Source organism: Canis lupus, chromosome 24 (genome assembly GCF_011100685.1).
Source record: "Canis lupus familiaris isolate Mischka breed German Shepherd chromosome 24, alternate assembly UU_Cfam_GSD_1.0, whole genome shotgun sequence".
Taxonomy (NCBI): domain Eukaryota; kingdom Metazoa; phylum Chordata; class Mammalia; order Carnivora; family Canidae; genus Canis; species Canis lupus.
Window position 1 is genome coordinate 19,194,861 of NC_049245.1, and position 67,783 is coordinate 19,262,643.

Below are 67,783 nucleotides of genomic sequence, written 5' to 3' on the forward strand. Positions count from 1 at the left end.
TCTCAGGAATAAATAAATAAAATCTTAAAAATAAATTAAAAATAAAATAAATCAGAAGCATATTTAGAAAATAAAAGTGAACTCATAGAGAGAGTAAAATGGTGGCTGTCAGGGGCTGGGGGCCAAGGTGGGGGAAACAAGGAGAGGTTGGTGAAAGCATACAAACTTTCAGCTATCAGATGAATAGGGTCTGGGGATCTAATGTACAGCAAGGTGATTATAATTGACAATACTAGATTGTATAATTGAAATTTGCTAAGAGTGGAATACAAATGTTCTCACCAATAATAATAATACTAATTAATCTGTGAGGGAATGGATGTGTTAATTAACTAGGTGGGAGGGGATCCTATCAGAATGTGTACATATATCAAATCATCAGGGCGGACATTTTAAATATTACAATTTATTACAATTTTACTCATCAATTTTATCTCCATAAAGCTGTAAAAGAGAGGTGTAAATAAAGTTAAAATAGGAGTTCTTTCATAAAGAATGGAAGTTCTATCCAATTGCAGTTCATTCATTACCATTAAAACCTCACCCTTCAGATCACTCCAGTTAGGTTGGAAGACTGATTCTTAAGCTTCTTTTCTGCTCTAAGTATTCACCCTCAGTGACCTCATCCATGCCCATGACATTGAGGATCAATTATAGCTTGGTGTCTTTTTGAATCTCTGTCTCATGAATTCTAGAAACTGACAACCAATGTCTACCGGAGCTTTCACCAGGATACCCCTCAGGCACCAAAGACACATGTCCAAGACCAATCTTTTTATCAACCCTCTATCTGCTTTGAAGGCTTCATTTCCCACCCTCTGAACTCGGCCAGGAGCCCGGGGCTCTTTCCTCTGCTCCTTCTGGCCCTCAACTCCTGCTCCCAGGCACTGTGGCCTGTTTATCATGCTATCATTTGACATGAAGCATTTAAAATGTTTTATGAAGTCAAGAGCATTGATCATTTCCTTTTGGCTACTTTTTCCTGACTCCAGACAGCTTCTTGGAAGTGAAGAAGGCAAGGCCCACAATGGTCAAGGAGCCTGGGGTCACTGGCTGTCACCCACCCAGGAAAAGCCATTTCCTTGCTGTTTCTTTCACTATAATTTTTAACTTATTTTCTTAGTGATTGCCTGGGGGTTACAATTAGTATCTTAAAACATTCTTGCTTGGATTAATACCGACTTACTGCAAATGGCATCTGGAAACTTTACTCCAGGATAGATAGCTCTTTTTTCTCCTCAATGCTTTGTGTCATTATTGTCATACACATGACATTTTTATACCTTGTAAACATATCAATGTAGTTTTATAATTTTCTTCATCAACTTGCTAGAGGTTTGTTTTATTATTTTTTTCAATAAACCAATATTTTGCTTTGTTCAGCCTTTCTACCGAACATTTTCTGTTCATTTATTTTTTGCTTTCTTTTTTATTATGGCCTCTATTCTATTTTTTCTTTTATTCTTTTATTTTAGGCAGTCTGGCATTGTTTTCTGCTATTACCTTTTTAAAAAAAGATTTTATTTATTTATTTGAGAGAGAAAGAGTGAGAGAGAGCACATAAGCAGCAGGGAGACGGAGAGACAGGCTCCCTGAGGAGCAGGGAACCTGAAGTAGAGCTCCATCCCAGGACCCTGAGATCATGACCTGAGCCCAAGGCAGATGCTTAACCAACTGAGCCACCCAGGTGCCCCTCTGCTGGTGTCTTTAAAAATCCATACTGGATGAATACGTGCGACTATAACAAGCTCCCCTGGTGCTTTTGATGCACTCTCTGTGGTGCTTATTCTTGTCTTAATGTCCATTGAAATCACCTGGTTTCCTGAGTGAGTCTTTTGCTAGTTGCTGAATTTTGGAGGCTGGTTCCGGTCTAAGGCTCCCTCTGTTGGTTATCCTTAAGATTGCAGCAGGCTGTCCCCAGCCCTCATCACCCTGGGCTCTTAATAACCAGGCCAGGGCTCTCAGTGTCTATTCCTGTGATTCCCTGGAGAATGGGGATTCTGCTCTATTCCAGGCAAACCCTTAGAGCTCTGAGCTGAGCCTCAGCCCAGGTCTCTCTCTGTCACCAACTCAGCCCCCATTAGACCATCCTGAACTGAGAGGAGATCAAATCTCATCCATTGCAAAAGTCCTTCCAGTTATCTCCAGGCAGAAGGAGTGTGTCTCCCCTAGTACTCTCAAACCCTGGAGCCCGGTTAGGAGTGGCTAGGACGATGCTTGGATCTGGCAATAATAATTAAATCTGCCCTTTCCTGAACACTTCTCTGCCAGGCACTGTTCTAAGAGCTCAGCATGACTAACTCAGCTCTGTCAGGTGGGCACCAGTATTGTCTTCACTGTATGAAGGAAGAAACGGAAGCACAGAGAGTTTAAGTAATTTGCCAAGGTCATACAGTCAGTGGAGAGGGAGAGCTGGGGTCCCTCGGCAGTCTGGTATAATAAATCATATTATTTACTGTTTAAAATAATTTTATTTATATAATTAATTTCATTCAATAATTTAATCAGTTTGATGATTGATTTATTATTAGTCATTTATTATGTTGTTTCTGTGTCCAGGTACTGTGAACTGCTTGATATTCATGACCCCATTTAATTTTGCGGATGAGAAGTCGGAACTCAGAGCAGGAGTCAGAAAATGGAGTGGACTTGGGTTTGTTTGCCCTGATGCTCCTCCAAGCCAGGTGCCTGTGTTGGCAGAAGTCATCAAGGATGCTCAGTGGAGTGCCTACATCAGCTACATCTGGATGGCATAAAATGCACATGCCTCACAATTCCAAGCCAGAGAGTTTGGAGGTTGAGCTGTGAGAATCTGCATTTAACAAGCACTCCTAGTTGATCGTGATTAAAAAATGTGACAAACCGTATTGCCCTGCTTCCTCTACCCATTAGAGCACATCTGACCAGTCACCTTAGATGCAAGTGACTTAGCATGTGTCTCTTTGCCTCTGCAACAGTTAAAAATGCTTTTGTTGCAAGTAATAGAATCTCTGACAACAGTGGCTTAGGTTCTAAAGACTTCTATTGTCTCTTTAATAAAATGTCTAGGATTAGACAGTCTCAAGGCTAGTATAGCAGTTCAGCCGTTCCATCAAGGAGCTAGTTTTTTTCTTTCTTTCTTTTTTTTTTTTTTTAAAGCTTTCTGCTATATTATCCCTGGCTGTTGGCTTTTCTTTTTCACACTTGTTTCATAGTGACAAGAAGGCTGCTGCAGATTCAGGTATCTTGTCCAAAGTCCCTAGACTTTGATGCGGCAGGCACACAGTCACATGACTTAGGCTTAGCCAAGCACGTGTTCTCACCTGGAATTTTTAATTGAGAGCTGGTGACAAGAAGTGGGGACAATGAGGACTGCATTCCAGGGGATGATGGTGACAGTTTTGGTGGCCAAAATAGGTTCTAGTGCTACCTTATTATCAGATCAGCAATCATGTGCTCAATATACTGGTTTTGTGATGCAATTTTGTCTGTGATGCTGCCTCTGTGGCCACCTTTTGCTTCTGCTGCTTTCTAAGCCTGGTTCTCCGTCTTCTCCGCCCAGGTCTGGGAGTTCCTGAGGTCCTTTCACAATTTCCTCCTTTCTTTGATCCAGCCAGAGCCAATTTCCATTGCTTGCAGACAGGGCTACCAAGCTTAGCTCTTTCCAGTCTTTGCCTAAAGGCAGCTCCTCGGAGAGAGCGTCCCTGGCTCTGGTGGGGGTGGGGGGGGCGGGGAAGGCAACCTGCTATTCCCTAGACAACATGTGTGTCTCTCCCTCATCATACTCATCACAAATGGTCAGTATTTTATTTGTGCAGCCAGACAGAACATTTACTTGTTCTGTATGGCTGCATATTAGGATGTAAACTCCACGAGACCATGGACCATCATGTTCTCCTGTATGCAACACAGTGCCCGACACCTAGTGGGTGTTCGGGTGGTTGTGATGGGCTGAGCAGGTGCAGAGATGGCTGGTGCATGGTGCGTGGCGTGTTTGGGATGGGGCTGACCTGGGAGGCACCCGATGGGTAAAGAAGCCCTTACCTCGGGTCTTATCCCTTCAGTCCCCCATATCTCCTCCTTTGTGAGGACCAGGCACATCGTTGACTATGAGAGAGCATCATGGAGAGAAATCCCTGCTCTTAAACAGAATCACAAGGGCTGTTCCTGCCCTGGGTGGGGAGGGTGCCTGCTTCCCCAACAAACAGGCACCAGCCAAGCACGATGGGGAAAAAAATAAAATAATATTTAGATAAAAGGCTATAATTAGCCTTAATGCCTGGGCATAATGCCTATTTAGACATTGATCACCCTGGAAATAATAGGGAGACATAAATGACACTAGGAAATTAATTCGCCAGGCTGACATGTGTTAGAGCTTGTCCCAGTTAGTGGGTAAAAACTACCCCCAAACTCAGTGGTGTAAAACATCCATTAATTGTTCTCCTGAGCAAGGATCTCAGACAGGACATGGTGGGGATGGCTCACCTCTGCTTCATGATGTCTAGGGCCTCAGCTTGAAGTCAAGAGAGAGGGGGTAACTCAACGTCTGGGGCTGAAGCCACCCGAAGGTTCATTTACTCATGCGGTTGATGGTTGATGCTGGCTGGAGACAGGAAACTTTGCTAGGCTTTCAGCTGGCCACCTACAGAAGGCCTGGGCTGCCTCACAGCACAGGGGCTGGGCTCCCAAGGTAAGCGCCCCAAGAGAGAGCCAGGCAAAAGCCAGGCCGTCTTTTATGATTTATTAGAAGTCAAAGTGCATCACTTCTACTGCATTCTGTTCATAAAGGCAGTCTCAAAGGACAACCCTTTGAAAGGGTGGAAATTAGACTCCACTTTTTTATCGAGTCTGGAAGAGCATATGGAATTTTAATTAGTATGTGGCCCTTTTCAGAAAATGGAAAACATAATCTGCCACAGGGCTCCCTTCCCTGGGCTGCGCCCCCCAAATTGAAATTGACTCTGGCCAGTCAGGGCTGGGGTTTCCCCAGTCCTTCTCATTCTCACATTTAGCAACACAACTTCCTTCTCTTGTCTCCCCCTGCCAGGGTCCTAGGTCCCCTCTTTGAACATGAGGGAGTCCTAACATCCTTCCAGGCTAGCTCCTCTGAGAAGTCCTCCCTGATTACCCTAGTCTCCCAGCTGGACCTCAAGAGTTCTTCCCTCCCCGCCAAATCCCTCCCACCCACCCCATGCCCATCCCCCACCCCCACTGTGCCTAACCAAGCCCTGCTCTTCTTTCCAGGACTGGCATGGAGCTCTCAGCATCTGGGACCTCTGCTGAAGAAGATGCTTCTTAAGCTTAGACTAGGGTCCCAGCACAGCAGCTCGGGGGTTGGACAAGAAAGGCGGCCTGATGGTGGCAGGAGTGAGCCTGGGAGGGGGAGGTAAAGAGCCTTCCACGTTAGTTTCCCAGGGCTCATGTGGTGGAGGAAGAGCAAACCAGTTGTGCTTGGAGAAGTCTGGAGTCATGGAATGGCTTGGGCTACCAGATAATGTCATTCGTGCCTACTTTCTTCATATCCCACATCCAATCCCCTGGGACAGCTGGTGGGTTCAGCCTTCTGCACCACTTCTCACCCTACATTGCTGCCACCCTGCCCTGAGCACCGATACCTCTGCCCTGGACGGTTACAACAGCCTCCTCACTGGACGTCCTGCAACAGCCAGAGGCTTTCTTCAAAAACACAAGTTAAATCTTGTCATTCCTCTGCTCAAAACCATTCTGGCCTCCTCATCTCTTTCAGAGTAGGAACCAAAATCCTTACAGTGGCCTTACAGTAGGATCTCTAACCCCCCCCCCCCCCCCCCCCCCCCCCCCCCCCCCCCCCCCGTCTTTATCCTGATTCTTCCCACCCTCCACTGTTTACTGCAGGAACATTGCTTCCTCTGTGTTCCAAGGATACTCCCTCCTCAGAGCTTTGCCCTACTGTTCCTGGAACTCACTCCTTTAGATCTTCACCTGGCTTTCCCTCATAGTCCACCCTGGGGTTCCACCCAAATATCACCTATCAGAGGGCCTCCCCTTCCCAACATATACCCATATCCTGGATTTTATTCATCCATTGTATTTTGTGTTTATTTGATTACTTATTTTATTACCTATCTCCCCACACCCACTCCTGTGCCTCTGCCTCCCTATGATGACAAACTTCCAGGAACCACAGTTCATCTGTGTGGAATCCCTAGAACCTGGTCATAGTAGGGGCTCATTAACCATCTGTGATTCAGTGAGATCTTGGCCATGGCATTTTTTAATGGCTTGGTGACCCTGGGAGGTCACATCTTCCAGGATCAGGCGAGTCAGTTTGCCAATGTCATACACAAAGATATCAAAATCTCTCTGTAGAACTATGTTCCCAGTCTCTTAAAGTTTAAACAGGCATTTCAAATTTCAACAAAAGGCTAGTCCTTCAGTCTGAAGCACTGGCCATCAGATGTCTGCAATTCCCATAGTGGAACAGTAGGAGGCATCCTACTCTCATCTCTCATCCCTCAGGGGCTCAGAAAACTCCGGAGGAGAGCTCGGCAATCTCAAAACCTGCCTGTTTTCTGGGGGGAAAAGTGGAAGTGAGTGGGGAACAGGAACTGTTTTTTCATTTTCCTATGCTTTTGCATTTAAGTAGTTTTGTATTGTGAATATATTTGTATACAATATTTTAATAAATGTGTCTTAAATTTTTTATTTTACAATAGAGAAAGCTAATTTACTACAGAGTGGCCATAAACTCAGAAGACATAAGTAATATTATTTTATTTTGTTCCAGATTGAACCTCTTGATTATATCTCCTGAAGCATGCTAAAAGTGTGGGTTTATTCAATGGAAATCAGAGGCATTGATCATACCAGGCAGCATGCAGGATTAATGGAATTGCCACGTTAACACTCCAATTTTGTCGCCCTTTTGCACAGCACAACAAATTATGCTGTGCAATAATTCAAACACATTTAATTTATCATGCAATGTCACTGAATGTATCATATATTCTAATGTGATATCAATAAATCATTTTTATGCATGTTTGCCTATGTTTCCACGCTGTAGATCGGCAACCACGACAGACAAACGGTTGCAGTAAATATGTAGGTGATCATAAAGGCAGATGAAGGCTAGAATGAGAGCCAAGAATGGAGAGAGCTAGCTCTAAACTGTTGCTTCCTCGTTGGTCCAAGGGTAGGTACATAAAGTCCCCTCTTTGAAGGTTGCCCAGAGGAGAAACAACATAATAGAGAAGCCCTCCTCCTGAGCAGGAGATGTTGGTTGAATCCAGTGGTTTAAGGCTGGCTTCTTAGGCAGAGGGAGGAGCAGGAATCCCATAGAAAGCCCGATGTGGGACTTAATCCCAGGACCCTGGGATCACAACCTGAGCCAAAGGCATATGCTTATCCCCTGAGCCACCCAAGTGCCCCTAAGGCTGGCTTCTCAGGCAGGTATGATCAAGGTCAGGAGGAGGAGTGACTGAGAGCCAGAAGCTGGGCAGATGAAGAGGCTGCTTCTGGAAAGAGGGACTCCCAGGTGTCCTACTGATGGTACCTCCTCAGTATTGGAATGCCAGAGCCGGTTTCTAAGCAGTTGCAGGCAAGTAGTTTGGGAGGAGACATCCAAGAATGCCTTTCCAGGGCTGGGTGCCACAGCAGAGACATTCTTCCTTGAGTTTCTGCATCCTATACTTCCCTGTCTCTTTGTAAACCTGTGATAAAATTTATCACTGGGTACCTTTTTAGAATCTGTGTAGGCAGCACTGCATAATAGAGGGGTTAGAAAGGAGCCAGCCTGCCTGGGGACCAGCCGCTGCCTTTACTAACTCTCCCATGACCTAATTAACCGTTTGAGTATCAGTTGTCTCATTTGTAAAATGAAGGCAGTATTAGTCTTTTCCTCAAAGGATCATGGGGTGGAGTAAATCCACAAATACCTATAAAATACTTAGAATGGGCTTCTGGTCTGGTGAGTACAAAGCTTGAAAGTTGCTACTCCATCCTAACAGGTACAAAGCTGAACAAACCAACTCTCTTAGAACCATAAGAGAGGTGAGGTCACAATGCAAACAACCTGAAATTGGAGACACTAACAGGCGAATATAGAGTCATCACTTAACAGGAGCATAAACCCCTAAGCAGGGACACCTGGGTGGCTCAGCGGTTGAGCATCTGCCTTTGGCTCAGGTCATGATCCTGGGGTCCTGGGGTTGAGTCCTGCATCAGGTTCCCTGTGGGGAGCCTGCTTCTCCCCCTATGTCTCTGCCTCTCTCTGTGTGTCTTTCATGAATAAATAAATAAAATCTTTAAAAAAATAAAACATACCTAATCATCGGACTATAGGATGCTTTCTTCCCTCCCATACCTGATCACCACATTACTAAAGGTTATTTACAACAGTTCATTTGATCCAGTGCATCACTGATGCTTGGCTCCCCAAAAAAATTGCAAGGCAAAAACACAGTTTGAAGAGACAGAGAAAGCATCAAAACCAGACTCAGATGCAGCAAGGATGCTGGCATTATCAGACCAAGAATTTAAAACAACTGTGATTGATATGCTAAGAGCCCTAATGGATAAAGTAGACAACATGCAAGAAAGAGCAGATGGGCAATGTAAGCAGAGAGATGGAAAGCCTAAGAAAAAGAAAAAAGAAAAAAAAATTCAAGAGATCAGAAACACTGTAACAGAAATAATGTATTTGATGGGCTTATTAGTAGACTGGACATGGCTAGGAGACAACCACTGAGCTTGAGATATCTTGATAGAAACCTCCAAAACTGAAAACAAAGAGAAAAAAAAAGACTAGGAAAGAAATAAAAAAGCAGAACAGAGTATGCAAGAACTGTGGGACAACTCCATATGATGTAACATATACATGTGATGGGAACACTAGAAGGAGGAGAAAGAGAGAAAGGAATAGAAGAAATATTTGAAACAATAATGATTAAGAATTTCCTCAAATTAATGTCAGACCCCCAAGTCACAGATCCAGGAAGTGCAGAGAAGACTAGGCAGGATAAATACCAAAAAACAAAACCAAAAAACCCCCAAACACCCTACACCTAGACATTTCATTCTCAAACTTCAGAAGATCAAAGATAGAGAAAAACTCCTGCAAGGAGCCAGAGGGGAAACAAACCCGACCTTCTCTATATAGGAGCAAACATAAAAAAATTACACCTGACTTCTCAGAAAGCATGCAATAGAGAAGAGAATGGAGCAAAATATTTAAAGTGTTGAGACTAAAAACCCCATCAACCTCATACCCTTCAAAGGTGAGGAGAAATAGCGACTTTCTCAGGCAAACAGAAACTGAGGGGATTTGTTGCCAGTAGATCTGCCTTGCAAGAAGTGTTAAAAGAAGCTCATGTGAGAGAGGAAAAACGATATAGTTCAGAAAGTAACTCAGCTTTACATAAAGAAAGGAAAAGCACTAGAGGTGGAATAAAGTGAAGGTAAAATAAAAACTTGTATTTTCTGGGATCCCTGGTGGCGCAGCGGTTTGGCGCCTGCCTTTGGCCCACGGCGTGATCCTGGAGACCCGGGATCGAATCCCACATCGGGCTCCCGGTGCATGGAGCCTGCTTCTCCCTCTGCCTGTGTCTCTGCCTCTCTCTCTCTCTCTGTAACTATCATAAATAAATAAAAAATTTAAAAAAAAAACTTGTATTTTCTTATTGTTAATTGATCTAAAAGATAACTGTTTATTCAAAATAATAATAATATATTGTTATATATCTGTTATATATATATAACATATATACATACATACATATGCTCTATCTGTTATATATATATATAACATGCCAGATATAGCATATGTATGTATGCTTATAAATAAGTGAAATGAGGGACAGCTATGATCAAGGAAAACCAAAGAAAGGCAGAAAGATAGTAGGATATAAAAATAGGAGCAAAGCATCAGAGGAAGAAATGGAAACCAGTAACAAATATGGTAGATATGAATCCAACCGTGTCTAGTTACTTTAGATGTTAATCGTCTAAATACACCAATTAAAAGACAGATTGTCAGAATGGATCAAAAAAAGACTCAACTATATTTTGTATAGAATAAATTAACTTTAAATATAAAGATTAAAAGTAAATGAATGGAGAAAGATATACTATGCTAATCAAAAGAAAGTGAGAGCAGCTACATTATTTTCAGACTGCACAGATTTCAGAGCCAAGGAATGTTATGGGAGGTAAAGAAGGACATTCCAAGGGTGCCTGGGTGGCTCAGTTGGTTAAATGTCTGCCTTCGGCTCAGGTCATGGTCCCAGGGTCCCACATTGGGCTCCCCGCCCAGTAGGGAGTCTGCTTCTCCCCCACCCCTGCTGTCTTGCACACACTCTCTCTGTCTCAAATAAATAAGTAAAAATCTTAAAAAATGAAAGGAGGATGTTCCATAATGATAAGGGGGTCAATTCTCCAAGAAGACAAGGTGATCCTTAATGTGTATATGGAGGACAATTGGATGTCAAATTAACTTACAAACTCCAACTTTGGTTCTCCCAGAAATAAATGTAGTGCTGCCTGCTTTCCTTTGTTTCATTGCTAAAATTCTCTAGAACCCCATTGGGATGGAGGGCTTCTATTAGATACAACCCTTACAGGACACATGTGCCTGGGGTTGGTTAGAAACTCCACATGGATTTTTAACATCACACCTTAGGAGTCCCCCTCGAGGGTGGAAACCCAAGGGCAGGGATCACACCATGACTGATTTTCAATCTCTCTTGATCCTATGCCTGGCAGAGAGCCTGGCACAAAGTATACACTCAAGAAATACTTGCTGATGAGAGATGCTTGAGGGAATTAAGGTCTGGGGCAGGCCTCACAGGGACAGAAGATATGGACATCTTTGGATCTCCTTTCTATCAGAAACTGGAGTTGGTGTCTGTCAATTTCACCCTAGCCCTCCTCATTGGGGACTGGTGCAGAATCTCTTGAGGAGGAATGGAACATCCCATCTCCAGGCCGAGTCCCCGGGCAAGGCCCCCAGAACACTTGGAGAGAGTGGCAGAGCTTCCAAGAAGAGAAGCCAGCCCCTTGTTTCTGCAGGGGACGTCTGCTGCATCCAGACAATAGAGCTGGGGCCTGGTGAGGGTTCCTTGACATTGGGAGTGCAAGTGGGCACAGGTTCTGGTGCTGACTGCCCCCAGGGAATTGGGGAGACGGGGGAGCTGAGCCTGGAGCAGCTTGAGATGAAGGAGGAGGAGAGGGCCAACTGGGGCCAGAGAGCTCACTCCCTGCTTGGTGGATCAAGGAGATGTGATTGTAGCTCAGAAAGGCTGCCTTTACACTGCAGCCACACAGACAGCTTCAGTGGCCAAGCTGTGTCAGCTTGGGACCAGTAGGGACAGACCTTTATGGTTTTTCTCCAGCTCTGATGGATCAAGCAGTAGGAGCAGGGAGGTGGATGGAAGACAGAGTAGGTTAGGCCTGAGCTGAGCATCGGCAGACACTTTGAGCTGGATGTGGGGCTGAAGCTTCCATTTAGCCTGGACTGGTCCCTTAGATTCAGAAAGCGAGGCACAATTGCCAAAACAAAATTCGTCAGCACAAGTGACAGTAAAGTGATGGGCTTTCAAGAGGCAAAGACTGGGGAATCATCAGAGCATGTGTGAAGGCAGAGAAGGTTCCAGCTGAGCTAGCAGTGCTGAGGCCTCCTGGCTCAGGAGGGGCCGTGTGGCACGAGGAGGGAAGAGCCCAGTGTGAACAGAGGCTGGGCCACCACGGGAGCCTGCTCAGCAAAAAGGTTCCAGGAAAGACTTTGAAGTCCCTTCCCACTCTGACACCCGTAGAGCTGGCCCAGCAGCCACACGGAACGAGGCGCTCCCTCTCCAGGCAGCCTAATCTATGTTTGGACATCATATTAGAGGATGTTTTCCTTCTGCACCCGGAGCCACACAGAACGAACCCGCTCCCTTTGGACTTTAGGATGTGGGGAGCACAGCCCCTTTGGGTCATCCCTTCTCCAGGAGAACACGGCCCCCGCCCCGTTTTCTCCTCCACCTCTTCGGCAAAGCAGCAGCCTGGAGAGCCTGATTGTGTTCTTTTTAACCTTTATTTTGAGTGTAAAGACGTGAGTGCCACGTCAGAGAGCCAATCATCCCCATCCCTCCGCTGTGGCCCGAGGGAGGAGTAGGAATGTCCCAACTGCAGGCTTGGGATCAGCAAACAGTCCGGACTGTCCTCTCCCCGGATCCATTCAGAGAGCCGCTGGGTCAGGTGCCACTCTGTTCTGCAGCGCTGATGCGCTGGGGGGCTGAGGGGGCCATGGGGCTCATGGGAATGTGCAAAAGTGAAGTCCCAGGCCCCGGTGGAGCCAGCCCAGCCTGGGAGTGCGGGCGAGGGCGTGTGCCGGAGGCTGGGCATCCAGGCCAGGCCACCGAGGGGATGTTGTGGGTTTCCCAGGCTGGACAGCATGGGCAGGGGGCTCACTCCACAGGTGCGCCCTGCCTGCTCCGTGTTACCCAAGTTTGTACGGGGGCCACGCAGGTCCTTCACTCGGCCACGTCAATGGACAGCATGGCTTTGATCGCAGGGAACTTGTTGCAGGAGAAATCGGCGAGCAGCTGCTTGGTGCCGCTCCGAGTGGGCAGGATCTCGAAACGTACCCGAGACCGCTCCTTGGGGCGCAGGGTTGGCACGCTGGTGGGGAAGGGCATAGGTCAGTGTTGATGAGGGGGTTCCCGGACCTCAGGCTAGGCAGGCCCTCTGTGGCCCTTGAGTCCTGCACTGGTGAGGTGGCTCCCTCTGGCTCCCTCCCTGGATTATGGGGCCCCTCAGCAGGGGAGGGAGGAGTTCCATGATCTCTCACATCTGCTAAGCCCTTGAGGACCAGCTCCAAGCTCTGGTGATCTGGACTTGCCGGGGGTTCAAGCCTGGCAAACCCCCAAGCCAGGTGCAAATGTGCCTCCCCACCTGCAGGTTCTCCCAGGGGCACCCCTCTCAGCATCTCTCACAGGGCCCTAGGCTGGGACTCACTCAATCCTGAGGCTGCCCAGCAGCAGACCGCTGCCCTCCACCATCAGCACGCAGTCTTTCACCGGCTCGTCCAGCGGGTTGGAGAAGAGCATCTGGACATTCACTGGCTTTTGCACCTGGGCCTGGTCCAGCACCTGTGGGGAGAATGGGTTGACGGAGTCAGAGTGCAGCTGCTCATCTCACTTGCCTCTTGCTGAGATCCCACCAGGCTGGGCAGGCCACTGGGTGATGGGAATGCGTCTGTGCGGGGGGTTCCCGGGAAACTGCTGTCATGCCCATGCTTCGGACAGGACACCAGGCTCAGTGGGAGAGGCGGCACATTGTAGTGGCTGAGGGCACTTTACCTTCCCCCCTGGGCTCCCAGGCCCTCCTGCCTGGTCATCCTGGGAAGGGAAGCTCCACCTCCCAGGACTGCCAAGTTCCACGCGGGCAGCTCAGAGGACTGGAGACTATTTCATTCTGAACTTAGTGGCAGTACTTTCCTTGAGGCTCTTACTCACTGGTCCTGTCTCTTCCCTCATAGCCTAGATGTGCCCTCCCCGGGAGGCCTGACCCTGCTCAGACCTCCACTCCTGCTCAGAGCTTCACGCTCCTGTCCAGAGGACAAGGCATTGGGCCCCCACCTCAATTCAGGCCACTCTCCTCTGATGACACCCCAGTCTATCAATGTCCTTCGATACCTCAGGGGCCCAAGGATTCCCTGTGTGCCACGTGTGGTCTAGACAGGGCTCCTGCACCCCACCTGCACCCGTCTGACTCTGGTCAGAGACCGGAGAAAAGCCACCTGGACTCTTTGCTGTCAAAGACTATTTCCAAGCAATAGTCGTGACCGAGCAGACACATCACCTTTCCTGGCCGGGCATCTGCTAACGAGGGCTCACTGTCCCTCCCTCCCTTGCATGGGAGGAACTAAATGAGATCATGAATGTAGAAGAAAACGTCTGAGAAATAGGTCTGGAAACGGTGTGGCTGCTGGCTTTCTTTTGTCCTTCTTTGGAGGATCATCTGTTGTTTGCATGGTTTTTCTTTTCTTGCCCCTCATCCACACAGCAACCCATTTGACAGCAATAAAGCTTTAGATAAATGCAACAACCAAGGCCTCTCTGGTTCTGGAGCCTTTGCTTTTTGCATCCTGGGATGTCTACCAATACTTTGTGCAAACCTGAAGCATTGAGACCATGATCTCTTTGGTAATTCTTCCCATGGAACTCATGTACAGGTGTGACAGGATGTGAAGCACGAAGCATAATTTTATGCCACTGGGATACAACAAGGCTACGGTAATAATGCTGTATTTTTCACATTGATATTCAATTTGAGATTTTTGTGGATTTGTTCTTTCATTATTGCTGCTCACCGCCCTGGCCCATTGACCCAAATCTGTATATGCACCCAAAAGAGAGGGTAAGAGCCACCAGAAATCTGTGTCTGATTATCAGTGGTTCACGGGCCAACATGAAGGACATCACCCTATGGAACAAAGTTCAGATTTCATGGTCTGATTCTACAGTGTAACATCCTCAATGCCTGCTGCCAATCAGTGCCAGATAAGGTCATGGGATTTCACCTGAATTATTATCTTCTCATACAGATTACCCTCATGAGTTTTGAAATCTGTGCCCACTCTGAGTGAGCTACACATTGATTCTTTCAATCAAGACAAGACTGCGTTGATGCTCTCAAGGCTGAAGGTGACATTGGATTAGAAGGAGATTCAGACAAAGATGTCCAAAAGAAGGATCAGATGCCTTCTTTAGAGGTGGGGAGAAGGGCAGAAGGTGAGGGAGAGAGAATCTTAAGCAGATTCCACACCCAATGTGGAGCCGGATCTCACAACCCTGAGATCATGACCTGACCTGAAATCAAGAGTCAGATGCTGAACTGACTGAGCCACCCAGGTGCCCTCAGATGCCTTTTTAAAAGATTAAGCAAGAAAGTTCTTGGTGGCACCTTTTCAGCCTGTTTATATTCTAATCTTCTTTTTAAAGATATAGGCTTTTTAGAGACAAAGCTGACTTGATATGGAAATCCAAAAGGTGTAGAGCAAGTGTTGAATAAAAGATAAAGCTATAAGAATGTTTGAGGATAAAGGAATGTCATAGGGAAAAACTACCCTCATTTAAACACTGATCATTGTAACACGGAATGTCTTCATAACTGAACTGGCTGCTACTCAGCATCACCTCCCAGTCTCACGCAGGAAGCAGCTCTCCGCTGCCCATCATGTCTGCAGGGAGGAGGTGCGGGTCTAGGAAATGTCTTGGGAGGCAGGAAGAGGCTTCAGCACACAGAGGACAAGCACTGAGTGACAATGAAGATTCTTGTGAGTGGGGCAGATGCGTGCCTGGAGCCCAGTGCTCTCAGCTTACCAATTCTGATTAGCTTCTATGATATCATACGGACAACGCCCAGAACAGGGGCGGCACCTCCCCTGGTGGAGTTGACAGTCCGACAGAGGACCAAACAAGTGCACAAAAAAGGTATAAGTTCAGGGCACCTGGGTAGCTCAGGGGTTGAGCATCTGCCTTTGGCTCAGGGTGTGATCCCAGGGTCCTGGGATCAAGTTCGGCATCGGGGTCCCCACAGGGAGCCTGCTTCTCCCTCTGCCTGTGTCTCTGTGTCTCTCTCTGTGTCCCTCACAAATAAACAAAATCTTAAAAAATAAAAATAAAAAAGGTATAAGTTCAACCAGAGCAAATGTCACAAAATGAGAGGACACAGGCTCTCCAGGGCGTATAGCTGGAGACCCTGCCTCATTTGGATGGGCAGGGAGGGGGCGCTCCAGGAAAGGCTTCTCTGAGGACATGGCACCTGCAAGGAAAGTATTCTGTTAGCCCCGTAACAGAGTTGGAACACCCGACACACAGAGATCAAGGTTTACTCAGTGTGGCTGTTGATACATGATGGGGCCTGGATATAAGGTCAGGTCCAAGGGCTGAACTGCTGCCCCTCTCTGCTCTTCCTCAAACTGCCTGTCCACTCACTGGCTCCCCCTCTGAGGTAGGGGACCAATTCCCATTCTGGAGCCCAGTCCAGACCCACCAGAAGAGCAGAAGAGCTCAGGAACAGGCAAGTGGCTCGGGAGTGGGCACCCCTTGGTCCCTGTCCTCTGAGGTCAGGAATCCTGGAGGCTAGGGTGCAGATTAGGGAAGGCTGGCACTGGGGCAGCCACAATCATCTGGCCCCTCTAGAAGCTCAGAATGCTGCTGGCACTGTGACAGGACAGAAAAGGCTAGTGTCGTCTAGGCAGCCAGGGCAGACAGTAGGTACAGGAGATGTGGGTGGACCTGACCTGTGACCTGTGAGGCTCTCTGTGGGACCTCATTGGAAGAGCCATCTCCTCTGCCATCCATCTGGCCATCCTTGACTGCCAGCACCTCATCCCTCAGACCTGTGCTGTCTGGTTCTACTGTCTTCCACCATGGGCTAGGGGGAGGGTGCCAGCTAGGCTGGACAGGAAGAGACAGGCTTGGAGTCAGTACAAGGACGGGCCCTAGTGCTGAGAAAGGGATAGAGTGGTCCCAGGTGTTTCAGTATACCGGCAAGCCCCCCTCCCCCAACCTGGGCTCCTGGGAAGGACCCTGGGAGCCAATCAGAGCCAAAAGCAAGCCCTAAAAGCAGAGACCGAGACCCCTCATCCTCAACCACCATGAAGACGCTGTTGCTGGCTGAGGACACACCCAGACACCTGGAAATGGTCCTGGGCTGGGAATCCCAGGACCTGAGGTCCAGCCCCGGCTCTGGCAGTGATGGCAGTTCCCTTTTCTTCTCTGGGCCTCGGTTCACTCATGTGTGAAGAGGCGGGGTATGTGAAGAGTGAAGAGAGTGGGCTCCTAAGAGTCCATGATTCTGTAACTCTGGCATCTTGAATGTGGAGAGATGCAAGTGAGTGGGCCTAATTCTGAAATGCTCCACAGACATGGCCAGGGGCTGGGCTGTAGGCTCCTTGCGGGCAGGACCCACCCCTTGTGACTCCTTGTGATTCCTGAGCCTGGCGGAACCCAGACCATAGCAGGTGCTCAGAGCTGACTGGGTGAGTGAGCCGAGGAGTCTCTCCAGCTGCTTCTCAGCTGACACCCCCCAGTGTATCTGGAGCCAGAACCAAAGGAGCCTGTGGGGAAATGTGCCTGTTTATCATAAGGAGCAAGGACACTGGTGTGAGTGGGAATCTTGCCAATCCATTTGGCAGAGGCTGGACCTGAGCTATGCCCAATACCCTGCCCCCTCAGCAGGGAAGGAGCTTCCTTGCGGTTTGGGGGTGCTAGCAGGGCTGGGATGGCTGGGAAGGCACCCCTTCACCCTTCTTTACCTCCAGGGTCAGGCTGGGGTTGTCCAGAATGATGTCCCTTTCTACCAACACCTCTGCCTCCTCAGAGACCTGGCACACAGCTGTAGTCCGGATCATGTTATCTGCCTTCAGGTACTTCTCATATTGAGCATATGTGATCTTCACGGGATGCTGTATTTCTGGAAGGAGAAGCCAGGGAGGGCAGAGTGAGAGGGAATGGGGTTGACTTCTGGAACCTTCAGAGCTGATGCCAAACCAAGGTGGCGGGCGGGAGCTGGCCAGGAATGTCTGCAGCCAGAGCTTGACTGAACCCTCCCTGCTGGGCTCTGTGGGAAACGTGCCCCCGTTCTGTGCAGCCTCCAGAGCAGGGGCCAGGGAGGCACCAGGACACTGACTGGCTGGGTAGCTTCCTAGGAAACTGGGCTGGTAGGGACTGAAGCTTCCTCCCATCCTGGAAAATGTCAGAGGGCAGGAAAGAATACAAATGCTAACTGATTGCTTAACGATGACAACACAGTAATAACTGGGAAGGGAAGCGAGGGATTAGCTCAATACGAGCTCAGGATCCTCCCAGACCCACTAATGGCCTGGGATTCTGTTGTGGCAGCACCCTGAACCACTTGCCCACCTCTGGTCTCCCCTGCTTCCCAGTCACCCCCACAACCAGGCAGACATGGCTTCAGAAGCATACCACCCCCCAACATCTTACTCCCCTTCTTCCCTGTCACTTCAAAATTTTTTCCATGGCTCCCTGCTGCCTCGGAAATAAAGTTCAGACCGCTCAGTCTGGCCCTGCATCACTGAAGCTAACTCAGCTCTCCCTCGAAAGTGCCCTTGGTGTTTCTCATTGGTCCTTGGACAATATGGGCACATTGTCACCTCCGTGCTTGGACACACATGGTTCCCTCAGGTGGCAATTCCTTCCCAGCTTCTGTCTCTTTACCTGGCTCCTCCCAAGACTCAGGGGCCCTCTCCCTCCTCTGTGGTCCAGGTCACTCCCACCTCTCTCTCAGTGGTCATGCTGGGTGGCCTGGGTGCCCTGATACCCACAGGGTCATATGCTCTTTGAGGAGGAAGGTGCCTCTGCTGTTTGCACTGGAGGAATTTGCCTGGCCTGCCCTGAATGGGCAGATGAATGTGCAGAATGGGTTGGCTTTTTGTTTTTGTTTGTTTTAATCATTACCCTCATGTGAACTATTTTTGACATGCAAAAAAAGCTCTCCCCTTGGGCTTTGAAGGTAGCTAGCAGCCTGACGGTTGCTTCTGGTGTGGGGATGATTTTGGCTAAAATTCCGCCAGAAGATAGACTTAGCTAGGGATGCTGCCTTCTGACAGGTATAAAACATCTGTTTCCCTACAGACAGAGCTCTTTCAAGACGGGCTGTATAATTAATCAGTTTTTATTTATGTGAAGCCAATAGCCACCCCACCCTTGTTAATCTGCTTTGTAAGGACCAACTTTTCATAACAGCTTGGAGGATTTTGCCAATGTGGACACACCTGTGTGCTAATCCTCCCAGAGCACCAGCCTTTTTCTGCTCCACCTGGCTCCCTCCCTGTCTGTGCTACCTATCTGCCTCGAGTCTCTGTTCCTCCCAAATTCTCAGGCCTCTGAGAAAAGCCATTTCTGCCCTCGGGAATCAGGAGACTCCCCACCTGGCAGCTATGCGGGGAGGAACACAAGACAAGGGTTTAAGACCCTGCTGTATATTGCCACCTTTCCAGGGTCAAACCTGGAAGTGGAAAGTGATTCACTGTGGGATGGGGGGTGGGGAGCCCTGGGGTGAGGGCAGGTGGTGGGGAGTGACAGAGATAGAATCTAGTAGATGGGGAGTGGGCCTGGCTGTAGCATTAGGAGATCCCAGTCTTGCCACTTACTAGCTATGACACTCAATCTGTTATGCAAGTCATGATCTCTCCAAGCCTCAGTTTCTGCCTCTGTAAAAGGTGATTCTAAAATCTGTTCTTTTTAGAAGGCTAAATGAGAGAGGATCTAAGGCAGCTCTCTGCGGGCTGAGCGAAGTGGTACATACTTCGGTGTGGCTAACTGCCAAAGGTTCCCTCCTTCCTCTCCCCAGGATGTCGAAGGATTTTGGTTGGCACCAACCTGATTTGCACTGTTCCCCATGACTTGCAAACCTTTAAAACCCAAGCCTTAACCACAGCGACCATGTGTTGTTCCTGTGTAAGCTGAATCCGTTCCAACAGGAACTCTCCAACCCCAAAAGAACATCGGCCACCTCGGATGCGCGGCCTCCCCACACACCACAGGATGAGTTACCTTCATTGGGATCCAGGGATATTGTGACAGAGTCCTTCCACACCTCGTGTACCAGTGTGCCGTTGTAGACGATGGTCCAGGCCGTCATGTTCACGGTCACTGTCTTCATGTCTCTTGTCAGGTTTTTGAGTATCAGGGCCATGTTGACTTCTTTGCCCACTTCCAGTATGCCAGTGACCTTGAACTTCCCAGAAATGCTGGGTTCCCTTTCATCTTCTGCCAAGTGTCTTGCAGACGTTGCACCAAATGATGCATGGGGTTTAAGTTTCCCCAAAGCCTTTTCAAACACTTGCCTCTCCTGGCTGGAACCTGTGTGGTGGGAAAAGAGGGAACCATCTCAGGGAGGGGGTGGCAGCCCGGATGAAGGACAGCGCTCTACCTGGAAAGGCAGCCTGGGACTAATTGGCTCTGCGGCCACGCAACGATTCTGATCCAAGCAAGTGTCCACGCTCTCTGGGTCTCTCCATTTCATCCTCCTTAACACGAGGCTCACAGACCAGCCAGTCTGTGCGCTTTCCCAGTCAGCTCTGCATTTCCAGCTGTAGGGAAGGCTTTATCAGCACCTGCACAAAATTACCATATGGCCTGATATTTGTCTCAGGCTAATTAAGTTAGGTTTCTTCCTGTTCTGTTTTATTGATTGATTGATTGATAAAAGTTTCCTTGTAAGAACAGATACTTTAAAAATAAGTAACAAAAATTGAGTTAGAAAAAAGACTAGAATGAGTTCATTCTAAAAAGGTTATGATTTAGAATTGGCTTCACTAAAAAAATTTTTTTTTTCAAAACACTTTACTATGTTATTCTGCTTTGTTTTTAAGGTGCTTTGAACTCATATAGTGGCACTTCTGCCCTCGTCAAGGAAGAACTTCCCATGGTTGGTTCGGTTCCATGTTAGGACTAGTTTAATTTGTCGAGAGACTTCAGATTTTAAAAACAAAAAGGACAGATTTTCTGATGGTGGCTCAGCTTGTGAGTGCTGCTGAACGTGATGGTATAAATAGCTCCCGGAGAATGGCCGTCGTGTACCCTCAAAGTCATGGCTTTTGGGCATTAAGGCAGGTAACCACTTCTAAGCCTCTGGGCTGCACAGTTCACATAAGGCTCCCTGTCTTGACCTGAAGGCAGATCCACTAATAAGAAGGTGTGTTGATTTTCCAGGAATAAGGGCAAACATATGCAAAGAGTTACTATGTTTTTAATTGCAGACCATACTTAGAGCCCCCATCTTTCCCAACCAACTTGAAAGTTTTAAGACACCAGAGGACTTATCATAAGCACTTTACTACGAAGCGAGTTCTTTCCCATAAGTTATATGTAACAACTGGCTGAGACCTCGGAGGCCAACTCATCCAAGCCCATCATGTTAGAAGTAAGGTCCTAAGGAGGAGAAGCAACCTGTCCAAGTAACTGGTCTAATCTTGGGCTTAGAGGTAGAGGAGGGGGTGGCCAGTCCCCAGGCATCTACACCCATAATCCAAGCATCCCCCCAAACCTCATATTGAAAAGGAGACAGGCAGCCAGATTACCCAAGCTGATCGCTCCTGGTGGGCTGGGTTCTTTGTGGTGCCTTCCCATCATCCAGCAGAGTTCTAAGTCCACACCCAGGGCTGATGTCTGTGCCGGGAGCTGAGCCTCCTGTGCCCAGGACCTCAAAGCAGGTGTGTTTGCACAATGAGGCTCAGAGCCCAGATACCTATATAGGTCACCTGATGGGCTTACTCAGGACCAAGCTTCCTGCTACTGTTTTCTCCCTTGGTGTTGTCATTGTGTAAATGCTTGGCAACCCATTTTATAAGCTTTTCTTCCCTGGGGCCCTCGGAGACAAGCTGGCATCATTAAGTAAGGAGAACTGGGTAACAGGGTGATCGGCTCTGCTGTCACGCAGAGAGGCTGGGGCATTGCCAAGAATCCTGCGGGGAATCACCCCAACCTGCCCATGGCTTGGCCCCCCTCCGTTGCTTAGAAGGTCTGGCTGGGACAGTCAGAGCCCCTTAAGGAGCAGAAGCAAGGTATGACAGTAAGAGAAGGAACCCATAGGACCTATATCCAAGTAGGCAGTGCACTTCCAAAGGCACCTTGGGAGGTCATTATTCCAGTGAAGCCGCGGATGTCCAAGTAGATACACTTCACCACAATTTAATAATAAGTCCTCCCCAGGTGTCAGGGACTGCACTTGGCACTTTCTGGAATTGACCTCCAGCCCTCAGTTATTTGTCCCCTGACCCCTATACTAGTTTCTCCATCATGACAGTGTTGAAAATACTTCTCCTATATCTGTGAGCTCAGCCCAGGGGGTGTAGGGCAGGGGCCCCATCTGCCATGCCCCTCATTGCTTCCCCAGAGCCGAGCATGGAGCAGGCCCTGGGGTGGGTCTTAGGATGTGTTTTTGAGAGACACAGGCTGTCCAACCCTTGCCATGGGAGGGCCTGCAGAGGCAAACTGGGGACCACACCAAGGCCACCAATCTTATTACCGTAAGCCCATGCCTCCAAATGTCCCCAAATATCACACCCAGAGGGGTCATCCACTTAGACTTGGAGTCAGACCCCATCTCCTGAGCTCTTTCTCCAGCTCTCCTCTGCTGTGAACTGTCGCTGATGCTAACAGCCAGCAGTAGTGAGAGTGTTGGGGGTTCACCTGAGGGTGTGCTCAGGGTGACTTTAGGAGCACATGGCTCTTGACCCCTCAGAACCTGTGCTCTTTGAGGATCAGCCCAAGCATCTGTTTCCAAATAGACTAGAAAGAGAAATGTGACCCCTTACAGAGTGACTGGCCTGCTAGAGCCAGCGTTCATTTACTTTGGGCTATTTCTGCAAATGAACATCACCTTTGCATGTGTAACTCTGTCACTCTGGAGAATTCCCAGCAACAAAGGCTGTTGACTCCCAAAGCAGCTTCCAGACTAGAGTAACTACTGTAATTTGCCAAGCGTCAGCTCTGTAGAAGCGAGCCTTCCCGCTGATTCAGGTGGGTGCTTCGGGCTTCTTGGGGGGCCTCTGATGCATGCCTAGCATGGACCCACATCTTCAGGGTCTTTTTGTCCATGTCTTTGTTCACATGGTGTTTCCTGCCTGTATTTCCTGGAGGCTAGGGGAACAGGCTGACTGAGAAATTTCTCCTAAAGCCCTGGGCAGCCTCTCCTGGGGGCGATGTTTCTTCCTGTGATGTCCCATCACAGGGCTGTCACTCCAGTTGTAGGAAAGGGACACAGCTGGGGAAGAGCTGGGTTGACAGCTGCTGTGCCCTGCAGCAGAAGTCCATGGGCGCTGGATCTGCCTGTGACGGTACTGTCCCCAGTGGAACTCCTCTGTCCCCGAGGAGCCGGGTGTTAGGTGCCAGGGAGCACTCCCACCATTAGGCAGAACGGGCTGAGGACACGGGGAGGACGAGCGGCTCTCCCTTCTCCCCCCGCACAGCGTCTTCCCCCGGTCAAGGCCGGGGTGGCACAGCCCCACCAGTGCGCCTCCTACCTTCTGGATGCTTGTACTTCTCCGTGATGTCCATGCGAGAGTTGCTGCCCACCGCCTTGGTGCTGATGTACCTGCCGATGCTGTGAGCGTCCGAGGCGTTCTGCTTCTGCGTGCTGTTGTAGACGTCATAGATCCAGGTGATGCGGTCGGCGTTCACCTCCGCGAAGACGAAGGGCATGTCAAAGTCCAGGTTCACATCTCCCTCCCGGACAGCAGCGACCGAAGCGGGGCCGCACTGGAACACCCCTGGTGGTGAGGAGCAGAGACTGCGTGCATGCCACGGCTGGGCCCACGTGCCACAGCCCCCCCCAGGACCTGTTCCCCGGGAGCCACCCACAGCGGCACCACTCCCCTGCCTCTCCCCGCCAACGCTCCCTCGGCCCTCCACCTGCCGGCCCCACTCATTCAGCACTCAGCACCGACGCCCCCTGGTCCTGTTATCTGCTGCAGTGGCACCCCACTCAGAGTGCTCTCCTGCAGAGCCTGGCCCCGTCCTGCCCTCCGTGGGCACATTGGTGGATGCTGACCTGCCGCCCTTGCACTGTCTCCTTTCTATCTCTTGTGCTCAGGGCTGCCTCTTACCTACCCCTGCAAATCATCCTTCCCAACTCCTCACTCCCTATTTCTTTTTTTTGTTTGTTTTTTTTTTTTTTTTTTTTTTTTCTCACTCCCTATTTCTAAAAGAATTCCCTAAACCCAGGCCACAGGAGACTTGCTCCTCTGAGCTCACAAGCCCTGCCTATCACCTTCCTCTGCTAGCACTTGGCATGGATAGATCAGCTTAATAGATAAAGATGTAGATAGATATGTTAATGCAAAAATAGATATATAACATAGAGTCTCATTCACAAAGTCCCCAAGTGAAAAAAAGCAAGGTGCAGCAGAATAAAAGGAAGAGGGTTATTCTATTTGTGTTTACAAGACAAATAAAAAAGACACATTTAGGGTGCCTGGGTGGCTCAGTCGGTTAAGCGTCTGACTCTTGATTTCAGCTCAGGTCATGATCTCGGGGTCATGAAATTGAGCCTCATGTCAGGCTCCGTGCTGAGGATGGAACCCACTTAAGATTCTCTCTCCTTCTCCCTCTCCCCTGCCTCCTCACTCTAAAAAAATTTTTAAAAGACACATACATGTACTTTTATATGCTTGGAGCAGTGACTTTCAAATTTTTTTTTTTTTTTACCATAATCTCTACATCATGGCACATAGATGGTTCTGAGACAGAAGTTTTACAGGACAATACTTGTTCTTACTGTGTCCAATGCACCCTGATATTTTTCTTTTCCTCTCTTCCCACCTTTCTATGACATCCTACTTTACTTCTTTCTTTAGTTTTTAAAAGATTTTATTTATTTATTTATTTATTTATTTATTTATTTATTTATTTATGAGAGACACACAGAGAGAGGCAGAGACACAGGCAGAGGGAGAAGCAGGCTCCAATGCATGGAGCCTGATGTGGGACTCGATCCCGGAACTCCAGGATCACGCCTTGGGCCGAAGGCAGGCGCTAAACCACTGAGCCACCTAGGGATCCCCCTAAAAGATTTTATTTTTAAGTAATTTCTACACCGAGTGTGGGGCTCAAACTCACACCCCCAAGATCAAAAGTTGCATGCTTTACCAAATGAGCCAGCCAGGCACCCCCATTCTACTTCATTTCTTAAAATGATAGTCATAACCCACTAACTTGATTTTATGACCATTAAAGGGTCATAGTGAAAAGTGTGAAATCCACAGGCCTGGAAAATATCTGGAAGGTTTCTCCCCTCCCCAAATCCAGTAATGCTCATTGCTTCTTGTTGAGGCTGGGATAGGGGATGGGGGGTATGACTTAGTTTTTATTATAAATCCTTTTAGAATGGTTTGAATTTTTTTTAACCATGTGCACATATTACTTTTATAATTAATTTTTTTTAAAAAAGTAAGCTCCATGCCCAGTGTGGAGCCCAACGTGGTGCTTGAACTCACAACATTGAGATCATGACCTGAGATGAAATCAAAAGTCAGATGCTGGATCACCTGGGTGGCTCAGTGGTTGAGCATCTGCCTTTGGCTCAGGTGGTGATTCTAGAGTCCTGGGATCAGGTCCTGCATTGGGCTCCCCACAGGAAGCTCTGCCTATGTCTCAGTCTCTCTCTCTGTGTCTCTTGTAAATAAATAAATAAAATCTTAAAAAAAAAAGTCAGATGCTTAATTGATGGAGCCACTCTGGTGCCCCATAATTTTTTTTTTTTAAGTTTGAACAAACAATTTGAAAAGAAGGTGGCAAACAAGACCAGCCCTGGAGGGGGTGCTTTTCAAGAAAGAAAAGAAAAATTCTGGGAGAGTCTGAGACCCAAGCTCTGAGAGACCAGAAGTGGGAGCAGAAGCCCTGCGCACCAGGACAGGGATGAGGCCAGACTACATGAAGGAGAGCTTGGCTTGGCAGAGGGACACCGTGGATGGGACAGAGGTGCTGGGAGCCCTCGATCATGGAGACCTCCAGCTGAATTGGGGAATTGGGGCTAAATCCCTGGGCAATGGAGACCAGAAGCTTTCTGTGCCAGGAGACACAGGCTACTAGAGGCAGTGTGGGGAAATCTCTGTTGGCAGAGTGTGGTTTCTTTCCCTTGTTGCCAGGCACGTGCCAGGGCCTCCACAGCAGTGACAACAGTCGTGTGGGCGCAGGGCAGGGAAGCCACTCATTTAAATAGCAGCTGGCGCCAAGCAAAATTAGGTTGGGAAATCTACTCTGAAAATATTTTTGTTTTAATTCCATCATGTCTTCCAGAGATGGAGAGCCCTCAGTGGCTTTCCTATGTTGCTGTCCACTGTCATGGACAGAGAAAGGGGTGGTCAGCAGGGCCAGTAGAGGGTTACCTTGGCTCCTCTCCTGGGGCGTGGCGTCCAGAACTTGCCATCCATTGTACAAGGGGCCCAGGTCAGTCCGCACAAACCAGGCTTCATTCCAGACGTGGAAATTCCTGCAGACAGAATCACAGACTGCAGAGCTTACCCAAGGCCACACAGCAGGAGGTAGCAAAATACCACATCTCCAGCCCAACAGTGTAGCGTCCAGTACTCATTGAACGAGTTTACTCTGCACCAGCTACTAGGCTTAACCTTGCTGAGCACTCTCTCATGAGTCCTCATGGCACTATGAAACAGGTACTATTTTTATGCCAATCTCAGAAAAGGAGAGGCTCAGAAAAGTTAAGCAGCTTATGATGGCAGAGTCAAAGTTTGGACCCAGTTATATGCCTACCCCCCAAATCTGCATCCTTGACCACCACATTCTACTGCCTTCCTGAGGAGCAGAATGGCTCCAGATTAGAGCCAGCAACCAAGCAGGCAAACCCACACCGCTTTCTCTTGCATGTCCTACTGGGGCACATGTCTGTATCTCATGTTGGCCGAGGATGGATGAGGCTGCAGCAAGAGTGACAGCTCTGCAGAAGAGCCATGTGCTTCCAGGCTGAGGTCTAGATTGAAGAATGACATATGCTAGCCCTAGAATGTTCTTCATTGTTAGGATCCCTTCGTCTCCCAATCTGTATTCTCAGTCACATCTCCAGGGATAACCTCTTAGCTAAAGTGTTAGTCATTCCACCTCATGGTTCTGCCCTCTCGGGTCTGGTTCTCTTCTCCACACCCAATGCAACTGCATTAGCAGTGGCTCTGGCAGCTTTGATCCGATTAGAAGATGCTATAGGTGTGACATGAATTTAAGTTCTATACAACTTGGAAACAATTTTTTTTTAATATTCATGAGGTGGGGAAATTAGTTCAAAGCAGAGTACCAACTTGGAAACCATAAAGAAAACGACTGAAAATTTTGGCTAGGTAAAAATATTAAACTTGCATATACAAACCAGCCAATCAACCAAACTGTAGCTCTGTTTCCTGTATGTTAGAGTAAGCTCATAACAGATGGTCCCTTCTGCAGATAACAATCAACTCCAAGAGAAAAACAAAACAAAACAAAAACCAAAAAAACAAGGTAATTACTCAAGAGTGAACAAAACAGGAGGATTTTGGAAAGGAGACAAAACTTGGAGAAAGGAGCCATCATGGGAGCAAATTGTACTTTCAGTGGCTGGGCCCTAAGGATAGGTCACAGTTGGGGTAAAGTGCTGGGCAATAAAAACTGTAACAGACATTCCACATTTTCCTGACCTGAGGAGCCAAGAAATAGCCCAGGTCAACCAGGACCACTAGACAGTGAAGAGGAAGCTCTGGAAAGGAAGGAGTCAGGGAAAGAAAATCCCAAATTTGTACATAAACTGCACCCAAGCCTCTGAGCAACTCTGACCCATGCATGTATGTGGCAGACAACGATCAGTCAGACTGAAGATAAAAGAAGTGAGCTGAGATTTGAGTTGTTGCTGGTCACACGTGAGACAGAGGTCACAGTCTGGGTCCACCTTAGGCAGGCTGCTAAAATAACCTAACAGCATCCTGACATACCCAATGCCTAGGATACGGTCCCAGATGACTCAACATATGAAGAACCAGAAAAACATGATCTATCTTTCAAGGGAAAAGACAATCAACAGAGTAACCTTAAAATAGTACAGATGCTGGAATGATTGAACCAAGACTTTAAAGCAGCTATTGTAACCATGCTCAGTGAAATAAAGGAAAATATGGCAATAACAAGTGAAAAGAGAGGAACTCTTAGTAGAGCAAGAGAAGGGCAGCCCAGGTGGCTCAGCGGTTTAGCGCCACCTTTAGTCTAGGGCGTGATCCTGGAGACCCGGGATTGAGTCCCACGTCAGGCTCCCTTGCATGGAGCCTGCTTCTCCCTCTGCCTGTGTCTCTGCCTCCCTCTCTCTCTGTGTCTCTCATGAATAAAAAAATAAAATCTTTAAAAAAAAAAAGTAGAGCAAGAGAAAAGATGAAAAAAAAAAAAAAAGGAAATTTTCAACTGGAAAAAAAGACCACTATCTTAAATGAAATAATTCAGTGGATGGGCTTAGAATGGAGAGGACGGTGGAAAAAATCTGTAAACTTGTAGATCAGTAGAAATTGCCCAAGCTGAACAAGAAAGAAAAAATGATTGAAAAAAAATCAATAAAATAGGAAAGACATATACAACATATATATAGACAGAGATTTACTGTAATTAATAGTATAAAGTACTTACAAATCAGTAAGAAAAACACACAAAAGAACAAGTGAAACACACCAATAAGAGACGATGAGCAGGCAATTTTTATAAAAAATACAAGGGATCACTGAATGTATGAAAATAGTTTTAATCTCACTGCTGTGAAAAGAAAATTAAAGTGACAAAGAGATACCATTACACCCATAAGATGACAAAGATGAAAGCCCAGGATGATACACATAATTGTGTGATAGTCATTTCTAAGTGTGAGAAAACAAGCATGGTCAAAGGCCACTAGTGGGAGTTTAAATTGGTGTGATATTTATGGAGGGCCATTTGGCAATGAGTATGAAAAACCTTTAAAAATCTACATATCCACTGAGCCAGTCATTCCACTTCTAGGAATTTCTTCTGTAAAATAATTTACACGAGTGCACACAGGTGTACATGGAAAGACGTTCACTGTAGCATCGTTTGTAACAGCAAAAACAATGGAGGAAAAATCCACCAATAGGAAAATTGTCAGGCAAGTTATGGCACAGCCATGCAACAGAGTATCCAACGCTGTCCAAAAGAATGAGCAAAATCAATCTAGCACTCACAGGGAAAGATGTGTAAAAGATAGCAAGTAAGAAATAGTGCAGGGTCTCTGATTTTAACCACCAAACTATAGTGTCACTCTAAATTTTTATTTATTGGCATAGAAAGATACAAAAAATTATAAAACAGACTGTTTAAGTTTATCCTATTTGGCTACTTAAAACTCATTACACATACATCCAATGTGTGTCACTATAAACAGAACGAAATGTCTGGGAGGATCTATCTCAAAATGTTATTAGTGTTTTTCTTTGGATAGCTATATTATTAATGACTCTCCTTATATATTTGTTGTTATTATTTTTAAAGATTTATTAGAGAGAGAGTGAATAAGTGAGCCGGGGGAGGGGCAGAGGGAGAGACTCTTCAAGTAGACTCCCTGCTGAGCATGGAGCCTGCTCATGATCCCACCACCCTGAGATCACAACCCAAGCTGAACCAAGAGTTGGAGGCTTAACTGACTGTGCCACCCAGGCGCCCCTACTTTTTATTATTTTATAATCAAGAAAAATTTGTTTTCATTTTGCATGTTTGGAAGAGGCTCCCCATAGGGCCAGATAGGATCTATGTGCATGAGGGGTTTGTACACTCTACAGCTATTGGAGGAGTTATAAGTGCCCATCAGTACTTCTGGCGTGCAACATGACCCTGGTAGTCCTTCAGGAAACAAGGGGAGATACAAAAAGTCAGCTTCTAAACAAGGCAGAAGGGGATAAGGCCCTAAGAGGTGAACAGATGATTAAGAAAGGTATCAACCAACTATATGAGTGGAGAAAAAGAATACTCTTTTCACTACTGCGATGAAACACAGATCATCACAATTTTTCTGGAAGCCATAAGCCTTTAAAATGTTCATTCTCTTTAACCCAGGACATACCATTTCTAGGAATCTTTCTTATAAGACTAATCACAGATGTGTTCAAGACCTACATGTAAGAATGCCCATTACTGCATTATGTGTAACAGGGAAAAGAAGGGAAATAAGTAACCTGGGGAATAGGGAATGGTAATAGTAACAGCAGGAAAAGAAATAATGGTTCAACCATATAAGGGAATATGATGCATTTAAAATCTTATTTTTGATGATTATTTAATGACATAGGGAAAATGCTTATAATATGACGTTTCAGTATAAACACACAATTTAAAACTGCAAAGTTGATTTCCAGATGTAGGAAAAAGTAGGGTATACCTGTTATATACTCTGCCTTATATCCATGCCTTATAAAATGTATAATCTCAATTCCATAGACGACAAAAACTGATAGAGAAAAGATTGGCTGGAAAACTATCAAATATTAAAAGTATGTGAACAATAGGGTTTCAGATGACTTTTACTTCTTTATCCTGAAATTTCCTATAATTGTGTGTGGGGAGGAAAGTCATCATAAAAAAATTATTACTAGTGGGGGTGCCTGGGCAGCTCATTCGGTTAAGCATTGGACTCTTGATTTCAGGGTTGTGAGATGGAGCACGGTGTCAGGCTCCGTGCTGGGCATGGAGCCTACTTAAAGTCTCTCTCCCTTGCCCTTTGCTCCTCCCCACAAACCCCCACTGGTGTGCTTTCTCTCTCTTAAAAAAAAAAAAAATTATCCCTAGGAAGACCGACAAAAATATCTTTTTGAATGGGCCTTCAAGATCAGTGAGAAATCACCACCAGGAGAAAGCAGGTGGTGTGAGTAATGATCAAGGTACAAGACAGGGATGAGAAAACAGTAAAAACACCCAAGTTTCACGTTCATTTAGTCCCAGACAGAGAACCCCAGGGCAAGGGTGGGTTGGTAGCAAAAACAAAAACAAAAAGTAGCTGTGTTTTAATACTTGTTTGCAAGGCGGGAATTTATGACAGAGCAGATAACAGATACATCCTGGTCCCTCCCTCCTTTGGAAGCCAGCACTTTACTGGCAGCTATTTGGGATGCAGATGCCTTTCAAATGCCCAAGGGTGCACCATGGAAATTCTGCTTTGTTTCTGATTGGATGACATACTCTGTCTCACCTCCCACTTGGGCTCTGTTTCAGTCTGGAGGGGTTTCAGGAGGAGGAGCTCAAGAAAAGGACACACTGTAGGTCTCAGAACTACTCGAGATATCTACTAACAGATGTGGCTTCCCCTCTCTCCCTCCACCTAAATCAATTCTAATGTGATCTTGAAAGTTGATAAACCACAGCCCTAGAGACAGCATCTGAGTTATGCTTACCTTTGAAATCATGGGGTCAGGAGACCCTGTCTAGAAAGTGGCCTCCCAACTCCTACCCCTTCTACTGGTAAATAGCAGTCCAGCCAGCTACTACTTTCGCCACAAAAGCCTTTCCCTGAGGTATTGGAAGAGAACCAACCATATGTCTGTGCTACCTCTGAATTTTGCACACGATTCAGTTATTTGATGTTTTCTACTCCATAATTACCTGTCTTCTCATGCAGCTGTGAGCTCCTCAGGCATAGTTCCTACATCTCCCCCCTCTTGGTACCAGGTGCCAGTGACAGGGTTCTGGGGCAGAGTACATACTTAATCATGTTTTCTGGAACTTGAGCCACTCTTAAGAGTCTTGGATTCCTTGCTGCAGGTCTGAGCCAGGTACATTGGGGTGGCTAAGTATGAGTGGAGTCTGGTAGCCATGGAGAGATTGCATCAGGAGCCAGGAGCTCGGGCTCAGGTGTGGTTGCCCAGAGCTCTTCCCCAGAATTAGTCAACTCCACCTCCCTGCGATGGGGCAGGGCAACCTCCACGTGCCTGCCATCTCGGAGCTATAGAGCTATATAAAGTCTACAAGTAGAGTCAGGTCTGTGACTCTGGAAATTGGGGAATCAAGTCAAACAAATTAAGAAAACAAGCCAGAAATGGCAAGTATAACCTTGGTCCTACTGTTCCAAATCATTTGCTTACTGCTCAGTGACTGAATAAGGAAGGCCCTGGAGTCCTCCTTTACAGTGGCTCAGAAAAAGAGTTGTGTAAAAAAAGCATTCCAAACTAAGCCCCCCACCCCCACCCCAAAGCAGCCTGATTCTCAAGAAGCAAATAGTCCAGGGGCTTGGGCCTCCTAAGCCAAATCACTGGTATGAGCTGGATGGCTAAGAAGAGGGGCATCTGCGTGGCTCAGTGGTTGAGCATCTTCCTTTTGGCTCAGGTCATGATCCTGGGGTCCTGGGATTGAGTCCCATATTGGGCTTCCCATGGGGAGCCTGCCTCTCTCTATGTCTCTCATGAATAAATAAATAAAATGTTAAAAAAAAAAGAATAGTTAAGAAGAACATGTACCCCAGTAGAAGCAGTGAATGTGATTTAAAGAAAGAAGATCTAGAAGAAATTGCTGAGGTCCCTTGATCTAGCCCTTCTTTGGACAGATGGGAAACTGAGGCACATAAAAGCTCATTTTCTCATTCATGAAATCAGCAAGTCCCTCCCCGAGATCCTTCCAGTCCTAAGGTTTTCTGATTTGGGAGAGTACCATCTGTGGGAATCTGTGTTCCACCCCTAGCTTGGACACAAATTCACAGTTTGACTTCAGGCAAGTCATTTCCCCCTGCTGAGCCCGTGAGGTACTGCTTAGCCTTGACAGAGAAGTACCATCTGCTGCCCAGGCATGAACCAAAAAGCCTCACTCCGCCATCTGCATGGATTGGACGGCACCCAACCTCACCATAGCTCTGGTTGGTATCCAGCCAACCAGGAAAATCTCAAGGTAAGCAATGTTCTATTGCTCAAGGTAACATCAATCAGAAATAATAACAACATTCTCTGGCATCTCTCTTGTGCTTTATAGTTTACAAAGCTGCCTGGGTTCAAATCCCAACTCCACCATTTGCTAGTTGAGTGCCCTTGGGTGAGTGACTCTGTGTCTCAGTTGCCTCAATTGTAAAATGGGGTGATGATAATAGTGCCTACCTCATCATTTCTGACGAGTAAGTGGAAGCACTTAGGATAGTGCCTGGTACACAACAGTTGCTCGCAAACTATGCACTGCTGCTATTATCAACAACTTTCAGATGCTTAACCTCACTTGATCCCTACTTTCTATTACTTTAGGCAAATTGGGCAAGGTTCTAAACGCTTTCAACATGTGCAACACAGAGAGATTCACATCAAAGTGTTTCTGTCCAAACCCAAATTGTCCTTATAATAAGGGCTAGGAAAGTCATGCCAGGCAGAGAATGACTCGTGGTTTATCTCCCCCCTGGGTGGAATCTGTGCAGAAGGAAACATATAGGTCCCTTGGGAAGGGTAGCTCTCATACAAAAGGGAAGATGAGAATAAAAAAAAATTAAAGCCAGTAAGAGCAAGATGGTAGTGGGGCTGGAACCAGGACTCAGGACTCCCTGTCCTCAGGTTCTCTACCTGCAGCTGGTAGGCAGTGGGTTGGGTAGGGACCGCTGGTTGCCACTGCTTTCTGAGAGGGCTCGGAAAGCCTGGTGGGGGGCGAGAGGGTAAGAAATGAGGAGACCTCCAGCAATAATCAGAGCTTTGGGGCCTGACACCCTCCAATGAGGCCAAAAAATGACAGTGGAGATGCCCTGGAATGTCTCCACGGGCCCATACTTGTCCCTACATGATTATTTTTGGAATGAATTATAAAGCTAATGTGGGTGGTAGTGTGAACCAGTAACCAAGAGGTCTGGGTCCTAATTCCAAATTCATTTTAAAAGCCCCACATTTCTGTTCCGAGGGAGCCTTCCTCCATGACTCCTTCCCCAAGCTCCCACAGGGCTTACTGCCTGATGCACTTCCCTGGCATACCACACACCGTCCCACGACACACTAAACAGCTTTGACTAATGGCTTCCCATTCCCTGTCTTCTAACAGAACCAGAATGTTTTCAGTAAAGGATGGAGTCTCCAGCTTTCTGGTCCCTCTCTGGATCCTGGCAAGGAGGATAATCCCAGAGGTGTTACGCCCCAAGGGACCTCCCCTCCCAAATGATGTTGGATCAATCATCTCCTCTTGCAAGGAAGCCAAGGTCAGGAATGGCATTTTCACCCAGTGGCGAAAACAGGTTGCAGTGGGATTTTGAACACAACAACAAAAGAAAAAAACAGGGAGGAGAAAAAGAAAATACTCATTTATGAGCAGCCGGGAAACAACATCTTGCTATGTAGCAATGTCATTAGAGAAAAAGTTGTATATGTGTAGATCAGGAAGGAATGTCCTGAAACAAGCCTTCTCTGTCTCATTACACCCTAGAAGCCACGTGACCTTGGGTGACTTATGTAAGTCTTATTCTCCCTCGGAGGTGAGGGGATATTTATCTTAGTTCCATTGTCGGTATGGGGTTGTTGTTTACCTGTTTTAACAACTTTTTTGTTTGCGTTTATTTTCCTTCAACTTTATTCAATTGATTACATTAAGCACATTTCAGAAAAGTTGGACCTACTTATACTGGGAATATTAAGTAATAGGAAATATCTTATACAGACTATCTCAAAATTGGACATCCGGAAATAAGATGGCATCTGCTATCAGGTTATCTAGCCCTATATGTGTGTGAGTGATTGTGTGTTTGTGTGGAGGGATATTCTTTGAAATGGATTAAAACCAGTAGATTGTTAAAAAAACAAAACAAAACAGTAGATTGTTGACATATGCATGTAGTTCTTTGCATATATAGGCACATAGATATCTATGTAATACATGTGGGTATAGACATAACCATTTTCAGTTACCACTTGGTAATAAACTGGCATTTAGTATGATCTCAGATAGCTGTAATAATATTTATTTTATGCATTTTTATACTGCTATATGAAGTTATAGATATATGTCTATAAGTTTTATACAACTGACTTCCAGTTGCCACCTATTACATATTACATACTTATGTGTAGATACATACATGTGCACATGGCATGTTGATGGTTAGAAATATATATGTTCAAATACACACAAAGCTTCTTTTTTTCAGTAGGAATCCAGAGTAATTGACTTTTTATTCTATCAATCAAAGTACATAAAAGGTACACATGCATAAGAGAAAATGTGTTGCCTGTCTTTAAGCAAACCATAAGTCATATGGGTTGCCTGATATAAGATAAATTTATATTTGTTACTGGAAAATCAAGAGTGTCATCATTTATATTCTTAAGTAGCTTAGGGTCTAGTGGACCCTATAAATTCAGGGCAGTTGTGCAGAGCCCGTGAGCCACTATCTCTCACTGGTACCAGACCCTTCACCCTAAGGCAAGACACTGGACTTCCAGTCTTTACAGAGCCCTGGAAAGAGTTGTTTTGGATCGTACTAGAAGTCTAATAAGCATGGCCAACATTCCCATTCTAAAGCTTGTGCTGACTTATCACTTGTCTCCCAGCTCCTGTTTGGAGTCTGGTCCCAGGACCTGTCGGGGGTTGGGGGTTGGGGGTTGGGAGGTGGACTAAGAAGCTGCTCCGGTTTGGTGCTCAGAAAGTCAGTTACTCACCAGACACTATCACTGCCTTTGTCCATGGGCCTCCCATAGGGGTCGTAGTACACATCCACGCTGAGGTTTCGGTCTGTGTCATGAGCTGAGTTGAAGTTGGTGACCACCCGGGAGGGAATCCCAAAAGACCTCAGCACTGCAAGTCAAGGGGCAGCATAAGGACCCAGGCTGCGATGGAAATGGCACCTTGGGGTCCCCCATTGTTGTCACCAACCCCGAGTACCTGTGTTGAGGGTTCCAGCAAAGACCCAGCACTGGCCAAAGCGCACTGGCCTGAAGCCAGATTTTTTCCACTCCTTGAGGATCTCCACACTGCCATTCCAGTTCCGTGGGTCCCGGCCACCTGTGTAGTTGCCACTCCAGTTTCCTGAGAGCACACCGTTGTCATCATTGCCGTTGACCTGGGCAGGGGGAGCCCCAGATGAATCAGCATAGAGGGGGACAAGGTGGGGACATGTGGAAGGAAACCATGAAGATGTCAAGAGAATTTTCTGTGTCTTTCTGGGTGACTTGGGAATGATAATTGTAATAATGATCTTCTAGGGGTATTAAACAGTTTATTAATTTAAAAGTGTTTTGCTTAATAGGCCATGATCAATTGCCCCTAACCCATCTATCAATCCCATGAGCAGGCTCACATGGCAACCTGAGAATTCACGGCTTGTCAGTGGCACTGCAGGGTCAGACAGGCAACGTGCAGATAACTTCCTGCCAGCACGTATGGGCTGTCATTCATGTCTGACTTGGGAGTCTGTATTTTGAAACTCAGTTTTGGTGTACTGGTCTAAAAAGGTGCCTTTAGAACTTTAGCTGCTAACTTCTTGGAACATATAAAGATGGAATACTGCTTTTCATTCATTCATTCACTCACTCATTCATTCAACTGAAGATCTGATTCTCTTATAAGTAGTACAAGCAGGATGCAGTGTGAACAGAGCACCGAATTAGGAATCAAGAGACCTGAGTTCCATTGTCTTTTAGAGACACATATTGTAATATTTATAGATGAAGTGATTTAATGTCTGGGATTTATCAAATAATCTGTAAAGGAGGGGGTCAGAGCTGAAACCAGACTGGCCTAAGGAGGTGATCACAAAAGCTGATGGTGGGTAACCTGGGAGTTCGTTGTACTGTTTCCTCTATTTTTGTGAAGGTCTGAGCTTTTCCACAATAAAAAGTTTACAAGAGAAAGAAAAGAGAAACCAGGGTATAAGCCCAACTTTGTCACTTGTCAGCTGGGTGACTGTGGGCAGGTCAGTTCCCCTCTCTGGGCCTGTTGTTCTTCACCTTCCTTCCCTTACAAGGAGAGTTAGAAACAAATGAGCCTCCAGGAGCCAAGTGTTCAGAGTTCATGAAACTTCGGCCAGCACTTATCCCGACTGTCCAGTGAGAGGCTGTGAGCCCTGCTCCCTCTCTCTGGGCTCTGCAAGGGCCGAGACTAAGGAGAACAGAGCCTGGACACAGAAGAGTCCTTGCCCCACAAGGGTGGAGCCACCTTCCACAGCCCCTTTCCCCACTTCCAGCAAAGTCTGGGCTCTCATCGCAAAATCAGGCAAGACAGGCCTTCTCCATGATGGAACATTCTGTGGCCCATCCCATCTCTGAGTCACACAGGCTGCAGCCACTGAAGTGGTAATCAGCAAGGTCATCTCTGGCTGAAAGCTGAGCATTTCAAAGCCCCGTACAGACCATAATTAGCTGCAGGCCCAGCCCGACCAAGAGGCCTGGAGAGAACAGTGGGGAGGAGCAGCTAAGGAACTTGGTGCTACCATAACCTGCTTTGTGCCCAAGGTCAGAGTGAGTCAGCAGCTGCTGGAGCCGGCTGGCCTCCCCCACCCTCTCCTGGGTCTACGAGGCTCAGCCTCCCTTAACCTCAGCCTCAGCACCATCCTGCTGCTCCCAGGCCACTCCACTGGCAAGATTCAGCCCAGGCCTTCCCTCCTTGGTTCCTGCCCCTGCCTCAGCGGCTCCACATCCTCTGGGCCTCCCGCCTCCTTTCCCTGCAAGCTCCGACTCAGCCTGCACTTTTCCGGAAAACAGATTGCTCCAATGTCTAACAACATAACTAACTGGTTAACTCAGGCTCCAACCTCAAAGTAAAGAGACAGAGAAATGCCTCGGCCATTAACAACAAAAAAGTTAGACGCTTCCAGGCCATTGGTTTGAGAGGATTCAAGTTCAAGAACTCCTTGACTTTCAGCTTTGTAATTCATAACTTTTAAGCAGGTTGATACCATGTTTGGACACTTTGTGATGGAGACCTTGTCAGTGCACTGAGTACCAGGAGATAGATTCTTCCAGGATCTAGTGTGTGTATGTGTGTGTGTGTGTGTGTGTGTGTGTGTGTGTGTGTGTTCAGGGAGGGGGCAGGTCCCACGTGGAAGGACTGAGTGAATGCAAGAGGCCCTGGGCAGGCCGTTTGAGGACTTGTTCTGGTTTGACTCATTGGCCATGGGCTGTGAGCCAGTCACTTCAGCTCTGCCGGTTTCCCATCTAGATACTGAGTGGGTCAGCTCACTGCCTGCCCAGTCTGACATGTGAGTGCTCTTCTGAGGAGGGGATGGAGCAAAGCAGAGGAGGTTAATACCTCAGGCTTACTTGGGAACTTACCCTTTTCTGGAGGAGCCCAGTGATGGAGCAGTTTCACCTTTGTCTCCTCCTAGCCTAGTAGACACCAAAAGGGCAAGTTCCCTTATCATCCAAGAAAGGCGTCAAGATACAGTGGCCAGGGCCTTGGAGCCAGGCCAGACCTGGGGCCAGTGCCGCCTCTGCCATTCACTCACCATGTGTCTGAGGCAAGTCCTTTAATTTAGAGAAGTCTCATAGTCCGTGTGTGCAGAGCAGGGTGGTAATAGCCACCGACTATATTTTGTGAGGCTTCAATGAGATGATATACATAAAAAAACACAGACCTAACCCATTGTTGAGTTTGATCGATGGTAACAAACAGTTATGATGGTATTCCTATCACTCACCATGGCACTGAGCACTCGACCAACATATTTGGGGTCATTTCTGCGGGCCACATCCGTAGCAGGGTCACGGCGGAAATTCAGGCTGTGATCCAGGATCGAGAGGCAAATGTTCAGAATGCCTTCTTCAAACTGTTCCAAAAGACACCATAGATGATGATGAAAGAAACGACAAGGAGTGTTGGCTAATTAAGGGTACAGGAGCTATGCTGGTGAGAACCACAGGCATGACTTGGGTCCTTTCACCCTGTGGCTTCCAGGATAGAGAGCTCCCAAGGAGCAGCTGCCTCGCCCAGCCTTGAACCCGCAAACTCAGGCAGAAGCCCTGGCTATGCACAGAGCCCTGTGCCGAAGTCCCTAAAGTGAACCAGACTTCCTCACTGTCAGGGAAAATTGGGAACAAATCACTTAGCCTGCCTGGGCCTCAATTTCTCCATCTGTATAACAGGGGAGCAGGCCAAGCTCATCTCAAAGTTTCCAGCTGGCTCTACAATCTTGAGCACATTATTTCGACTTCTGGGAAATTAATTATGAAGATATAATATCTCACTAAATGAAGATTTTGAGGCCATTTTCTCAAAATAAGGCTTGTTTTTAGTTACCGCTTCTCAAACGGAGAAGGCCATGCTTCCTCTTGCCTTAGGGTCTTCGCATGTGCTGTTCCTTCGGCCTCTAATGCGCTTCCCCAAGACACCTATCTAACTCCTTTGCCTCCTTCAGGTTTCTGATTAAAATTTCCTCCCTAAGAGAGGCTTTTCCAGACCATGCCATTAAAATTAGCCTCCTTTCTACCCCGAGGCACACCCTATGCCCTTACACTTTTTTTTCTTTTTTCTTCCTTCCAGTGAAATTTGGCCCAAAACCTCCAACATATGAAATATACAGCTGCCTTGCTCTAGTTGACTATATGCTGGGAAGAAAAGGTGGAGGGGGTCCCCTAATATGTTCTAGGCTAAGCACACCTGAGAGCTCTGTGGACTCAGATGGGGTGGTCAGAGTAACGAAGGACAAAAGGCTAAGGCTTTGAGAGGCCAAACTTCCTTCCAGGAAGTTCTGTCACATTCTTAGATGGAATGAGTAACAGAAAGTACATTATTGCCCAAGTGTCTCATCTAGGCCTTATCTTCATCTGTGTATCATGGCACCAAGAAAACCTCATTGTATCAATTTAATGATATATTTGTTTTGTACACTAGATCACGACCTCCTCAATGACAGAAAATGTGTCTTATCTCTCTTCCGTGTGCAAAAGTGTGCAGCTGGGGCCTGGTACATAGTAGGTGGTCAGTAAATGTCTTCTGAATGAGTAAATGAATGAACAGAAGGGCAGGCAAATAGACAGAGTTGGGAACTTCCACCTCCGCAGGGCCAGCCACAGAGCTTCTTGGGTAATAGGAACAGTATGCCCAGCCTCCTTATGACCCTTTTACCTGTCCGAAGTTCCAGCCAACCATGCCGATTCGATTTGTACTCCCCACATAGATGATGCCGGCATCTTCCAGAACATACTCCTCTCTTTCCACATGGTTACTCATAAAAACACCATCCTCTGTTCAATACAAAAATCAGATGTAACAAACTAGAATCTTACAGAGGACTTCAGAGACCAGTCCTTCTCCCATTCCTAAGTACTGGCCTTGTGGCTGGAACAAGCCATACTTGCAGCCCTTCCACCAATCTCCACTAAGGAATGAAGCCTTGAACTCTAATGCTTCCAACTCATATTGTGGGAACTATGAACTTGGAAGAGAAGCTGGGGTGACCTGAGGGTCTGAAAATGAGACTCCAGGAATGAGACACTTGCTCCTTCAGGCAGAAAGCCATCTCCATGCTGTAGAATTACACTGTGGTCATTGTCTCTTTTAGTTATACCATATTATGCACTTTGTAAAAGCTCATGAGGTCCCTGCAATAGCCGCAGAGGAAATAGCAGGGTATCCATTTAATGGTAAGGAATTTGAAACTCAGAAAGATAGATTGACTGCCAAGACTTACAGAGCTGGTTAGGTAACAGAACTGGGACTCAGATCTATGGCTTCTGGAGGAGCCCAGTGATGGAGCAGTTTCACTAGCCTCCTCCTAGCCTCCTCCTGGCTTCTATTTCCATAGCCCACAAACCTCCCCTAATAGAACTTGAGCCTGTAAAAATCATTCCCCCAGCTTCTTTCCATTGGTATTGCTTAGCTGATGGCTGGGAGTGTGGGTTACGTGCCTACCTTGCAACCAGGGGTTAAAGAGCAGAATGAACATCCCAAGTTTCAGAATGAAGTCTTTGCCCTGGGAGGAGATCTGAGTGCTCAGTGTGTACCATCCTACAGGTGCATTGACAGGACTGGAGATGGAGATGGTCAGAATATTGTCCTTGTTGGACACAAGCTCTGCACTCCAGCCACCACGACTTGTCCTATTGGAAAGTGGAAACACAGCCTTTGTCCTGGCTGACTCTGAGGGTTGAGGTCCTATAAAAGAAGACAGAGGACAATGAAAACCAAGGCGTACTGGCCAGACTGTGGGGAGAGACCAGATCTCAATACAACCACAGGGGTGTTTTGTGGGGACATCATCCACTGAGGTACCAATAATAACACTGGACACAACTGACACAACCAGAGAGGCCAAGTGGGCCAAATCTCTCTGGTTTGAAGAGTTGGACTCTCAGGCTCAAAGACATGCAGAAACTTGCCCAAAGTCACACCAAGTCAATGGCAGAGCTGGGTTAGAGCCCAGAGCCTAGTGACCCCAGTGTCACACCACCACTCCCAGGAATGCACAGCCCCAAGGGCTGCTCAGGTGTGTGTGTGTGTGTGTGTGTGTGTGTGTGTGAAGGATGAGCAGGTACCTGTGGAGACTACGAAACCCAGACTTTCTCCAGTGCCAAGACTTCGGTTCAAGCTCAATGAGAAATTGAAGGATTGACCTCTCCGCAAGATGAGCTCCTGGCTGGAGAACCTGTCTGTGTGATGTGCACGCCGGTTGGAGGTCGCCTGCCAGTTGATACTCTGGGGTTCTAAAGCTGTAAGACAGAAGAGGGGAACTGAGGTCCTGGAAGGCAAGGGATGGTGGCTTGGGGAAAGGTGTAAGTTACCAAAAGGACAGCTTTTGGGTGGGGCTAGTTGGGAAAGAGCCAAACTTCTAGGAAGAATCACATTAAAATTCAAAGACCTTGACTGAGCATAGCAAGCACTTCATAACCTATTCCTCATGCTGTCCTTTCAGGCAGCTGAACCTCTGCACATACTACTCAAGGAGCTGAGAATACCTTCCCTTCTACTTGGTCAACAGTCATTCAGCCCTTAAGGAGCAGGCCATGTGCTCAGGGTACTTTCACCCGACCAGTCAGGAGAACCATGCGATCAGTTCTGTGTAACCACATTTTGTCACTTTAGCATCATTACTTTGGTGGGGGGAGAGGGGCTCGGACAGAACTGGGAGGAGGTTATGTCTCTCAAATCCATCATCTCAGTTTGACTTGCTTGCTTTTCTCTTTGTACCTTCCCAGATACCACAAGTTGTTGTTGTTGTTGGTTTTTTTTTTTTTTTTTTTACCACTGCAACATCCAGCAAATGTGTACTAGTGTAGTGTATTCCTTACTTTCTCTAGATGTGCAATACCTGGATGTCAGCTGGGCCTCTGCTGCTGGCTGGGGAGGATAGCGTGACTCTGAGGAGCATTTCTAGGCCTAGAGATTGGGTGATCACTGGCCTGGAGGGGGCTTTCAACTGCTCACTGGCAAGAGCGGAATATGGGAACCAGTCAAAGCCCCATGAGATTTCTGGATAAGACCCCGAGGTTAAACACTTCGAACCTCCACCCAACCCCAGATTCTTCTTATGTGGTTGTGGAGTTAAATTGAGAAGGATTTATGACAGATGCCATGATGTATAAGGAGGGTAGCCTGGATAAACCTTCTGAGAAATTGTATTCCTCAAAGTTGCATGCGAGATTTTTATCACTCATTCCTCTGCAAACCAAACTGGTTTCTGGCTATATGATGAGAGTGTGGTGACACGTCCCAGTGCCAGACACAACTTTTTTTTTTAATGTGTATCTGCCTCTCACCATCAGAATGGGCCTTCTTGATCTTCATATTCTTATGCCTAAGCACATCACTTGATAGTGTTAGGACAGGTAGATAGACAAATGGATGAAGGAATAAATGAACAAATAAAGTCTCATCATGCAATGATCATCATGACCACAGCTCAAAATTTAGCTCATAGGGAAAGTTGAGTGTGGCGCATTCATCCAGTAAACATGCATAAAGTATCTATTATTTGTAGGACACTACATTAGGTGCAATGTTGGAAGTGTAAAAATGTATGAAAAGGAGTTTTTTTTTTAATTTTTAAAAATTTATTTATGATAGTCACACAGAGAGAGGGAGAGGCAGAGACACAGGCAGAGGGAGAAGCAGGCTCCATGCACCGAGAGCCCGACGTGGGATTCGATCCCGGGTCTCCAGGATCGCGCCCTGGGTCGAAGGCAGGCGCCAAACCGCTGCGCCACCCAGGGATCCTGAAAAGGAGTCTTAACCCTCGAAGAGTTTCAGCCGTGGGTAAGACAAGCGCAAGTGGAAATGAATGATATAATGGGGTAAGTCCACTGTCTCCCCATAAAAGGTGTCCTGGAGATGCAGGCAGAAAAGAATCACTTTCAATTGTAGGGATTAGGAAAAGCTTCACTGAAAATGCCAGGTCTTGAAGAGAGTTTTCTTGGATGCAAAGGGAATAGCCTGCATTCCAGAAGATAGGGAGAGAATCCCAAGGCAGGGCCAGCAGATGTGTTGTTTGGCTAGTGTAGAGGCTCTGCACACAAGAGAAAGTTGAGGTGGGAGAGAGTGGGGCTCCAGGGCAGGCCTGGGGCCACGGGCTCCCACCCAATTAGCTGGAGAAATGGGCAGAAGCTCCTCATAGATACTCTATCAAGTGAAATGCAGACTGTCTGGGGTAGTGAGCCAAAGAATGCGAGTGGAGAGAGGGGGTTCAGGAAGTGATCTTGCCACCAGCTCAGGGCATGAAAGATTCATTCATTTACATCTGCCCATTCATTCATTCACTCAACAGGTAAGTATTGAAAGAATAAAGTGATAAGCTTTGGCACAAACTCAGGGAAATGAAAACATTCCTGCAATCCATAAGTATCTATTGAATAAAGGTAAGAGCAGAGGAAGAGCAGAAAGGAGATGAATGTTCCTGTACATAAATATTGAATGGTGACAGCCCAGATCTTAGACCTTCTATATACTCTCACGTAACTGGGCAAACATTGAGCTCTTTAGGGCTTGTACAGAGCTAACTTGTTAGTTCCTTGGTCTTTCTAGGGCAATGTTCCCATGTTTTTGAACCCCTGCCTCTTGACAGCTTGTTTACTACTTTCCGTGCATCCCTGACAGTTGCGATTTGGTAGAGCTTTATACTGTCTTGTTTTAGAAAGAATAGCTCTAAGGAACATGTAGCCTCAGATCGTATGAGTCTCCAAAGATTCCTCACCCTCCTCCCAAACCCAAAAGGAAGCATACCTTTCTCCCCAGATGAAGCTCACTACTTTAGATCATGAACTTTTTGAGAGTAGAAAGTGTATACCCAGATAGTCCTCTGCAAAGCTCAGGGGGAGGGAAAGAGGGGTTCGTGTCTGTAGCTGGCATCTGCCTCCCCTCCAACAGGCCCAAACATCCTTCTTTGCTCCACCAAGGGTTATGCACTATTTGCTGAGTCCAGAATAGGGCCTTCTCCCTTTCACTCCAGAAACCAATGGTTTGTTCATAGAGAAGATGATGAAGAAAAGGCTGAGCTCCAGGTGCATAGGCTACAGAGACACTGAAAGGAGATGAGGAGCACTGTGCATGCCCCGGGAGGCAAGACTTCGCTCAGAGTGACTGTGACAGTCATTTCTGCATTTCCTGACACCACGCGTGAGCCCCAGCACGAAGGAGCCAAGCTCCCCATTAGGGCATCTGTGAGACACACAGGACTTCTCTGAACTGGAAGGTGAGGAGAAGCAAGCCTTACATTTGACATCAGTCAACTGCAAGTCAATTGCTATTAACAATATACAGAGCACTTTGCATACATCATGGGTGGAATCCTTCTACAAATTGGAAACTGACGCTCAGGGGGATCAAAGTCTTATTTGAGGTCATATACCTAGTAACCGACAGGGTCAGGTTTTTACTGGCACTCTCCTGTTGCTGTGATCCCCAGTTCTCTGCCTGGAATGGGGGGTCTACAAGACCTTCAGCCCAGAAATTACCCACATGGTGAGTGGACCTCATTACGCATTGTTTTTCCCACTGGCATTTGCATTCTGACCAAGAGGAAAGAGTGAATACCTGGAAGAGAAACATGTTCAAAAAAAAAAAAAAAAGCCCACAAAACAAAAAGGCATTCCTTCTACATGAGAGGTGAATAAAAGGGGAGCAGCCTGCCCCTGCATCCCTGAGTGGGATGGGCAGGTTGGGTGCATACTCATAAAGCCTTCTGGTGTGGTTTCTGAAACTTTTCTCCTTGCCACCTTCAATCACTGTCCTTTCTCTGAACCCTAGGATTGGCTCTACCAGCCCCTTAATCAAGGATCTGATGATCCTATCTGTGGATTTCCTAGTTTCCTTCGTTTTCCCCCACCCTCCATCCCTTGACATATCACTCATCACAGCCCCCTCTGCCAGAAGGGAAGGGGAAGGGGAAGGAAAAGGACAGGCAGGGAGTGGGGTAAGGACACAACTATGTAAGGTTCTCCACAAGGTTGAGTTTACTACAACCTCAGGGCTTGCCCCAGTCTGGATGGAAGGAAGGGAGGAAGGGAGAGTTGCATGACTCTTCCAATTGACTCATGAAAAACATCAGAGGGAAAGAAACTTTGGAGACAGATCATACACTCACACTCACACTCTGGATGTGAGCTCATGGAGGCCTGGAATGTGGCTTTCCCACAGCAGGACATCTCTGGACTCTCATCCCAGGGTTCTCTCATTTCCATGCCACCTCCTGGAGTTACTGCTTAACTCCGGTGGCAGGCTTGGGGCAATTTCTCCAATTCCTGAGAATATCAGTGGCTCCAGCAGTCCCAGTGTGGCAGAGACTATTCTAAGTGTCTACCCCTATATTCCTTCACCCCTTCTTTTTTTTTTTGAAGATTTTATTTATTTATTTATTCATGAGAGACACAGAGAGAGGCAGAAATACAGGCAGAGGGAGACGCAGGCTCTATGCAGGGAACCTGATGCGAGACTCGATCCCAGGACTCCAGGATCATGCCCTGGGCTGAAGGCAGGCGCTAAATCGCTGAGCCACCCGGGCATCCCTCTCCCCTTCTTTCTTGGTAATAAAATCCCCCATATAACTGGGCACTACATTTCCCGGGCTCCCTGCAGCCGGGGTGGGGGGGGGGTGTCACGTGAATGAGTTCTGGCCAAAGACCTGTAGGCAGAAGTTATAAAGCTGCCAGGAAACCTCTTTTTTTTTTTTTTTATTTTAATTGAGCTAAAAGTCACAGAACATAAAATTTCCCAGTGTAGCCTTTTTAAAGTGTACAATTCAGTGGCCTATAGTACATTCACTATGTTGTGAAACCATCACCATGGTCTGGTTTCAGATCTTCCCATCACCCCTATTAACAATCATTCCTCATTCCCCCTGGCTACTATGAACCTGTTTTCTGTTCCCACAGATTTGCCTAACCTGGACATTTCATGTAGGAGGAATCACACAGCTATGTGGCCTTCAGGGTTGGTTTCTTTCACTTAGCATAACGTTTTCAAGGTTTGTCCACGAGGTAGCATTTATCAGAAGTTCATTCCTGCTTATGGCTTCAAAATATTCTGTGATATGGCGGTACTGTACTTTGTTTACGCATTCATCAGTTGAGGGGCATTTGGGTTGTTTCTACCTTTTGGCTCTTGTGAATAGTATTGCTAGGAATGTTCTTTTGCGGGTCATTGTTTGAATACCTGTTTTCAATTCTTTTGAGAAAATCTCTTTTTAAAAATGGTTGGCAAATGCCCTTAATCTGCTTATCTCCCTCTTCTTCCATCCTGCTGCCCAGAGTGTGGGAGTGATGTGGATAGATGTGCAGGGAATGCCCTGGGAATGGCAGAGTGGGAGCCTGGTTGGGGTCGGGCCCCTGGGCACTGTGCAGCTGCCTTACCCTCCCAGAATGGCCCACATCTCAACCCACTGTTTAAGGAAGAAGTAAACTTCTGTTTTGTTTCTCTAAGCCATTCCTATTTGTGAGTTCACCATCATTCATAACCAAACCTAATCACATATACCTAAAACATAACTCCCACTCTGTGGTCCATCTTTGGCAGAGATAACATGAGAAGCGCAGAACAGATTCTGGACTGTGTTACTAGTCAGCTGTCTCAATCTTTATCAGCCTGGCTCTGTACCTGAATCACCTGCCATAGACAGGACAGCAGCAGACGGGGATTGCCAGGTGTGTGCCTGGGGTTCTCCGCTTCCCATTCCCAGGAGGACCACACCATACAGTTGCTGGCACGTGGTCCAGCATGACATAACTAATACTCCGGTGGCTGGATCTTCCCCACCTGTCCAGACCCTATTCCCCAAGTCTCCTCTCTAGGCAAAGATTTGTATCTTACAGATTTCTAGAGCTAATTAGGGCTGATTGTTAAACTAAAAACTGTCTAGCCAAGTGTCTTCAAGTATTTTTTTAGAGACCACATTAAGAAATTAGAGTGTTTAAATACATGAGTCTATAATAGATATAAAGTTTCACAAAATACTAACCTTTACTATTTACAATGTATTGATATTTTGATATTTTCTCTCCTCTTTTTTTTTTTTTTTGATTGCTGGTCACAATCCACTAAACTGATTTTATAATCTTCTAATGAGTGACAGCTGACAGCTTGAAAAGCAGTGATGTAATCCAATATTCTCATATTACAGGAAGACCACTGAACCCCCAAAAGGATTTCAAAGTAGTTTAGAAGCAGAGCATGGCCCAGAAACCAGGTCTGGAAGCCTGGTCACTCACTGAGGGGCTGTGAGCCATTCCCAATTCCCACCCTCTCCTGCCACTCCCCTCTGGACACCCGGAACACCCCCAGCTCCTGGCCAGCCCCCCACTGGCCCCAGGCACACAGGGCTTTCCTCTCAGCTCTCAGCTCTCTTGAGCTCGGGTCATTCATTTCCTTTTGTCCTTCACCCGTGTTCAGACATGTTCGATCCCCATGCAGCACGGGAAGTACAGTTTCTTGGCACGCAGGTGGAGGGGAAGATGGGGTTCCACTGGCCAGCTGAGCAAGGGGCTGGCGAGGCCCCCTGGGGTCATGTGGAATGCACCCTGGACTGGTGGTCTGAAGGGTCCTGGGGCCTTGGTCAAGCTCTCCACATCTCTGGGTGGTGCTTTCTCCATCTATAGAAGGGGACAGTGAGGCCCCAACATCCTCTCTTGTAGGGTAATTATCGGGATCCCATCACTAACACCTGGGCCCCCACAGGTGGGGGCAGGGAGGGGGACAAGTCCCTTGGGATCCGACACGTTATGCCAATAGTGACATAAGATGAAGGAGAGTTGGAGCTTTTTTATGGACTGCCACTGGGGACCTTGGACACACCCGGCACCGTGTATCTTATTGACATTATGTCCTTCAATAGTGACAAAACTCCCATGATGTTGTTATTCCCCTGTCACAGATGAGAGATTTGAAAGTCCAGTTGGTGACGTCACTGGCCAAATAGCACATACTCAGACAGAGAGCCTGGCCCCAGCCCAGACTGGAAGCCAGTTTTGCCTGACCACACATGCCTCCAAGTTGCCAGCCTACAGCCAATCCAGGTGACTGTGGTGTCAGTGACTTAGGCACAGGTCCAGGAAGCTGTCGAGGAGAAAGGGCCACCCCTAGCTTACTCCCTACCTTGACAGTATGCGGTCAGGGAGAGAGGAAGGAAGAAGGACTCCTCAGCCCCCTCGTTTCCAAAAGGAGCTGTTAGAAGCCCCTAAACCAGTGGTTCTCCACCCTGGCTGCACATAAGAACTGTCTAGAGAGTGTTAGATTGGGCTGGGGCCCCCTTCCTAGAAAGATTCAATTAGAATCTCAGGGTTAGGGTCAGCACTAGGGGGTTGTTGTTTTAACCCCCCCCTCCATGATTCTAATATGCAGGGAGTACTGAGGGTCCCTCTCTTGGGCCTGGTCACCATTTTACGCTCATCAGCAGCACGCTCTGCCCCCACCTGTCTCACCTGAGCCACGTGGCCATTCTAGGGGGTGGAATGGGGGTGCGGGGAGATCACAGCTCCTCATCACAAAAGAAGGAACTAAGCTAAGAGCAAGGAAGGCAGAGCCTTCTGAACCCATCCCTCAGCTCCTGCTAGAACCCCTGGGGCCTTGTTCCCTCCACTCCCCAGCGATGGGGAAAAGGATTTCCTATTTGAGTTCTCACCCCAGTGGCAGGGGAGCCTTGGGGGGGATTAATTGCCCCATCTGTGCAGCCCAGCCCAGCAGAGTGGACACAGATGGAGAAATCATGGGAGGTGAATACAGATAGCCCACATACAGATGAGAACTGGGGACTCCAGAGGCTGGTGAGGAGGCTGGAGGGGGAGAGGGTCCTTGGAAACCCTCCTCAATAGAAAAACAAAATGCTCTTTGTCTCATAGGGTTTTTCTTCAGACTCCAAGACAAGGAGAAAACAGACTCAGGAAATAAGTTCCCAAGTGATAATAAGCTATGTGGCCTGAGCACCTATGAAGCGGACACTAAAATGCCACGTGTTATTTTACTTTATTTTAGATTTATTTATTTGAGAGAGAAACAGCATGAATAGGGGAAGGAGCAGAGGCAGAAGGAGGAAGAGAATCTTCAAGTAGACTCCCCACTTCACTGAGTGTGGAGCCTGATGGGGGTCTCCATCTCACAACCCTGAGATCATGACCTGAGCTGAAATCAAGAGTTGGATGCTTAAGCCTGGTTGGATGCTTAACCAGGCTCCCCTAAAAGCACCCCGTCTTAGAGATGAGAAAACTGAGACACAGGGTTAAGTAGCCTGCCCAAAGTCACTCAGCTAGTAGGAACAGAGCTGAGATGCAACCCAGGACACGTCTGACATCACTTGTAACCCCGAGGCTGTCCTATCTCTGTAGGTGGAATCCTTGGTGGCAAAAGTGGAATCCTGGGTGGCCCTCCCTGCAGGTGGTTGCAGCCACTGGGTGACAGGAAGCTGGGGGGTAGGTGGGGTCCTGAGGCAGAGAAGGGGCAGCTCATCCTCTTACAGGTGCTAAGAGGGTATAGCCCTGAGCCCCTGAGCCCAAGGGGTGATCTGCCTGCAGAGGTAGCCTCGGTGTCACTCTGGTCCAGGGGGCTGAGACAGAAGCTGTACCCCCTGCTCCAGGAGAGCCCTGGACTCTCTGAGTTTACAGAAGGAGGCAGACCCCTGCTTCAGGGGCAGAAAGAGCCACTGGTGTCCCAGCTCCAAGGAGAACTTTTCTGTGGCAGATCTACAGCCCAAAATGGCACAGGTCCTCTGCAGATCAGGAATGAGGCTGAGGAAGGTGAGCACTCTGCCCCATAAAGCAGGTGGCAAGAGAAGCTCACCGCCCCACGGGGGACGGAGAATTAGTCCTGGCCTCCTGCAGGTTTAGACTTTGGGGGTTCTGTCTCTGACTCAGACCCCCCCAAGGGGCTTTGGGGGATGTTTGGGGGTGGGGAACAAGGCTTCCCCCCTCACAGAGGGCCCTAGGACGCTGCACCACTTTGTGCAGAGCATTGCCAGCCAGGCCTTCCTCTGCCATCGTCATCCCCACCACCACCCGGGCTGCTCCCTCCAGTAGGAGAGGAATAACCAGGTCCCTGCTGATTCCGGTTAGAACCTGGAGCGGGACACAGAGTCCTTTCAAACCAGCACACATGGGACCCTGCTTGTCCCCTGGGTTATACCTGTCGACCCATCCCCATTTATTTTCCTGTTTCCTGTGCCCCAAACCCTCCTCACCCCACGAGGCTCCTGACCATGCCTAACTCATCGTCTGTGACCAAATGCCATCTGCTCCCCCGGGGCCTCCCCTATCCTAAATCCTGGCTGCACTTAATCCCCTCCTCCTCTTGGCACCCCACAGCGCTGGGTTTGGATTTGCTAAGCAATCTCATGACCGTCCACCTTGTGGGTCACTTGCCTAGGAACTGGTGTTTCCAAGCAGTGTCAGGCCGTGAGTGCAAGCTCACTGAGGGCATATACTACAGCTCATGTATCTGTGTCCCCCACCCGCACCCGCACCTGCCATGGCTCTATTCCCTAGGTGTCCCACAAGTAAAGCCATTCATTCCAGAAACATTTGCTGAGCACTACCTGGCTTGGCTGATGCTAAGCTAGGAACCACCTGTGTGACAATGCCACAAATCGAAGGGAATGAAGGTACTCACCCTGCCTTTTTAAAAACGGATTTTTTCCCCCAACTGGCTACTGTCTACATTCTGTTGTGACCTTAGGATGGCTCTGGTTGATTTAGATACTGAACTTTGAAAGCTCAGTGTCTCCATGAGTCACAGGCCCTGAAACACAGGCCTGCTGAAGTGGCATGGTCTCACCACGGGCAGGCTATGCTGGGGTCCCTGCAGGCCTGCAGAGTGATGCCATGCACTCGCCACTGGGGTGAGCGTGTGCCAGGACCCGTGCTCCCTGATCCTGGTTTCCTCTCATGGCCAGGGCGGCCAGTACCAGAAGGAGCCTAAGCCTGTCTACTGCAGGCCTTTCATCTTGCAAACGGGAGCCTGAGGCTTGGTGATGCCAAGGAACACAGAGCAGTGGGGAAGAGAGCTCAACCGAGCAACCAAGGTCTGTACTGTTTTCCTGCGTCCCAGATGTCACATGTGCTCATCTCTGAGCTCAGCTCTGATAACAGGACAGAGCAGAAAGGTCACTGCTGGGACCAAGTTTGGGCTGTGTGGCCCCGGGAAGACTGTCCCCACTGGGCCGCTGCCCTTTCCACCTGGAGGGAGGGGGATGGCCTAGAGGACACTTATCTCCTCATGCTAGAGTCTATAGGGTCCAGAGTTCTTCTTAGCAACCCAGCGTGAATGCATGTTCCCAGGAGGATACAGAGGACAAGGGAGGGCTTGGTGCTTGCAGCCACCCTGTCCTGGGCTTTGGGATTACCAAGGTAACCAGCATTTGCCTTTTGCATCAGGCTGAAGGATTTCTTTGGCAGACCTTCCCGAGGTCCTAACTACCATTCACGATTTTTACAGGTTTGACTCATGCCTTGTTTGGGTTTGGCGTCACTGTCAACCCACGAGGCTGAGCACCCCTGACACGCAATAATTAGCACGCTGCCTGGCAGGGGCACTGGCTAACGAGAACCCAAACCCTCAGCAGTGACTGCAGAGCCCAAGAAACTGTGCTCCTTAGAGCTCTTTCCCACCCGTCCTCCCCTGGTGCAGCTAGAAGGGACCGTCTTGCGGCACACCTGCTCTTTCTGTCACGGGAGGTTTCAGCTCATCAAGTCGCTTTTCAAAGAGCCTGCGGTGCTTCCGGATGTGTGGTTTACTTAGGAGCATTCCAGCTGTGCTAATGAGTTTTTTTTTTTTAAATCAACTTACACGCTGTCACTCTCTCTCTCCTTTGTAGCTCTGCGATGTGCTTTTCTTTGCCTATGTTTACTGACAGCTGGAACAAGCGCACTGAGAAATAAGAGAGGCGGGTCTCACTGGGCTGGAAAAGGCGAGACTTGTCCATCTAAGGGACAGGACGTCCAGCTGAGTGGAATACTGTGCCCATCACTCAGGACTACATTCCAAACATGTTCTACCCCCGGCATCATGCTGGAGTGGTGAGGCAGCCAGTGAGAAAGAGGCGCCGGGGAATACCATCCCAGGGTACTAAGATCTAGCCTTCAGAGCCCCCAGGGCAACCGTCGGGGGTTGAACACTGGCCCGTTGGACTGGCCCAGGAGAAGCACGGGCTTCCAGCGAGGACCTGTAAGGAAGATGCCATGCACTCACCCGTCATGTTGGCCTTCCTCTGCCTCTTCTCTGGGAATGGCACAGACAGACGGACGGAAGGTGTGGGGAGCCGGCTGGGGATGTCCTTACCATTTATAGCAGCCTCTCCTACACACCTAATTAGAATTCTAATGAAGTGGGCGAGGCACCAGGTCATTCCTGTAGTGCTTGTAAACGTTTCCCTTACGACATATTTGTCACCCAATGGAAGGTCATCCTGCTTGTGCAAGACCAGCTTGGGCAGAAGAAGGGAGATAAGAAATGCCAGGAGTTCGCTTTTATGATTTTTTTTTCTTCTAAGACGAACTTCCTGGATTGTAGAGTTTAGGAAATGATGTCATGCTTTTCTCGAAGTATCTCGTCTAGAGCTGGTGCTCAGAAGTCCTTTGGGAGGTCAAGAGAATGGGCCTACAGAACCCAGAAATAGAAAACAGCTTGGTCCTTTCTCAGTGTATGTGACGTTGGTGTTTTCTGCCGGCATGAGAGGTAGGAGATGCTCATCACAGCCAGCTTGTTCAGGTTGCTGTGCTGTAGAAAGAGCACTTGGTTTGGGGCATGAGGCATGAAGCAGTAGTAGGTTCTGATGCTGACAGGGCCCTGGGCATCACTGGACCCCACAGCCCTGGAAGCCCTGTCTGCGATAGGGGGTGATCGTGTCTACCCTTCTCTGCCCGCTAAGTGATGGGAACAGTCAAATGAGGTGGTACAGGGATGTGGACTGTAATGGTGTAAATCCAGACTGAGGGGAGACTGTTCTTTCCAAAGAGACAGCAGGGACAGCCGCAGAACCAGCCATGGTGACGCAGTTTCATCCCAGTTCTGCCCCACAGTCTCTGCAAAAGAGGGGATCAGTCTCTCTCTGGGCCAGGCTCCAGGACATTTTGAAAAGAAGGGTGGGGAGAGGGGGATGACCCTGACAATCTACATTTTGTGTTGGCTGGTTTGTCATTTACATTTTTTTAAAAAAGTCCTAGTGTGGAAATTTACAAGTACTGAGCTTTCCCGTGATGGACAAAGGAGTTTTAAAACATCCTAAGGCTCCGAGGAGTCACAAAGGAGTAGAGAGTGCTTGAGGCCTCCCCCAGGGGTGGAGAGGGAATGAAGACCTAGCACCAGGATGACAAGATCTGGTCTAGAGAGAAGGGGGAAGAAGGCCTCGAGAAAGGTGAGATGGAAGAGGCAGGCGGCAGACAGTCCTCCCTCCATCCTCTGGGCTCCCGCCGCGTTTTGCCCCTGGCCCACCTGGGGACCCCAATTGCGGGATGCATCTCACTGCACTGGTCCATCTGCTCAGGTCTGCCCCCATCCTTAGACTGAGCTCTTGAGAATACAGGCTGCATAGGATTCGCATCTTCTCAGAGCCAGGCGGAGGGCCTGCTGACGGCAGGAGCACACGTATTTTTGAGTAAGTGAATCAATCAATCACCATAAACACGGAAATATTAACTATCATCAATTTAGTACTCACCATGGGCAGGTCAAATACTTCACATCTATTACCTTTTTTTAAATCTTTATAGCAATCCCATGACATCAGTACTATTATTGCTATCTTGCAGCGGGGAGAAATGGGTTAACTCGAGTCTCTGCAAGCTGGAGATTCACACCCATATGTGAGTGATTCCAGAGCCTCTTCGAGGAAGTTGGCTGGCCAAGTGAGGTGGGAAAGACTGAGTTCTCTGGTCGCTCCAAGTAAGGTGACACCGCACCTATGCCAAGCAGAATGTGATCCCCTCTTGGCTCTGGAAGACGACCAAGAAGAGAGCGGAAGGCAGAGGGGTATGTGGCATGGAGTGTTGGACCCCAGTTAGGAGGTGTGGGTCTTAGCCCCTGCCATGGCACTGGCTGTGACTCTGAGCAAAGCCCTCCTTTCCTGAGGAAACCCTGAGAACTGAGTGTGTTGTTTTGATCGAATGAGTGCAAAAGTGTTCTGTACACTCTCGAGTGTGGCATCAAGAGGAGTTGTTTTTTTTTTTTTTTTTAAGATTTTATTTATTTATTCATGAGAGACAGAGATAGGCAGAGATGCAGGCAGAGGGAGAAGCAGGTTCCTTGCAGGGAGCCAGATGTGGGACTCAAACCTGGGACTCTGGGATCAAGCCCTGGGCCAAAGGCAGATGCTCAACCGTTGAGCCACCCAGGCGTCCCAAGAGGAGTTTGTTTGTTATTACTACTGTTGTTGCTGTTGGCTGGGAGCTGAGAAGAACTGGACCCTGGGCACTCCTTCTAGAATGAGTCGACCTAAGATGTGCTACTTTGGATGGGGATCATTTTGAACTGAAAACAATCAAGGCCTACGAGTCTCAGAAAGAAACTTTCACCTCCCTGCTTCCCCATCTGCCTAAAATGTTTTTTTTTCTTTCTTTTCTTTTTTTTTTTTTTTTAATAGAGGACCTGCTCCAGTTAGGGAGCTATCACCATACATAATGGCAGTATGACATGAACTAGGTTTGGTGGACAGGGAGGAGCCCAACACGGCTAGTCTGATTCAAGTCCTCCCTTTGTCCCATTGTTCTGGGATGGCCCAGGAATGATCTGCTCACCAAATCTTTACCTTCCCATTCTTCCTTTACATTACCTTCCTTCCCTCTGAAGCCCCAGGCCCCTGAGTCCTTAGTCTAGAACAACACAGATACCTCATTTTGCCTGTCTTTGGTATCTCTCACATTTATGTGGGTTCTCTGCATGTATGTAATTAAATCTGATTTTCTCTTGTTCATCTGTCTCACATCAATTTAATTCATAGACCAGCCAGAAGAACCTCGAGGGGCAGAAGAAGATTTTTCCTCCTGAGTAGTTGGCCTCACTGGTCAGAGATGCTGCAGAGGAGAGATCTGAGGACAAACAGCCAGTAGAAATAAGAATTCTTACCATGTCAGCAGCCCAGAATCTCTGTCTGTGCTGTCTGATGGAGCCAAAGTTGGGTGGGGAGCGTCCTTTTTCTCTCTCTAAATTGAGATTAGCAGGAAAAAGAAATATTTGTGGAAGTAGTTCCTTGGGTATAGTGACAGGTAAATTTGGGTTTTACTGATCCATTTCCTCTCAAAGAGAGTACACTGCTTTTCTCTTCCCATGTCTTCCATGTCATCTGTCATAAGAAGGAAAACCATAGGATGCAAACTCTGGCCTAGGTCCCATAAGTCTGCTGCTGGAGTAGCCTCATGGCCTTGGGGAGCTCACAGTTCTCTCCAGACCAGCGTCTATTTAAAGAAACTTGCTGCAGGTCAATGGGCACATGAGGTACTGTCGCTAAGGGATGTCTTGGAAGCCAAAGTCACAAAATTGGTGGGCATAGGTGGAGCACTTAAGAGCTGTTAGAGCGCTTGCAACCTAACCCAGAGACTCCCTTGTTAGAATAAGTGAGCCACAGAATGGGTTGGAGGACACAAGGTCACCTGCCAACCTCAGAAAAACTTCTGTGCAACGAGGTACTCTGTAAAATAACACACAGTCCCTCACCCCGCAGCACATGCCTCTGAGGTGTCAGTGTGGTTCGGGGGAAACCCAGGACTTAGCTAAAGCTGTTAATGTACATATAAAAAAAAAAACTGGGTGAGGTTTTTCCTTTCATCTTGTTCTGTGTTCTGAGAGCTTAATTTTATGACCAGTGAGGACACTCTCTCTGGTCTCCATCATCTAGAGGTGCATTTACCGTAAGTGGAAGAGGCTGGCACTTCAAGATCTCCTCTTTGCCCAGCTGTGCCAGCTCTCAAGGGGGAAAAATATGTCAGGGGTGCCTGGCTGGCTCAGTCGGTAGAGCCTGTGACTCTTGATCTTGGTGTTACAAATTTGAGCCCAAGTTGAGTGTAGAGATGATTTAAAAATAAAATCTTTAAAAAAAAGGACTTTAGGGTGCCTGGGTGGCTCAGTTGCTTAAGTGTCTGCCTTTGGCTCAGGTCATGATCCCATGGTCCTGGGATGGAGCCCCAAGTGGGGCTCCCTGCTGAGCAGGGAATCTACTTCTCCTTCTCCCTCTGCCCTTCCCCCTCACTCATGCGGACACACTCTCTCTCCTAAAGTAAATAAATAAATTAATTAAAATTAAAAAAAATATAAAGCAACGGTTCTTGCTTTTGCAACCTGCATCTTTAGAAAGGCAAGTGTAACACTGAGAGCATGCAAATCCCATTCCTTATATGCCTACAGACAATTGCAGATGTTGCAAGAACCTAGAACATTAAAAGAAAAATTGTGTTGGATTTAAGAAAAAGGGAAGTTTAAGAAGCAATTTCCCTAAACCCCATTATCAACCTCAGAAAGTTAATTTTTCTACTCAAGAGGGATGATTTCCCCTCCAGTTGAACCTCAGCTGCACCCCAGAGCCTACCATTAAACCTAAAATAGAGGATGGGGAAGTGGATTTCTTAATTGACACTGGTGAGGTTTTCTTTACCGTCTGCTCAGAGGATTTCCTTCCATCTGTCCCTACTGATTCTATCCAGGATTGTTTGAGTCCCTGGGCAGCGCATTTTGTTGCCCATGTCCCAGGCCACCCCAATATCTTAGGCTCTCTTAACACCGTTCATGCCTTTCAAACCGCTCATCAGCTAGCCTTTTTGATAGAGCTGTGTTATGTAAATTTAATGCCACTATAATGTAGTGAAAAGGGCATTTTTCCCTCCCTTTCCTCAGACCAAGCCCTAAATCTCCTACTTCCTTTGCTAGAAACTCAGTTTGATTTTAATTCATCTGAAAAGGATTTTTTTTTAAGATTTATTTATTTGAGAGACAGAAAGAGTATGGTGGGGTGGGGGGGAGGTGGTGCAGAAGGAGAAGCAGACTTCTCACTAAGTGCAAAGCCCAATATGGGGCTCGATCCTAGGACCCTGGGATCATGACCTGAGCCAAAGGCAGCTGCTTAACTGACTGAGCCACACAGGTGCCCTGAGGAGGATGTCTTTAAAAGATATTCCAATTAGTCCCTGGGCTACACATGCAAGTGGAGTTGGGTCGAATGCCAAGTCTGTGTGCACTGCATTACTTTGGAGAAGGAATAAATAGGTTCCACCAGTGGCTCAATATAGATTTTCCCTGCTACACATAAGTAGAGCATCCCTATGAAATCTTTCACAAGCCCAAGTGGCAGAAAGTAAAGAAGCAATTACTATCAATTCATATGGAAAATTTTTTTTGACCATTTCCAGACCCAAAATTAACCTCTCTTTGGCTTTGGTGATACCTTAGGACACATCTTGCTAAGAGATGCACAGAATAAACCAAGACAAAGCACAGATGCTCGCAGACACGCTTCAAAGCTATGATGCTGAGACGCTGAAGGAGCTTCTTCGGGGAAGGAGCTTGGCAGGACCACTCTCAGCCCTGGGGTGTGTGTGTGCTGCCTCTGTGAAGGCCCACTGCAAAACAAACGCTGAATGCTATTTTTGCTTTTTGCCTTTTTTTCGTAAAAACGAAAATCCTTTTGGGATTTCTTTCAGTTAGAGAAAGCAGAGACCAATGTAGATCTTTCATAAAAGCCAAGTGGTGTAAGGCAAACTTGTGAAAAGCAGGGGACACCTGGATCTTCTCTCCAGACATACAGAGTGAGGAGTTGAATTTATAATAGACTTTCTCTCGTAGGAGGGTGTACTTTTCTTTACTTCTTCACCCTGTAGCTCTCCAATCTTGCCAGTAAAAAAAGAAGGTAAATTTGATTGAGACTAAAATAAAATCTATCTATTTGTGCAGATCTTAGGGCCATAAACCTTTGTACTTCCTCTGCATCCTGTAGTCGCAAATCTGGCTATTATTCTTAGCTCCATTCCTGCTGATGCAGCCTGGTTTATAGCAATTGATCTCTGCTCAGCTTTCTTTTCAATCCCATTGCACCCTGACTCACAATTTCTTTTTGCATCTGCATTCAGAGGGAGAAAATGAACACCGGCTTGCATATTTCAGGAATATTGTGAGTCTCCCTCAACATTTTCTTTTTTTTTTCCCTCAACATTTTCTGAGAATTTAAAGCAGACTTAGATTCTGTAGCCTTTACCCAAGGCTGCATGCTTGTTCACTATGCTGATGATCTTTTACTTTGTGATCAAACTAAAGCTCTTACAGACTCTCATTCTCCTAAAGGCCCTAGCTGAACCAGGCCAGAGAGCCTCCAGATTTAACTACAACGGGTGTAAACAACTATTATCTACTTAGGACATGAGATAATCTCGGGGCATTCGAAAGCTCACCCTAAAATGCCTGAAGTCAATTTTGTCTTTCTTCCCAAAATGAGAAAGCAGTTACATACTTTTTTAGGGGCAGCTGGCTATTGCTGCTGGTGGATCCTTAATTTTGCAACCCTTGCTAAACATCTGTATACCCTTCTCCTAGACAACACCTCAGAGCGTATATCCTGGCCCTCAGAGACATTAACCTCCTTCAAAGCTTTGGAACTAACATGCCAACACCCCTAGCTCTGGGCCTACTGAATTTTTAACAAGCTTTTTCAACTATATTGCCATAAAAATTGTGGAATTTGCTACCGGCATTTTAGGACAAACTTGTGCCTCTCAGATATATCTTACGGCATATTTTTTGTGCTAGTAGACCTTGTTGCATCAGGTACGGCCCCATGCTTCCATGCAGCAGTGGCTTCTGCCAGTTGGTTGACAAAGCCGATGCTCTTCTATTAGGCTTCCACATTCACCTCTGTGTTCTCGTGCGATGTCTTATAAGTTCACAAAACCCAGCATCCCTCTATACAGTGACAAACCATTTGTGAACAAGCTCTTGACTAGCCCTTCCATCATCTTACATGGTCGTACTACTTGAAATCCAGCTACCTTACTACCTCCTGATGATGGAGAGCCCACTCTATTGCCCAGGATTGCCTTACAAGTATAGAAATGGTCTCAAAACTACAAGAGGCTCTCTCAGACATCCCTTTAAACATCCAGACTGACTTCTATTTTGTGGTGGCTCCTATAAATGATATTTCTGGGGAAACATAATAACTGGGTATGCCATAGATTCCCCCACATGAACAGTAGAGGCATATTTTTTTTCCCATTAAAATCAGCCCGAGCTACTGAACTCTTAGCTCTTACTACAGCTTGCACATTGCCAGGAGGGAAAACTGCCACTATTTACACAGACTGCAAATATGCTTCTGGAGGCTGCCATGCTGTTGGCACAATTTGGAAATCCTGTGGATTCTTAACCTCTGCTGGTACTCCAGTTGCTAATGGGCCTATAATAGCCTGTTACAAGCTATTCACCTTCCTTCTAAAGTCACCATGGTTCATTTGTTCATTGTTCCCATACAAAGGAAACTGATGCTATATCCTTAGGAAATGATAGGACTAACACACCTTCTAAATACGCCGCTCAGAATGGACCCCCTTAACCTCTCTCCACCCAATTTTCAAATCTGCCTTCATCCTTGACCGATACTATTAACTTGCAGATAGATGCTCCACAATCTGAAAAAGACAGTAGCATACGAAAGGATGCCAAACAAGTATCAGATGGATTATATATTTATTGGGCCAAATGGACTTCCTATGGCCTCCTTGTCTTTTTTTTTTTTTTTAAGATTTTATTTATTTATTCATGAGAGACACACAGAGAGAAGCAGAGACATAGGCAGAGGGAGAGGCAGGCTCCCTTTAGGGAGCCTAATGCAGGACTCGATCCCAGGATCCTGGGATCATGACCTGAGCCAAAGGCAGATGCTCAACCACTGAGCCACCCAGGTGCCCACCCCCTTTTTAACCCTTTGGTTTGTCCTTTTCTTCCACCAAATGGGACATATGTGCAGACAGGGGATAGTTAAGGAACTAAAAGCCAATTGGTTTCACCTTGGCATCTGCAAAATTTCTGACCAAATTATTTCCCTGTGTACTACTTGTGAATCTCACCAAATTTCTGGAAGAAATCGATATGCCCCAGGAAGTCCTCCTAGGCTCACACTGCCCTTGGCTATATTTCAGATGGATTTTGTACATTTGCCCTCAGCCTTGGACTATCACTGTCTGGTTATTGTCTGAACATTTAGTGGATGGACTGAAGACATCCGGCTAGACAAGCTCATGCCATAACAGTGGTAAAGAAATTAATAACTGAGATTGTTTCTCATTTCTTCATCCCTTGATGGACTGAATCAGACCAAGGAACTTATTTTACAGCAGAGATAAACCACTTGCTTGTAAAAACTCTGGGGTACTCATTAGATTTCATGCCCTATATCATCCTCGATCATCAGAGCAAGTGGAAAGTAACGATCTAGACAGAAAAAGGACTTTAGGAAAAATCTGTCAAGAAACCGGACTTAAATGTCCAGAAGCATTGTCCTTAGTGCTTGTAAAGATCCAGAATACTCCAGGTAAGGGACATGGATTGACTCCTTTTGAAGGAGCATTTGGTTACCCAATACCTGTGGGCATCTCTCAAACTTCTGTGTTTAGTTAAGTGAACATTATGGGAACAGAAGTGAATAATTTAATGCTGTGGCTAGCTAACTGTGAGAACTAAATAGTATACTTGAAACATATCACCCACAGGTAAAAGAGGCATGGCCACTGACAGATAAGCATTGCCATCCCTTCCAACTGGGAGACCAGGCATATATCAAGGTCTTTAGAAGCAAATGTGCTATCACCTCGCTGGGAAAGATCTTTTGAGGTACTGTTAACCCCTTACACTGCTATCAAAATAAAAGAAAAATCCTCCTGGGTTCATGCAAACCATGTCGACTCAGACCCAGATCACTGCTGTCAAGACCATTGGAGACAAGCCTACAGGTGACCTTAAAGTGAGGACTTCTGGGGCCAATTCCAGGTGCCAGAAGTGGTCAGCACCATGAAGTAGACAATTTTTCCCAAGATCATGGAGCAGGCAACTTTCCTTTCACCTATCCCTCCTTCAAAACAAATGAGCAGGTGAACAAACAAAAACACCTTACCTTCACACTACAAGCCAGCCTCAACGACAAAACCAAACACTCTCTTTCTTATTAATACTTTTCCATGTTTATGAATCAGAAAGCTGGTTGGAGAGCACATGTCTCTATTATTGCACTTCCTGCCTCTGAGTCTCCACTATGGGTGCCTTTGCAATCTGCATCTTGCCTGTATTGGCTCTCTTTTTTATCAGGTTGAGTGCGGACCACACACCCCCTTATGCCAGGTCACAACATCTGGCCCCACTGCTGGATGACCCCACTCCTGGAACTGGGATATCCTTTAAGAAGCTGTGGGGACACGTGGCTCCATTTGTTCTTTCCTGTTTGTCTTTGCTATAATCCATGTCTTCCTTCCCGCGGCAGCTCCCTTGCCACTCAGCTACTAGCCGGTTTTCTCTCTTCACAGTCCCAGACTCAGCTTTTTTTTTTTTTTTTTTTTTTAAGATTTTATTTATTTATTTGACAGAGAGAGAGAGTGTGTGTGTGTATGAACGAGCACAAGCAGGGGAATGTGAGGGAGAGGGAGAGAGAGAAGCAGACTCCCCACTAGGCAGGGAGCCCAACCTGGGGCTCTATCCCAGGACCATGAGACCATGACCTGAGCTGAAGGCAGATGCTTAACCAACTGAGCCACCCAGGAGACCATGGCCTAAGTTTTTAATATGCGAAACTTCCAGGGAAGTTTTAGAGGAGGGAACTGTCAGGGTTCAGAACAAGTTGCCCTAAGCTGTGCTACTTTGGCATGTGGATTATTTCAAGCTAAAAACAATCAAGGCCCACAAGACTCAAGAAGAAACTTGGACCTCCCCCCTTCCCCAACTGCCTAAAATGTGTTTTTTGTTTGTTTGTTTGTTTGTTTGTTTGTTTTTATACAGGACCTGCTCTAGTTAGGGGGCTATCACCATAGATAATGGCGATATGAAATGAACTAGGTATGGTGAACAAGAATGAGCCTAACAAGGCCAGTCTGATCCAAGCCCTCCCTTTGTCCCTTTGTCCATTGTTCCTGGGTGGCCCAGCAAAGATCTGCTCGCCAAACCTTTACCCTTCTCATTCTTCCTATACATTGCCTTCCTTCCCTCTGAAGTGCCAGACCCCTGAGTCCGGAGTCCAGAATGACATAGATACCTCATTTTGCCTGACTTTGGAATCTCTCACATTTACGTGGGTTCTCTGCATGTATGTAATTAAATTTAATTTTCTCCTGTTCATCTGTCTCATATCAATTTAATTAATAGACCAACCAGAAGAACCTCGAGGGGCAAAGGACATTTTTCTTCCCCAACACTTTCAATGACCTGGCAAGGCCACCTGCAGAGGTGACAAAGAGGTGGTGCTTTAGACATCACACAGATGTGGGTCCAAATTCTGGTCCTGTCAAGTCACCTCACTTCTCAGAGCCTCCATTTCTTCATCTGTAAAGTTGAGGTTGAGGTGCAGCAAGAATTGAAATAGACAATGAATAGAAAGTACTGAGCACAGTGTCTAACTGGCATAGTCCAGTGCAATCTGTTAGTGGACATTATTAGCATTCTTATTACTCCTTCGGAACCCCTCTGTTCCTGAGTGGTGCAGATTTTGCCCTGGGACCCACAAGCATGGACAGTGGTGCCTGACCACTTGGCAAGTTCTGTGGCTGATCAGTCTTAGCCCTAGTGTGGTAGGAAGATACCCAGGTTGGACTCAGAAGACCCAAAGGAAAGCCAGACCTTGTGGCTTGCCCACCCTGTGACCTTGATGGAATTCTTTGACTTCTCTGAGCCTCAGTTCCTTTACTGGCCTATCTACACACCTCCCAGGGCTGTAGCAAGGCTCAACACTGCAAAATCCCAGATATGACACTCCTTTGTAGATAAGGTGGTATTGCACAGATGTCAAGGTTGGCTTTTTTCTTCCCCTCCCTGCTGCTCTGTCAGCTCCCCGGCAACCTGCTGACAGCCCAGCAGCAGGGCCCTGTGCCACAGAGTCTGCCTTGAGTTGGCCTAATGTTAGCTGCTGGAGGATTGCACCATGGTGGTAGCCACAGCCCCAATAATTTGCATGCTTATGTCACAATTTTAGCTAAATGACTTTCAATTCATAGGTGGAGTCACCCAGCTACATGCAGGATGAAATTCCTGCTTGGCCACGCTCTGCATCTTGGACTCCAGTTAAGATGGAACATACACATATGTTTGTTTGTTTGTTTGTTTGTTTGTTTAAGATTTAATTTATTTGAGAGAGAAAGAGTGGGGGACGGGCAGAGGGAGAGGGAGAGAATCTCAAACAGACTTTTCACTAAGTGAGGAGCTGGGTGTGGGGCTCGATCTCACAACCCTGAGATCATAACCTGAGTCAAAACAAAGAGTTGGATGCTCAACCAACTGTGCCACCCAGGCACCCCCAAAGATGTGTTTTTTTTTAAAAAAAGGCAACCTTAATTGTTTGTTTTTATTCTCCCTCCAATAAAGGGATTTAGGGCTGCTGGAGATTTGTAACCTGTGGAGAGGCACAGAATCTTCTGAGATGTCATTGACTCAGCCTTTCTTGAAGCACAAGAATCCCCTTTCCTGACAAATCTCTCTTGAAAACTCCAGTGGTGGGGAACTTGCACTTCTCAAAATAGCCCACACTCACACTAGATGGCCCTCCCTGGAACAGTCACTTCTGGGGTGCCTCTGTGCAAGGAGTATCTTCCCTCATTTCCTAGGAGTTCCATGAGGGTAGAAACTGTCTGCATCCATCATTGTTCCATCCCCAGTGAATCCCTGTGCTTGGGGCATGACATGAACTCTCAGTAAACTGGGGTTCAAGTGCATTGAAAAGACCAAAAAGTTCTTCCTCATTTGAACTGAGAATTTGTCCCCCAGAGCATCTACGCACTGATCCTCATTGCTTCCCCCCAATCCCTCATTGAGCTTATATGAACTAAGAGCATGTTCTCCCTCAACACGGGGGCAAATCTGGCAAACACCTTCCCCATACCCACAAGTTTTCTCTTTTCCAGGTTCAAGGTCAGTTTCATCAACCATTCCTGATGAGTCATGATTTAGAGACCCTTCCCCATCTTGGTGAGATCATGTTACTTGCCTCCTCTGAAACCTTTAATGGCTCCCCAGGGCCTCCTGCAGCCCAAATTCCTTAGTCTGAATATACACTTAGTCCCTCCAGTGTCTGTTCAATCTTAATTCCATTGTTTTCTCCTACTCAGCAAAACACATCTAATCCTATTTCCTAGAACCCAACCTACTGGACCCTGCCTCTACCCTAAAATGCCATTGCCTGAAACACCTTCCTCATTCCTTCTGACTCCCCATCTCATCATTACCAAGGTCCAAAGCAAGTCCCACCCTCCCTCCTGATCCTCCCAGTGTATCGTGGAAAGAGGATATGCAACGAAGCAAATCTAGGTATAAGTCTCAGAGATAGATTTTCACTGATCACAAGCATGTGCTTTTATAATCACACTGACCCTGGGCAAATCCCTTATACTCTCTAAGCCTAAGATTTCTTCTTTCAAAAATGTAATGACCCCAGCCCCCCTCCCCTTTTAGAGCAGTCTGAGGAATCATGAGACGATGTCTGGAAAGCCTTCTGTAAATGACAAGATGTACCAACTCCCCACCTTGGAGCCTCTCAGATGTGCCCTGTGCCATTCACCAGGCACTGACAATACACGATCTAGATGTGTTAGTGATGCTTCTTCAGGGCAGGAGTACGCCAGTCCACATGGCTGGCTGTCATTTCCTGATGCCAGGCTCCACGCTAAGAGTTTCACAGGAGTTAACTTTTAAGCCTCATGGCAACCCCAGGAGGGAGATACTCCTATTCCGTTGCATAGATAAGAAACCAGAGGCTGGGAGAAGCTCGGAGTTTGTCAAGGTTACAGAGCTAACCATCCAGGGTCTGAATCCAGGTCTGCCTGACAGCAGAGGCCCTGTTTCTATCACTCTGTCTCTGACAAATTCTTCAGTTCAGTGAAACCTGGGTCTTTTGTTTGGGAGACTGATGATAGTATTAATAACTGGGCTGAATAGGAAGGCGAGGCCATCTCCAAGATTAATATCAAAGGCTCCACTTTAGGAGCACCTGGGTGGCTCAGTGCTTGTCTGCCTTTGGCTTAGATCATGATCTCAGGGTCCTGGGATCGAGTCATGCATCAGGCTCCCCGGAGGGAACCTGCTTCTCCCTCTGCCTATGTCTCTGCCTCTCTCTGTGTGTCTCTCATGAATAAATTAATAAAATCTGAAAACAAAACAACAACAAAAAGCTCCGCTTTAATAAATTTATGCTCAAATTTTCCACTCCCTCCAGACAAACTCTTGAAGGAAGAGTAGATGTGTCAAAGTCCTTATAACTCATGTTGTTCTCATCCTGTCAAATGCTTGCTTGCATGATGTGGGGAGTCAGTGCTAAGAGACACCCCGCCCCTGAGAAGATAGAGATGGGGAGCAGCAGAACTTTTTTTTTAAAGACAGAAACCGATAAGAACTAAAAAGATGTGCATACTGCTCATGGAAAGAGTTCAGAAGGAATGATTTATGCCACTGTGGAGATAAGAGATATTTCTTGAGGAGGATGCCTCTCGGGCATACGCTGAAGGAGGAGATCATGGGGAGACATCCCAGACAGGAGGAAAAAGAGTGGAAGACAGCACACAGCCCTGCCCAGGACATCTGGAAATGAGTTTATCTGGAGCACTCAGTGCCCAAGGACAGTGGGAATGGGCCAGAGAGGCCCTGCTCCACCCTAGACGGAATCAAGGTGTTTAATCCTGAGGTATGGGGAAGGTAGAGCAGGGGGCAGCTCCTGCTTGCCAGGTGTCTGATGCCTCTTGACGGAAGGGTGGTTTACTCTGCCAAGCTGTCACTCGGCTGTGAAGGAGCAACGGAAAAGCCAGCCAGAGAGGAGAGGAGACGCCACAGCCCATCCCTTGTGAGCTCCAAGGTCATTACTGGGAAGGCCAAGTGGTGGTTTGCGAAGGAATGCTGGGGGACAGGGCAGTCAGAGGGCAGGTCGCTGGGGTTGTGTAAATTTCCAGAAAGGAAACGATCAGAGAGGTCATCCAGCCTGATCGGTCATTTTAGAGATGAGACAACAGGCCTTCTGAGAAAAGACTTGCCTGAGGTCACCAAATAATCAAATGACCTGCCGTCTCAGAGCCAGAAGAGGGTTTAGAGGTCATGTTGTCCAACTTCTCCTTTTCCTGGTGAGGACACCAAAGTCCAAATCACCTGGGACAAGAAAGCCTCCTTTCAGGCCCTCTGTAAAGCCTTTCAGGCTTTCCTCTGCGTGGGCTTAGTCCATCCCTGTCTTTCAGTGGAGAAACCCATCTTAGAAAGGCCTACGGGATGGCCTACAAGAGTAAGGAAATATTTTTCCGTGTTATCAATAGCAGCAAATTTTATTAATGTTGCTAAACACTTGTACAACGGTCACAAAATTGGCTCTTATATTCGCGCTCTCACCTAATTCTTACCCAGCTCCTAAGAAGCAGATTTTATCAGCACCACTGCTGTATTCTAGGGGAGCAAGTGAATGCTTGGGTGGACCACAGCATCTTAGGAGAAGCCAGACTCAAATGGGAGACTTTGGGTCCTAAATTCAGTGCCCCCTCCCCACTTCATGTTAGGGCTAATAACAAATAGGTTTCAGAAAAAAGTCTGTTTGGATCACACCGGTGCTGCCTGCTTTATAGTAACTTTTACGTACAGTGCTTTGCCATATTTTTTTGCCATACAACAGAGCATAAGCTGCTTGAGTATAAGTGTGATTTATGAAGAAACCTGAAAGCTTGTGAAGAGGTGTAGAGCTGCCTGGGGGAGTGGTTGGGCTGGGCTGGGAGTCTGCTCTCGCAGGGAGCTCAGTCTGGCTTCGGCCCCAAGGCTCCCTACAGGCAGACTCAGAACCAGGCACTCCCTCTCAGGGCCCATCTCTTTAGGTGATAAGAGAATGCTGGCAGCTCGTTTTTTTCCCACTCCCTGCTCTGATCTGGGTCCTTCCCCAGGGGGCCTGAAGAATCAGTAGATCTTCCTCTGAGGTCTCCAAAGAAAAAAGATCTGTGGAAGGGCAGACAATTGCTTCTGAATTCTATTCATTCAACCACCCAACATTTGTTATGTCCATTGTGCCCAGGGCTCTGTTTTGACATTTTTGGGAAATTAAAAATGAATACATTTTATGGAGGGCAATGCCTGCCCAAACCTGGACAAGTGTACATATACAGATACATACAAAACAGTAGTTGATAACATTTTTTTAATAAAAGGAAACATTTTGGGGGGATACCCAGGTGGCTCAGCGGTTTAGTGCCTGCCTTTGGCCTAGGGTGTGATCCTGGAGACCTGGGATCGAGTCCCACGTCAGGCTCCCTGCATGGAGCCTGCTTCTCCCTCTGCCTGTGTCTCTGCCTCTCTCTCTCTCTCTCTCTCTGTATGTCTATAATGAATAAATAAAATTTTTTAAAAAAGGAAACATTTTGGAAAAAATGTGTTCGGTAAAAGGAAGCTTATTAAATCTTGGCAGATCCACATATTCAGATATTAGAAAGGATAATGTAGATATTTATGTATTTGACATTGAAGGATATCCATGATATGTTCGGTAAAAAACAAAATTGTGTGTATGAATGAACATACTTAAATAAATGTATATGAATGTGATACACATATACATACTTGATCTCACAAAAAAAATCTAGTCTGTCTGGTATACAGAAGACTATGTACTAAGACATAAACAGTAGTCTCTAAGGTGTGATTGAAAGATAATCTCGAGGGTACCTGTGTGGCTCAGCAGTTGAGCATCTGGCTTTGGCTCAGGTTGTGATCCCTGGGTTCCTGGGATCGAGTCCCACATCGTGTGGGACTCCCTGCTC

At 47.1% G+C, this 67,783-nt stretch overlaps 1 protein-coding gene across 1 annotated transcript; it reads right to left on the reverse strand.

The window, feature by feature from the left end:
• Nucleotides 1-12,015: 12,015 nt before the first annotated feature.
• On the reverse strand, nucleotides 12,016-52,153 carry TGM3 (transglutaminase 3). The gene is made up of 13 exons (XM_038571794.1): nucleotides 52,035-52,153; nucleotides 40,913-41,086; nucleotides 40,290-40,532; nucleotides 39,504-39,622; nucleotides 38,077-38,205; nucleotides 35,325-35,502; nucleotides 35,102-35,237; nucleotides 25,862-25,965; nucleotides 23,000-23,245; nucleotides 19,527-19,835; nucleotides 17,267-17,424; nucleotides 12,958-13,091; nucleotides 12,016-12,621 (listed from the first exon to the last, which is right to left on the reverse strand). Exons 1-13 carry the CDS (start codon nucleotides 52,039-52,041, stop codon nucleotides 12,474-12,476), a joined length of 2,085 nt encoding a protein of 694 aa, XP_038427722.1. The 5' UTR covers nucleotides 52,042-52,153; the 3' UTR covers nucleotides 12,016-12,473.
• Between the last annotated feature and the right edge of the window lie 15,630 nt (nucleotides 52,154-67,783).

What these genes read in the sequence shown, in the direction of transcription:
- TGM3 (XM_038571794.1), bottom strand. An exon ending in GGGTTTCGTAGTCTCCACAG is followed by an intron (nt 40,533 to 40,912) that starts GTACCTGCTCAT and finishes CTTCTTTTATAG; the next exon opens with GACCTCAACCCTCAGAGTCA. An exon ending in TGCTGGAACCCTCAACACAG is followed by an intron (nt 35,238 to 35,324) that starts GTACTCGGGGTT and finishes CTTGACTTGCAG; the next exon opens with TGCTGAGGTCTTTTGGGATT.